This window comes from Erythrolamprus reginae, chromosome 10 (assembly GCF_031021105.1).
Source record: "Erythrolamprus reginae isolate rEryReg1 chromosome 10, rEryReg1.hap1, whole genome shotgun sequence".
NCBI classification, from domain to species: domain Eukaryota; kingdom Metazoa; phylum Chordata; class Lepidosauria; order Squamata; family Dipsadidae; genus Erythrolamprus; species Erythrolamprus reginae.
The window spans coordinates 7,449,274-7,521,362 of record NC_091959.1 but is presented as its reverse complement, the minus strand read 5'-3'; the positions used below and the strand labels follow the sequence as shown (position 1 = coordinate 7,521,362).

Genomic DNA, 72,089 nt, shown 5'->3' with positions numbered 1-72,089 from the left:
AAACTTCCAGCAGACGTGGTTGGTAAATCCACAGTAACTGAATTTAAACATGCCTGGGATAAACATACATCCATTGTAAGATAAAATACAGGAAATAGTATAAGGGCAGACTAGATGGACCATGAGGTCTTTTTCTGCTGTCAGTCTTCTATGTTTCTATGTTTCAGTCTTCTAAAATAGTATAAGGGCAGATTAGATGGACCAGGAGGTCTTTTTGTGCCGTCAATCTTCTATGTTTCTATGTTTCTAATTTGATCGCCATGTATACACGCCAAAATGTATTATTCTCTTCCATTAAAATTATACTCTGTACTTTTCCTATAACATGCATCAATATTTCCTTTGGGTACAACCCACTGCAACTGAATCAACCAATTTTAAACAGGACTGCCATCTTGGCAAAGAGTTTACGATCTCTGAAAAAATAAGATCTAAATCCACCCGTAACAATGAGTAGGTAAAACTTACCTGAATGTACATATGGTTCAAACTTTCCACCGTTTTCCAGTATTCGCGGTGATGCAGACTTCTGCTAATCTGAGTAGCAATCATGGTCAACTTGATAAGCAAGACATGGGACAAGAACTACACCATGCTACGTCTCTAGTAAGCCATGTGGGTTTGAGACGATTCGAAAGCAGGCAAAGGGAGACTAGCCACTCTCAAAAGCTACGTAAGGATCCGTTGAGTGGCAGCTACTGTCAGACGGCTGGATCATTTCCTTGCCCCAAGAGTTCTTCCCAAACATTCCCCGAGCACAAAAAGCCATAGTGTTTGCTATCTGTGCCTCTTGGAAGAACGCCAACATCCCACTGTCTTATGACAGTCATCAAATGCTAACGTTCAAAAAAACATTGCTCCCAGCGGCAATTTGTTTTCACCATTCCTATTAAGTTGGCGGCACTGGGCCTTTGTTCCTACTGCCCTAGAAACGGTGAGATTAATAGCCCAAACCTTCATATTCAATAACCTGGCTTAATCTTGGCTTCTTGGTCACCACCCCTTACATGCCAGGACCAGATTATGGCATCGGACCAGAATATCTCCGGGACTGTCTTCTGCCGCATAAATTCCAGCGAGTGGGCCTTCTCCGGGTCCCGTCAACTAAACAATGTCGTTTGGCGGGGCCCAGGGGAAGAGTCTTCTCTGTGGCGGCCCCGGCCCTCTGGAACCAACTCCCCCCAGAGATCAGAATTGCCCCCACCCTCCTCGCCTTTCGTAAGCTCCTTAAAACCCACCTCTGTCGTCAGGCATGGGGGAATTGAGATATACCTTCCCCCTAGGCCCATACAATTTATGCATGGTATGTTTGTGTGTATGCTTGGATTTTAATAAGGATATTTTAATTATTTTAAATATTAGATTTGTTTTATGCTGTTTCTTATTATTGTTGTTAGCCTCCCCGAGTCTACGGAGAGGGGCGGCATACAAATCTAATAAATAAATAAATAAAATTATTACTTGCGGTACCATCTCCTGCCTCAAGAATTCCAGTGACCGGTCCCGTCCCCCCAGAGTCGGCCTTCTCCAGGTCCTGTCAGCTAAGCAATGCCGCCTGGCGGGACCTAGGGGTAGAGCCTTCTCTGTGGCAGCCCCGGCCCTTTGGAATCAACTCCCTCCAGGGACTCATACCGCCTTTCGTAAGGATTTAAAAATTTACCTCTGCCGGGACCTGTTTTGGAGGCTCGGGTTTGTAAGTAGTAATAATAATAATAATAATAATAATAATAATAATAATAATAATAATAATTTATTAGATTTGTATGCCGCCCCTCTCCGAAGACTCGGGGCGGCTAGAAAATGGTTCTTGAGAAGAGGCAAAAAAATCTTGAATGCCCGGTTCTTATCTAGAAATGTTCGTAAGTAGAGGCGTTCTTAGGTAGAGGTACCACTGTACATCTCTCTACAAGTAATTATTTTCAATGTGCAGGGTTATTCCGAAAGAATGAAATGATTTCACGATACAATATTTTATTAAGTAATACAAAACTCCAGCCAAGTCACAAGTATTCGACTCATTTCTTACAAGTGTTCAATGTGGCCTGCAGCATGGGCAACATCAATGCGATAAGAGAATCCTTCCCAAGTGCGTATCAGCATATCACGATCCATTGAATTGATCGCTGTTGTTATTCGATGTTTAAGGTGAGTGTGTAGCAGTGGAACATAAATGCAATATTTTACTTATCTCCAGAAGAAAAAAAATCACAAATGGTTAGGTCTAGGGATCTCGCAAGCCAAGCACAAAGGTCTTGCCCCCCACCCAACACAGAACACACACAGCCTTCTCTAGTTCCTGTCCATCAAATAATGTCAGTTGGCGGGACCTCGGGGAAGAGCCTTCTCTGTGGTGGCTCCGACCCTGTGGAATCAATTGCCCCGAGAGATTTGCACTATCTCTTCCCTACCGGTCTTCCGGAAAGCCATTAAGACCTAGCTTTTCTGCCAGGCCTGGAATTACGATTGACTGTGAGTATGTATGGTTTTCTTTTTACGATATTGTAAGTTTTTTATGGATTTTAGATTTTTATGTAGGTTTTATTGATGTATTTATTGCCCTTTTTACTTGTGTTGTATTTATGACTGTTGCTAGCTGCTCAGAGTCCATTTTGGAGTGAGCGACATATAAATGCAATAAATAAATAAATGCCTTTTCCCGAGGACTCGCCATTCCGAGGTTAAACAAACGAATGTTGCTGGAAGATTGATGCCACTCCATCGCCCCTGTGGCAGCCGTTCAAAACTTAGATAACTCATCTTTCAAATGGTCACTGACTCATTACATGACGATGCTTGAGAACTGAAGCAATGCGTCATTATTATTATTATTATTATTATTATTATTATTATTATTATTATTATTAATTAGACTTGTATGCCGCCCTTCTCCGAAGACTCAGGGCGCCTCACAGGATACAAAAACAGCACAACAACAAATCTAATTAATTAAAAATTGCTACTAAATTCCCATATACCGTATATTAAAATCAGTCATCCAATTCATTCACAACCACATATTACATCTCGTAAACAGGGGAAGGGGGCTTGATCTAATTGCCCCATGCCTGGCGACATAAATGAATTTTGAGGCTCTTAAAAAGGCGAGGAGGGTGGGGGCAGTGCGAATCTCTGGAGGGAGCTGATTCCAGAGGGTCGGGGCCGCCACAGAGAAGGCTCTTCCCCCGGGGCCCCGCCAGACGACATTGCCTAGCTGACGGGTCGCTGGGATTCATGCAGCAGAAGGCGGTCCCCGCAAGTGATCTGGTCATGAAATTGGTACATTCTTTTTGACTAGCCCTGTATATTTATAACAGACATGCAACCTATGCATGGTTCAACATCCTATGTTTTTGTAAGACTCTATCCTCCCTTGGGAACATTTTTTTAAAAAAATTGGAACTTCCCTTTTTCAACCTCTTAAAAGAAGTCTTATCAAATCATCTTGCAAAACACTGATTCATAGGACGGGTGGCATCAAAAAAGGAGAAGGGAGAGGTTGAGCAGTTTTGACATTTGAGCCTATTCAGCAGTTAACGATTAATTGCCTACCACCACGCCCCAAAGTAAATTAATTTGCTGGAAGTGATAAAAGGGATTTAAAAAAATAAATGCTAATGTGCATTGTTATAGAAATGCTCCAGTGTTTGACACATGCTACAAGACTAGATTTTTTTAAAAAAATAGGCTCTTTAAACAGTTAAGAGAATCTTTCTATGGATATAATCTATGCACAAAAAGTAAACATATTGTAAACAAGATCAAGAGGGCACAATCTGAGGTTAGTTGGGGAACAGATCAGAAGCAAAATACTATTTTACTGAAGGAGTAGTAGATGCTTGGAACAAACTTCCAGCAGACGTAGTTGGTAAATTCAAACTAAATGAATTTAAACATGCCTGGGATAAACATATATCCATCCTAAGGGCAGAAAAAGACCTCATGATCCATCTAGTCTGCCCTTATACTATTTTCTGTATTTTATCTTGGGATGGATATATGTTTATCCCAGGCATGTTTAAATTCAGTGACTGTGGATTTACCAACCACGTCTGCTGGAAGTTTGTTCCAAGGATCTACTACTCTTTCAGTAAAATAATATTTTCTCACATTGCTTCTGATCTTTCCCCCAACTAACTTCAGATTGTGTCCCCTTGTTCTTGTGTTCACTTTCCTATTAAAAACACTTCCCTCCAGGACCTTATTTAACCCTTTAACAACACAATATAACTCCAAGTAAATCAAACTTCTGTGGAATCAAACTGACTGCTTAGGAAGCAACACGGATAGACAATCCATTTCACATGTTGTCAGCACATTCAACTTAGTACAGAACAAAGTATTCAATGAGAATATTTCATTCATTCAGATCTAGGATGGGTTCTTTGAGTGTTCCCTTTATTTTTTTGAGCAGTGTGTTTTAAAACGAGGCCTTGATCTGTGGAAGTGTATCTCTCAAGATGCCCTAGCATTCACAAACGCCAAGGTATTTGTTCCAAAGAATTTTGGTGAAAGGAGAGGCAATATAAGCAGACTGATTTCTTGAACTTGCAAATTTTGATCTGCCCAGCATATATGAATAAACATTTCCCGTGAAATGCCCTGTAAAGCAGGATTATTTCTTCTGTCAGCTCTGCTGATGTTGATCATACTTTCCTTGGAATAAACCGCGTAGTTAGACAAATCTTTATCAACCAAAATGCCAATGTTGGTCTGTGTGCCTCTTTCTTTCTTTCTTTCTTTCTTTCTTTCTTTCTTTCTTTCTTTCTTTCTTTTTCTTCTTTCCTTCCTGCCTCCCTCCCTCCCCTTCCTTTCTCTTGTTCCTTCCTTCCTTCCTCTTTCTTTCTTCTTTCTTTCTTTCTCTCTTTCTTTTTCTTCTTTCCTTCCTTCCTCCCTCCCTTCCCTTCCTTTCTCTTGTTCCTTCCTTCCTTCCTTTCTCTTTCTTTCTTTCTCTCTTTCTTTCTTTTTCTTCTTTCCTTCCTGCCTCCCTCCCTCCCCTTCCTTTCTCTTTCTTTCTCTTCTTTCCTTCCTCCCTCCCTCCCTCCCCTTCCTTTCTCTTGTTCCTTCCTTTCTCTTTCTTTCTCTTTTTCTTCTTTCCTTCCTGCCTCCCTCCCTCCCCTCCCTTTCTCTTGTTCCTTCCTTCCTTCCTTTCTTTCTCTTTCTTCCTTCCTTCCTTTCTTTCTCTTTCTTTCTTTCTTCCTTCCTTTCTCTCTCTCTTTCTTTCTTTCTTGAATAATGAATAGAAAAGAAGGTTTTTTTTCCTTTCATAAGGTTTTTTTTTTCTTTAGAAAGAAATTGTAACTTCAACTTATCAATCCACCAACACACATTACATTTGTTAAACTGTGTTCGCACCCCATTTCTCTAACTGCTTGTCTCTATCCTACCTGCTGTTGCAATTTTTAATAGCTAGCTCTCTCAGGCTATGATGCTAAAATGTGGCTCTGCACCCAAGTCTGGAGTGACTAGGCCTTTGATAGTTTTTTTTGTTGGTTTGGGGTATATTTGTTTGTTTTAGTCTTCCAGATGTTTCATATTTGGTCTTTTCTAGATACAGCAGCCCAAAGCCCTTTGGGAGGTAGATGGCCTCAAAATGCTATCATCATCTCCACCATTACCACTGCAATACCTAGAGACAGAGGAATAGAAGAGAAAGAACTGGAGAAAACTAGACAAAAACTGTCTTTGTCTACAACTTTGTCCTGCTTTCCTCTTCATCGTTAATATTCTGCTTATTTCTGACATTTTCCATCTCTCAAATCTGATCTTAGATCTTAAGCACATGTGCAACTTCCGTTGAGACAAATAGGCCACATTGGTCAGCTGAGCTAAAACATCTGGTTAAAGAAATAAATGCCTAAAGCTCTGAATGCTTTTATCCATTGCACCATGGTAGCTATGCTCTAAATCAGTGTTTTTCAACCAGTGTGCCGTGAGACATGGTCAGGTGTGCCGCGAAGCTCAGAGAGAGAAAGAAAACAAGAGAGAGAGAAAGAAAGAGAGAGAGAAAGAGAGAAAGAAAGAAAGAAAGAGAGAAAGAAAGCAAGAAGTAGAGAGAGAGAGAAAGCAAGCAAGAAAGAAAACAAGAGAGAGCGAAAGAAAGCAAGAGAGAAAAAGAGAGAGAGAAAAAGAAATAAAGAGAGAGAGAAAGAAAGAGAGAAAGAAAAAGAGAGAGAAAGCAAGAGAGAGAGAAAGCAAGAGAGAGAGAAAGCAAGAGAGAAAGAGAAAGAAAGCAAGAGAGAGAAAGAGAACAAGAGAGAGAGCAAGAGAGAGAGAGCAAGAAAGAGAAAGAAAGAAAAAGAGAGAGAGAGAGAGAGGAAGGGATGGTGGGAGAGAGAAAAATATAGAGGGAGGGAGAAAGAGAGCAAAAAAGAGGAAGGAAGGAAGAGAGAAAGAAAGAGGGATGGAGAGAGAGAAAAAAGAAGAAGGGAGAGAAAGAGGGAGGGAGAGAGAAATAGAACGAAAGGGAGGAAGAGAGAGAAAAATTTTGTCCAAACTTTTTTAGCCGCCCCCCCCCCATGGCTCAAAAAAGGTTGAAAATCACTGCTCTAAATTACAGACCATCGGAAATCTCACATTCATTAAGGTTTCCATGCAAATGTTCTTAGGCCAGAGCCTGCAAGGTTTAGGATGCTTCCAGGCTACAGGAATATTGCTCCTGCCTCATTCACTGAATTTTAAAGAAAGGGAAATAAATAAAAATAAAATAAAAAATAAATAAATGGTGAATTAACAAGCCTCTGAAAATATCCTTTAAAATAGAATATACGCTTGCATATACTTCTTAACACAATTAATCTACATAGGCTATCAAAGAATGCATTTATACCACACACCCATGTGCTTGGGCGCAAACCTCACTGACCTCAGATTAGAGTCTGACTCAATTGACAAACTGGGCATGGCTGGTCCAGTGAAGAGAAAGGACCAGAGGAAACATGATAGCAGTGTTGCAATATTTGAGGGCTATCAGAGAGGAGTGGGGGGGTCAACCTACAGGGGGTGGACAAAAAAATGGAAACACAACTTTTTGGCATCATGTTTGAACATCAATCAAAACTTGACATATTTTAACGGTATTTTTAAATTCTGTTATTTGATATGTTTCTTTAAACTACCTTTTTTTTAAACAGAAATTTAAGGAAATTGGTTATAATCTTCTAGAAACGGCAGACCTTTCAGACTTTCAAAGAGGCCAAATTGTTGGTGCTCGAATGGCAGGCGATAGTGTAACAGAAAGTGCCTGAATGTTTGGCGTTTCAAGAGGTCATGTCTCAAAAGTCATGAGTGCTTTTGAAAGAGAAGGGAAAACATCTCAGCCAAGCACAGGTCTGGTCAAAAGTCGAAGTTGTCTGAGAGAGACCGTCGGACTCTAAAGCAAATTGTTAGAGCGGATCGCAAGACCACAGCTCCTAAAATCACTGCAGAGCTCAATAGACACGTACGGTGAGTGACAAGAGCACAGGGAAAAGAGAGAGAGAAAGAAAGAAAAGGGAAAGAGAGGGAGGGAAGGAGAAGTGGAGAGGAATGAAGGAGGGAAGGAAGGAGAAATGGAGGGAACAAGGAAGAAAGGAAGGAAGAATGAAATGAATGGAGGGACAGAGGAAGGAAGGTCTGTTTTTTTGGGGGGGGGTAACTTTTTAAAAATTTTCTCTCAACATACATTCAAACAACACAGTGTACTATCTAATTTTCCATGAATAAAATGCAGTATTTTGTTAGTAACTAATATCAATCATCAAAAAAGTTGCAAGGTTTTTTTTCTAATTTTGTCATCCAGTTACATTCATTTTTTTAAATTAAATTTCCTCCTTAATGTTCCTTCAAAAAGTGCAACACAAATTATATTTCTAATTTATTAACCATTATGAATTTCATATATGAATTTCAGATCTTCTCCCCCCTCTAAATAGTACATTCCCATTTTATTTTTTACTTTAAAACAAGGTATGTGTAGTGTGCATAGGAATTTGTTCATAGTTTTTTTTTATAGTCCGGCCCTCCAACAGTCCGAGGGACAGTGAACTGGCCCCCTGTGTAAAAAGTTTGGGGACCTCTGATCTACAAGGTCCCTTCCAACTCTGTAAATCTAATCTAATCGCTAAACGGCTTGCCTTATTTTCAAAATAAAACCACCCTATTGCACTTCCGACAGATCAACACCATCTGTCACTTAGTGAAAGCCAATATCACAAGTATGTACAGAGATTTTGTTGCCTTGTCACAGTAGTTGGGGGATTTTTCACTTAATGTGGTTCCTGTTGTCTTTTTTTTAATGTTGAACTACATTCGTTCCAATTTATGGACTCAAAGAACAAAAGCTTAGCTGGCTAATGAATGGAGTCAATTCAAGCTAAAAGACTGCACCATCGCTGCAAATGAAGTGATTGGAAAATTTATTAGGTTGCACATCCTTCAGCACCTGTGAATTGAGTTAAACTTACCTAGCTTTTCAAAATGACCCAGTTTAGTGCAGTAGTTGAAGGCACCAGATAAGAAACTGGGCAAAATGTGAGTTGTAAACCTGTTGTAGGCACAAGCCTGTAATAGCTTGGATGCCTTTGGGAAGCTTTGGGAAGAAGGCAAAGGTTGCCAAAAAAAAAACCCCTCATGGACTTGTCCAGGCAGTTTACCAAGAGTCAAGACTGACTCAAAGGCACCTCCACAGAAAAAAAAAATCCTTTCCAAAAGGCGGAAAAGAACAAGTAAAATAAAAGGAAAGCCATCTGATTCAAGCTAGTTAACTAAACTGTAATATGCTAATCCAAAATTAATTAACGTAACACATGTGCCATATCCCTAAAGAAAAAACAAATTGCCATTTCTACATCACCATTTCTTTAAGGCTTTGCAATTCTCTAAATAACAGAAAAGCAAAAAATATATATACTAACAGAAGAGTAAGAAAAATTTGAGAATCTCTAGCGACGAACGCAGCATCTTAAGTTACAGAACCATGGGCCATCACGAAATCCACCTCTTGTAAAATTAACTGTTCATGCATTTTCATTTCTTATGTTGTATTAATAAAAGAAACACTCAGTCATAGCTGCCATAGAAAGTCACAGCTGCCATCTTAACTTTTTTGGTAGCATCCTAGAGATCAAGTACTTTTCTTATTCCAACAAACAGATCGACATCTCCAACATGTATGGAACAAGAGAAAGAATTGCTCCCTGAAATAAAAAATGAGAGAAAGAAAGAAAGAAGAAAGAGAAAGAAAAGAAGGAAGGAACAAGAGAAAGGAAGGGGAGAGAGGGAGGAAGGAAAGAAGAAAAAGAAAGAAAGAAAGAAAGAAAGACATTTCTGTTTTAAGATTTGCTTAAAACAGAAAGAAAGAAATTTCTGTTTTAAGATTTCTGATTTTAAGATTTGCTTAGATTATAACAGCAAGCAATGTATAGCACAAAAGTCAAAGCCTTGTAGTTATGAAATATTCTTTATCAGTAGTAACATCAATCCTCTTATTAGAATAAAATGACAGAGTTGGAAGGGACCTTGGAGGTCTTCCAGTCCAACCCCCTGCTTAGGAAGAAGCCCTACACCACTTCAGACAAATGGTTATCCAACATCTTCTTAAAAACTTGCAGTGTTGGAGCATTCACATTTCATCATTCAACATTCATCACTCCCAGACACAGATTATCACGAGCTGTACATTCTTCAGAAAGTAACATTACTACTTCTACCACCAAGGACAACAAAAGTTATTGCTGAACAGAATAAAAAAAAAATTACAATGATATTGCAATTGGGCAAAGGTTTGCCAAAATTATGTATATTCAGAGAGCCGAAAAGTTTCCTTTCCCTGTGATGTTCAGCAGGAAGCATTTCTCTAAAATGGTCCCCACTTTATGGTAGGTAATATTTTCATTTTAGCAATATTTGGAACTCCCCACTTGCTGGAATTCCATAAATATGTGAGTGCTGATTGAATATGGTTTTGGTCCCATGTGATTGACAGTGCATGCCTGTCTTGGATGTTATTTTTGCTTTTCTTTTGTGGTTAATTTTGAGTTTATATACTGAATTGGATGCAGTTCGTTAATGTCACTTTTATGGTGCACAATACACCACCCAGAGTCCTTTGGGACCCGTCCGCATTATAAGTACTGGAAATAAACAAACACAATTAAACCAAAGATGATTCATGCTTATGTAGCAGAATAGAGACACCGGTAGTTCAAAGAAGCCTCATTATAAACAAAAGGCAGTTTTCCATCCATGCACTGATGAAGCAGATTTTATTCCTTCTAGAGCTGCCATCATTTGAAAAAAACAAAACAAAACCTAGTTTTCCCAATGCATTGAACGCTGCTTTTTAAAATCTTTATAGGGCAGCGACTTTAAATTCCCATCCGCTTCGGAGGGGTGGTAGAAGGGAAGAGAAATTTTGAGGAAGGCCCTGCCAAATAGAATAGAAAAGAATAGAATGGAATAGAATTCTTTATTGGCCAAGTGTGATTGCGCACACAAGGAATTTGTCTTTGGTGCATATGCTCTTGGTGTACATAAAAGAAAAAGGTACATTTGTCAAGAATCGTGAAGTACAACCCTTACAAACTGGAAAAACTGGAAAACGCAGGTGTAAAAGTCCATAAATAAGTTGTTTTTTTAAAAAGATATAAAAAGGATGCTCCAACCCCGTTTCCCTTGCATTTAATTTTTAGATATTTATATTTGACTTCTTTTTATTGCATTTGTAATTTTTTTTTTCTATTGTTGTAAGCCACCCTGAGTCCTTGGATTGGGTGGCAAAGAAGTCGAATAACATGATAGATAGATAGATAGATAGATAGATAGATAGATAGATAGATAGATAGATAGATAGGATAGATAGATGATAGATAGGATAGATAGATAGATAGATAGATAGATAGATAGATAGATAGATAGGATAGATAGATAGATGATAGATAGATAGGAAGATAGATAGATAGATAGATAGATAGATAGATAGATAGATAGATAGATAGATAGATGATAGATAGATACGGTAGATAGATAGATGAATAGATAGATAGATAGATAGATAGATAGATGATAGATAGATAGGATAGTTAGATAGGATAAATAGATAGATGATAGATAGATAGATGATAGATAGATAGATGATAGATAGATAGATAGATAGATAGATAGATAGATAGATAGATAGATAGATAGATAGATAGATAGATAGATAGATAGATAGATATACAGGAGAGAGAGAGAGACAGACAGACACATAGATACAAATATAGATATAGATAGATGAATAGACAGATAGATTTGGATATGCACAAAGAGAGAAACACGGACAATGATGGAGGCAATATAAATGGAGGACAGGGCAGTTAAGATGTAGGCAGAAAGATGCTGCGGATCAGGTTGCCATGTCGTCCTGGTTTGCATTTTACTGCCGGGTGGGGTGGGGGCGGTGCAATCCAAAATTTTGGAAACAAAACAAAAAGAGCCAGAAAGGCGCATATAAATATCTATATATTTATATTTTAAATATACAGTCGTTTCAATGAGCACCAAGCTAGGAGACAATAGCGCATGGCGAGCAAGGATGGCGAGAGGAGTGGGGGGGAGAAGGCTCCTTCCCTACGGCCTAGACTCCTTTCCTTGCTCACCCCCCGCAAGAAAAAAAATCCCCCCCAGTTAAAAAAAAAAGAAAAAAAGAGGGCAGCCGGCAGCCTCCTTTTTGATGGCGCTCGCCCCCCCCAGCCCCCCCCGTACTGCGTTGCCAGGCAACCACCCACAGTCACCCGGGCGGGCCTGGCCTCTTCCCGCGCCGCGCGCGCGCCTCACCTTCGTGAAGAGCTCGGAGGCCGCCATGGTGGCGGTGGTGGGGGAGCAGCAGCCACCGCCGCCGCCTTTCCCACCCGAGGCCGGCGGCGAGTTCGGCCTCAGGGCCGGCTGCAGGAGCCAAAGGCGGGGCGGAGGCGAGGGAGGGGAAAAGAGGCGGGCGGTTTAGTGGCTCCCCTCAGCGGGCGGCGGCGGGCGGGCCATGTCGCTACCTGAGATGCGCCGAGCAAGAGGGATGAGGAGGAGATGCGGGCGGCCCCTCCGCCGCTGCCTCCGCCTCGTCAGGCATGCTGGGTACCGGCGGAGGCGCCCGAGCGTGCGCGCCGCCGTCTCCCCCGGCGGTGGGGCCCCGGCGGACGGAGAACCCTCTTCAGGCGCCCCGGATGGAGGCAGAGGGTGGTCGTGGGGATGTGGAGCGGGGCCTCCGGGAAGCCTCTCTCGCCCGTTTGGGGTGTGAGGCCTGAAGGAGCGACCCTCCAATATCCCCCCTCCACACATCCTTTTTCAAACGTTTAAAATGGAAACCTTTCGTGAGGAAAAGGAGAAATTCAAAAAAAACCCAAAAACATTTGGAGAAAAGAGCAAGGAAGATGATTGGGGGGACTGGAGGCCAAAACTTAGGAAGGACGGTTGCAGGAACTGGGTGTGTCTATTATTATTATTATTATTATTATTATTATTATTATTATTATTATTATGGTGATAATAATAAAATAATAATGACAAGTTGAAAGGGTGCTTGGAGGTCTTCTAGTCCAACAACAATAACATTTATTTATTTATTTATTTATTGGATATGTATGCCGCCCCTCTCTGAGGGCTTGGGGCAGCTCACGACATATCAAAACAATATTTATTTTATTTATTTATTTATTTATTTATTTATTTATTTTGTCCAATACACAATACATATTGAAGAGGATAGACATGAAGTATTATATATAAAGAAAAGATATAAAAGTAGAGAAGATACAGTATATGAAAGGAAGAAAAGATATACTATGATATATGAGATAAGGAGAGACAATTGGACAGGGGACGAAAGGCAGGCTAGTGCACTTATGTACGCCCCTTACTGACTTCTTAGGAACCTGGAGAGGTCAATCGTGGATAGTCTAAGGGAGAATTGTTGGGGGTTAGGGGTTGACACTACTGAGTCTGGTAATGAGTTCCACGCTTCGACAACTCGATTGCTAAAGTCATATTTTTTACAGTCAAGCTTGGAGCAATTAATATTAAGTTTGAATTTGTTGCGTGCTCTTGTGTTGTTGCGGTTGAAGCTGAAGTAGTCATTGACAGGCAGGACGTTGCAGCATATGATTTTGTGGGCAATACTTAGATTGTGTTTTAGGCCTCGTAGTTCTAAGCTTTCTAGACCTAGGATTGATAGTATACAATATACATATCTAAAAAATCCAATTAATATAGCTAAAAGACTTAAAAACTCTTCTAACATTTAAAATCATTCATTCCCATTCCCAGAGCAAGACATACTACACTCCCAAGGGGCTAGGGTCTAATTGCCCCAAGTCTGGCGGCACAGATAGGTCTTTAAACTTGGAAGGGTCGTTGGAGATCTAGTCCAAAAACAACAAGTTGGAAGGGTTGTTGGAGGTCTTCTAATCCAACCCCCTGCTTAGGCAGGAGACCCTACACTACTTCGGACAAATGGTTATCCAGCATCTTAAAAACTTCTGAAGGCAAGCTGTTCCTCCGATTAATTTTTCTAATTAAAAAAAGGGTTAAGGGAGGGGGACATGATAGCAGTCTTCCAATACTCAAGAGACGTCCCCAAAGAAGATGACGTCAACCTCTTCTCCAAAGCACCTGAGGGCAGGAAACTCAAAGAGAGAAACAGTCTAGAACTAAGGAGACATTTTCTGACAGTCAGTACAATCAAAGGAATGGTTTGCTTCAGAGCTCATAGATGCTCCATCACCGGAGATTTTTAAGAAGAGATTGGACAAGCATTTGATATGGGTTTCCTGCCTCAGTAGAGGAGTTGGAATAGAAGATCTCCAAAGTCCCTTCCAACTCTGCTGTTCTAATGATGAAACTTTTTTTTCTTGGGTGCCAAGTGTGTGTGCGTGCACATTATCCTGCATGCACAAGTGCCCACACCTATAATTCAATGCCTAATGAGGGTGAAAATGACCTCTGCCGTCCCAGAGGTCCTCTGAAGGCCAGCAACAGCCTTTTTTCCAACTTCTTGGCCCAGTAGGCCTGTTTTTCACCCACCTCATGCTCCAGAGGCTTTCCTGGAGCCTGGGGTAGGCACAAATGCCCTCCCCCATCCCACAAGCAGCCCTCCAGAAGCCAAAAATACCCTCCCAAAGCCTCCTTGCAAGCCAAAAATCAGCTGGCACATGCACACTGAAACTGATCTAGGCCCAATGGCCACAGGTTTGCCATCACTGTTCTATTCAATTGCTTATTTGTACCCGGATTATCATTACTTTGCATTTTTATTATTATTAATTTAATTTATATGCCGCCCAACTCCCAGAGGACCATGGATGGCTTACCTTATGATTCTTGATGAACGTATCTTTTTTTTTTAATGGACATATGGACCAAGACAAATTCCTTGTGTGTCCTTGGCCAATAAAATATTCTGTTTCTCAAGAATTAAATCTTCCATCAGACCCGCTGAGACTCTTTCATCATTTCAGCCTGAGGTGTCCATCCTTAATCATGGTAGTTCTCTATTTACAACAGTTCGTTTAGTGGCCGTTCAGTTACAAGGGCATTGAAAACAGTTATTTGGGACATTTTTTTCAGCTACGGCCATGGTAGCATCCCCAGGATCATGTGATCAAAATTCAGGTGCTTGTCAACTGATTTCATATTTATGATTGTTGCGGTGTCCCATCATGTGATCCCCTTTTGCAATCTTCTGACAATCAGTCAATGATGAAGCCACATTAATTTAACAACTAGCTTATCAACTGCAGTCACTTATTTTAACTGGCAAGAAAGGTCATAATATGCAAAGCTCACTTAACAAGTATCTTGCCTAACAACAGAAATGTTGGGCTCAATTGTGTCTGTCAGTCAAGGACTACCTATATTTGGGGAGGGGGGGATATAAGTCCAACTAACAAATAATAAACAATAGGCTAAACTGAGGTATGATTGGACTACTTGAAAAATCTGACCTAGACATATAATAGCTCTGTGTTGGGATGGTTCCTCCATCATCCTAAACCAATCATGCTAGCTTAGGAATTCTGGAAGTTGAAGTTCACATGTCATAGCAGAGCCAACTTTGCCTACCCGTGTCCTAAAACAAGGATCCCAGTCTTCAGCTCATTGATCCATGAAAGGAGGTCAAGCCATAGACATACATATGCATCCATCCAACTGTTGCTGTCTGGGTCTCTAGTAGGAATCAAACTCAACTCTACATTTCAAGATCAGTCATGTGTAAGTGCTGCCACCTGCTGCCAGTTTTGTTTTTGTACAATATCCTGAATAAACCAACCTCACAGGTTGGGTCTGTATAGCAAGCCAAGCACGAGTGGCAAATGTGATAGTCCAGTCTGTTATGTACACATGGCCAATTTGTGCTCAACAAGATTGGGCTTCCCCTAAGATTGATCCAACAAAGTCCATCTGTTAGATTTCTTAATGAAGCCCATGAAGTAAATTGCAGAACTAGACAAAACTATAACCCAATGGGTCATCCTTGGAGAGAATAGTAGTAGAGTCTGATATGACCACTTCCTGACATTTGGTGTGTTGACTATATATGACATCCTTCTTTCCACAAGGCATAATTAGGCTGGGTTTTTTTAATTCCAGTGTTGGATGGTGTTTTCCATCATCTCAGAAATATATTTCTGAGACCCTGCAATAATCAGAAGTTTGGAAATAAAACTGGTGTGATCATTGTGTAGATTTCATTAGGCGTGATGATGGCTTTTGAATTTTTCTGCATTCTTTTTTTGGGGGGGCGGTATAAATTTTTATTGTTTTTCTACACCTTACAGAGATTCAAATTTTCTGCATTCTTTAGCAGATTTGAAATACCCTGATTCAGAAATTATTGTAGTATTAATACACCAAGAATCAGAACCACTTCTGACTTCCTGCCGCTTTCCCAATTACATTATCTTAATTTATTTATTGGAATTCATCAAATGAGAACAAGAATAAGAGAATAAAAATACAATGACAGGGACAATAGGCACGTTAGTGCACTTAATGCATGACCCTCTAACCACTGACTGCTCACAAGAAAACTGGCAGATAAATTGACAGCTTTGAGGTACACTGTTTTTTTAAAAAAATTCTGGTACAACCAACTATTTGGACCAACTGACAGAAGGATTATAGTAGCATATTATAGATTAGGCGAAAAAATAAGTTTACAAATAGATTAATCAGTGGATTCTTAGTAGAAACTTGATAGCTATAATGTTCTCCCTTACAATGTAATTTTTTAAACTAAAGCTAATGACATTGACTCCCTTCCTACACATTTCCAAAAATTCTCAAACTCATAAAAGACTAGTAAGGTTTATCAAACTCTAATTTGTAAGTGTTGGTTTACATTCAACCTGGCCGTCTTTATCAACTGGAATAGATGTATTATTTATCTAGTTAGAAGTAGAATATATTTCTATTCAAATAGTTAAAGAGTCACGGTTAGCTACACAGGTGGAATTCTGCTTCTTCAGTTTACCAAAATTACAAGTATCCATTGTATCTACAAAGACTATGCTGCAGATAAAAACATGAACCTGCAATTTTGTACCAGAAAGTACCAGAGGAAGTCGGAACACTGAAGATTTACATAGTTCCTGCTCCTCCAGGGGTTTGTCTGAAGAATCCATTCTGACGATTCCCAGATTAATTTTCAGAATCAATTTTCATAAATGAATTGCATAGAAACAAGCCTATTGGTGTATTAAAATCAAATCATAACATTTAATACAATTTTTTTTTATAAAAATAAGAACTGAGGTATATAGAGTTACAGTCAACAATATTAAAGGTTTAATATTGAATACATACTAGAAAAACAGAAGCTTTTTCCTTAATACAAAATTAATTCCATGGAAACCAATGCTTTGAGTCAGAATTAAGGGATTCAAGGCAGTCATATTATGGGATGGGTGTGGGGGAGGGTGTATCAGTAAAACACCAGACAAAAGTTTCTACACAGCAGTGAAAACTAATTGTATTTATTATGCATATTACACAGATTGAAAACTGTAGGGAGCAACTGAAATCCTCATTGCCTCAGGTTATGGAATGCATCAAAGAGCAGGCAAATCTTAATGTAGCCTCTGCATACATATGTTCAGACACAGATTCTGGTGACAATGGGCAAAGTCGGTGGATGGAGCAGGAGCGGGGAAAAGTTTTTATCACTTGACACACTATTACTGAACTACTGGGGAGGAGTTGGGAGGCTACCACCTATTTTGAGTACAGACATCCTTGAGCATTACTAATCATTGCATAAAGCGGATTGTTAGGCTGTAGTGCAGATCTCTGAAAAAGGTATCAAATGGTAAAACTCATATTATACAGTATATATACATATATGTAACAGCTTTATCTTGTTGAAATAAGCTGCAGCTTAGATATCCATTCTCTCTTCTGAGAAATTATTACTGATCAAACTATTTGCATCCTTAACAGAAGACCAACCTAATCTTCAGTTGCTGAGGTTTTTTAGAGACAGAGATTCATTATCAAAACAGACTGGTACAGGGGTAGATATTCTTACAATTGCTCAGCTTGTGTTTTTTTTGTATCCTTAACATTTGTCCAGCTTTATCAATACAAAAATATAACTTCTAAGCAGGAGAATGGAATGTTTAGATTGACATAGTTTATTTACCGACTTATCCACCAAACCAATTCACCTTACTATAATCTGAAGCAATCTGTTGGAGTCATTTTGAACTACCCAACAGGGTTGCTCTTATAAAAAAGGAAACTTAATGTTTGTTAGAACAGCTTCCATTAAAGGTCACGTGTCCTCGAATCAAATATTAGGCTCCCAGTTCTAACCCTAACAAAGTAGATTTCCTGTGCTGATTTTACTGCTCACAAGGTTCAAATTACAATACAACTGGAACATGAAATTGAAGCAGATTATAGCAGGAATAGATCTTGTGTCATTACTACTCAGAGACAAAAGAAAAAAATATATAGCTTTAGGGGAGAAGTGACAAAATAGCCCTCCCAAATAAACCAGAAATTACAAATTATTCAATTCTTTCATCCATGCAGCTAACAGAGAGATTCGGATCAGTATAAAGTAACTTTTTAAAATTTGAAATGTAGCAAGGCTATGTCCAATACCTTGGAAAATGTTAATTTACTCTTTACTTTGTATGAATGTTGAATTTATTTATAAAAGAAGTGCAGCAGAAATGTATTACTTTCAGAGACTACAGCTTCTATTGCCCAATAAATATAATCTCTCAAACTATACAGAAAATCTTTCAGACTGAGAATGTCAAGTAAATCTGAGATTTTAAGACAGACAAAACAGTACTTTTGTTGTTAATTTTTATATGTGTATAGGTAGCCAATTATATCCAAGATACGATTGCTTTTAATATTTATAATATACAATGACAAAGCACTCTTATCTTACAAGACATCATAATTTTAGAACATATCAAATCTAACCAATACCATCTTTACTTCTTAATCTAAAAAGTTTGTATTCTTTTTAAACTACTCCTAAAATAGCAGATGCTGTTTTTATAACATTGGAGGCCTCTGGTAGCAGCACAGAAGTATCCTTAATTTTGTGATTTAAACTTCTTGCATTTAATTTTAAAAAGAGATCTTCAAATGTGCTGAAGAAATACAGTAGTGCTGGAGGTCCCTATATATAGGGTGATTTAAAAATAGCTTAATGTGTTTTAAGTTTAGTCCCTTGAAATAAATAGAACCTAGCTGTTTCAGATGAACTGTTATGTATATATAGAGGAAATATTTATAATTTATACTGAACATTGTATCAATTAACAGGAAAATGCATTGGTAAAGCTGATCTACCCATAGCGTTTCAACAAGTTTCCAGATTTTAAGCATACAAGTCTATTACTTTTCACCAAGGAGGTTTTGATTCAAATAAGTATTATGGTTTTCCAAGAGACAGGATTTGTGCTTGCAGTTGGCACATTTTTAAAAGTGTAAAGTTAACGTATTTGCAAAAATTGTGCAAAACTATCTTATTTACAGACATGGCACAAAAAGTGAATGCAGTCAATGCACATGCACACTTCATCCACTTTAAAAATGTGTTCTATGCTACAGGACCAAAAAGAATACCAGCTTCAACAGACAGTTGTCAATAAACACAAAGTTTACAAGAATTACACCAAAATGAGCAAATATTGCTCAAGTAAAAAAAATCTTTTGTTAAAGCTGAAGTAGGTTTAAGGCCATTCAAGTTCAAGAGTAGATACACAAATTTAGTGAGAGCCCCATCATTTTTAATACATGCTTTTACCTTCTAGCAATTTACTGTCTAAAACCTCTATTTTTCAAAACCAAAACACAAGGGGGGGGGGGAGGAACTTGTATTTGATATAAACTTATTACACTGTAATTAAAGTGAACTAAGGAACGCCAAAACATTTAAAAAATTCAAACTTGCTTTGTCACTTGCTGGAACCAGCCCTATACTAGCAAACGGGCAATATGTACATTTTTCAAGTAGATTACATTGCTCTAAACGAAACATGTCCTTTAAAAAAAAAAATCAGTGCATTGTTCTCAACTCGTCCACGGACTACGCAATTCTTAATTGGACGCTTACAATAGCAGCACACGCTACCACTACCTGCCAAGCAGTCAGTCAATGACTTAGTATAAACAAAAATGTGAGGAAAAAAAAACTTAAGGAAAGATTAAGGGAATAAGAAGTTTCATGCAGTTCTGCCAGCCTAGTCAGCCAGCCAATTTGCTAGCAACAAGAGATGGTTTCCGTTGTGGAAGATCCTGTGGAGTAGGAATGTGGTCACCTGTGACTTCAGTCTTATCAGGAGCCGCAGTAGGAAGCTGCTTGTTCTTCATCTTTGCTTTTGCCATATTGTAATCCCCAGAATCAAAGTACTTTTGCTGCAAGATAAATGCATCAAGTGAAATATAACAAAAAATATAAGGTAGGTCCCCCAAGAATTACACACATCTACGCTACTTTAATCAAATTGATACATATGCAGAATAAAAGGCTCAATCAATATCAACTTTATTTGATTAGTCAATCAACCATATCAAAGCGAGAAAAAGGACCACATAGGTCATCATAAAACTGTGATTGGTTAAAATACAATAAAATTGGCTAAAATAGAGGGAATTTGAATAAATAATAAGTTAAAATGCAGTATAATAAGCTAAAATTGAGTAGTAAAACATGAGAATGTAACTCGTGCAAAGGATTATATTAAACAAATCTAAGATACTGATATAAAATATTCTTAAGTAAGTTCATCTCCTTTGCATGTCACCCCAATATGTTCTATAAAACTAGAATAAAAGGCATAAGTTGATCCTTATCTGGAAAAAACTTTATTTATTTATTAGATTTGTATGCCGCCCCTCTCCGTAGACTTATCAAATGGAAATGAAATGTGTTAAGAGGGAGACCCCTGGTTTTGTTATCATTTGATAGTTAGAATTGTTTACAACATCCTCTTCACATTAATGAATAGCGTATTTAGCATTGCAATCACATGCCAAGAACACATTCATTATGAACAGAATACATGATATATCTCAAAAGGGGATCTAAAGCATTCATTTGTATCCTTGAAGATAAATTAAATGTATTGTTTGAATATTCTATATGCTATTATAATAGGATACAGGTTTTAGTCTCAGAGCAAATCAAGGTAAATTAAAACATTTCCCTTTATTATGTAGATTAGCTTTGTGTCTTACTCCTTTCTGAAGTCTCTTTCTCAAAAAATCCGAGCCCCCAGGTTTTTGGCCCAGGTGAGGATATCTTGCTTTCAACTTCGCTTCTTCAGCTTTCTCAGGACTAATCACCTTATCTTCCATTTCCTAAAAATATAACAAACTGGCATCTTATTACATATACGGTAATCCAATCACATTTCATAATTATTTCTTGGCTAAATACAAGGGCTATATTGCAATTTACAGAAACATAAAGACCAATTGCCTGACACGTACTTTGAATACTAACTTGTCATGTAACGTCCACTGTTTTAAATGTTTTCTCTTTGTTATATGTATTTGTAAATTTTTAAAAAAGGAGAGAAGCAGCCTGGAATTAAGGAGAAACGTCTTAACATTTGAGGACAATTAACCAGTGGAACGGCTTGCTTCCAGAGGTTGTAGGTGCTTCATCACTGGAGGATTTCAAGAAGAGCCTGCACAGCCATGTATCCAAAATGGCATAGAACAAAATAATATCAGAATAATGCTAGACACTCTAGAATATTACGAATCTCATTCGGAAAAATCAGCTGCATTAATATTCATAGATGCCCAAAAAGCGTTCGATAATTTAAACTGGGAATTCTTATTCGAGGTATTGAAAAAAATGAACTTTGGACAAAAATTTACTAGAATAATTCAAACTATATACTCAAAGCAGTCAGCTAAAATCATAATCAATGGAGAGACAACTGATACACTTCAAATAAATAAAGGAGTGCGACAAGGATGTCCTAGCTCAGCTCCAATATGCATGTATGCCGGCCAGCTGATTTTTGGCTTGCACAGAGGCTCTGGGAGGGTGTTTTTGGCCTCCCAAGAGCCTGGGGTGGGGGGACAAGGGAGGGTGTTTTTAGCCTCTCCCAGGTCCAGGGAGTCCTTTGGAGTTCCTGGGGAGTGTGAAACATGAGCCTACTGGGCCCAACAGAAATTGGGAGACAGGTAGTTTCCAGTCTCCAGAAGGCCTACGGAGGACGGGGCAAGTTTTCACCTTTCCCAGGCATTGAATTATATGTGTGGGGCACTCGTGAATGCATGATAGTATGCCTGCACATTCTTTTTCGCACCTGATGAGCCGAGGTGGCGCAGCAGGTAGAGTGCAGCATTGCAGGCCACTAAAGCTGACTGTAGATCTGCAGGTCAGCGGTTCAAATCTCATCACCGGCTCAAGGTTGACTCAGCCTTCCATCCTTCCGAGGTGGGTAGGTAAAATAAGGACCCGGAGTGTTGGGGACAAGAGGCTGGCTGGGTGAAAAAGTGGTATTGCTAACATGTTGTAAGCTGCCCTGTTTCTAAGGAGAAGGGCGGCATAAAAAATTGAATGAATGAATGGGAGGGAGGGGGGGGAGGGAGGAAGGTTTACCGTCCCTGGCATAGAATCTCCTGCTTCAGCAGGAGGTGGGGGGGGACTGGACTAGAAGACCTCCAAGGTCCCTTCCGGCCCTATTCTGATCTCGAACCCAGCTTTGACCCTCAACAAGGCTATTAAACCCAAACCCTGAGCGAAGACGAAGATCTACCTAAAAGCCAAGTTTCGGGGATAGGATTACCTTACCGGCTACCTTGATTCGCAGAAGCCCGCCGGCCACAGCCCGAGTATCTGATCATCACTTCCCTAATTTTTCTTGGGGGGTGGAGAGGAGGGGGCTGCGCATTAGAGCCCGATGATGTCAGAATCCCGGCTCGCCTCCTGCAATCAGACACCCCCGGCGCCCGCAGTCACGGTGTGTGTGTGTCATGCCCACGGGTGGAGCGAGGGGTGTCGTGAGAAACCCCTCCCGCTGTGGGCCGGTGTGTATGGAGAAGGGTTCAAAATCGGTTATTCTACCAGAAACGGGGCGGGGGGGAACTAAACCCGCAGAGGCTCCCCGGCCGCGTGGGCGTGTGTCCCCCCTCCGACTTTCTCGCGGGGACGTGAGAGGAAATGTCGCCTCACGGAGAGCCTGCAGGCCCCACTGTGCGAGGGGGGGGGGGGAGAGAGGCAGGAATGGGAGGGGTTTTTTTTAAATTTTCCACACACGAGATTTCGGCGGGAGCCCCCCTCACGTCCACGCGCGGCGGAGAGCGGGGAGACGGCCGTTCCTCCCGCGCCCACCGGAAGTTTTCTCCTCCGGGCTTGTTGCCGCTGCCTCGGCCCGCTGCTCTTCCAACCGTCCTCCTAGCTGCCCCTCACCTTCTGCTCCTCCGCCGAAGCGGGCTCCAGGTTCTCCGCAGACATGGCGTCCAGACAAACCGGGATGCCAGGAACCAATCACCCCTCCCCGGGCGAGAAAGGCCTGGAAAAGCGAAGCGGCCAACCACCGCCGGCGGTCGCTAGTACAGTATCCCTCCCCTCACAAACAGAGAGCCGCTCACAAGATGGCCGACGGCGAAGACGGCGAGCCGACCGGGCCAAACTTCCTCTCTCGGCTCGGGACGAAGAGCAAAAAAGGAGCGAGCCACGCGCCGAGCAAAGAGGGGCGTCGGAGGGCGACTGGCTCCTGAGCGAGCGGGGCGGTTAAGGCTGCGTGCGTCATCCGCTCACGTCACTGGGAGGCAATACTGAGGCATTCTGGGAGTTGAAGTCCTGGAGGATATAACGTCACTTCTCGTTTGTCCCACTAGAGATGGAGAGAAGAACGTTTTGAAGGCTGCAGTGGAGCCGTCGAGAAGTTTATCGGGAGTAGAGAGAGAGATACGGGGATGAGCCATGTGTTTCTGCAATTTCAGAAAGACCTCGATGGTGTAACAATGGGATCTATGTCTGTACGCTTGGAAATGTTTGAAACTCAGGATTACATTTATTATATAAAATAAATTAATTATACAGACTCTGACGACCTTAGCACAAGGCTGACGAAAGCTTAGTTTAATTTTAGTAGTTTTTAATAAATTTTAAACGTTCCGGAGATCGCAATGGCTGTTGCCTCTTCATTTATAAATATACACAGCAAGAAAATAAATAGAATAACAAATCCTAGATCTGAATGAATGAAATATTCTCATTGGATACTTTGTTCTGTACAAAGTTGAAGGTGCACAACAGCAGGTGAAATTGATTGTCAATCAGTGTTGCTTCCTAAGTGGACAGTTTGATTTCACAGAAGTTTGATTGACTTGGAGTTATATTGTTTAAGTGTTCCCTTTATTTTTTGGAGCTCTGTGTGTGTGTGTGTGTGTGTGTGTACCACCAATAGGTACTTGACAAAATAAATAAATTTAAATCATGGGAAATCTAGAGGATAAATTGGATTGCCAGCTGGCCTTGCTTCTAAATTACGGTAACCTAATATTAAATAATATTGAAGAAGTGACCATAAATTTTAAGGTAATTCTTGCTCTGCTTTACTTATCTGTTAGCTTTTTTTTTTACAGGACTGAATGAATTTAACTGACAGCAAATTACTAAACTATCTTTCTAATTTCAGTACCCAAAGGGACTTAAGACCTGACCTGAAGCATGTATTTTTATAACTTTCCTTTCTGTTCTTCAGTGCCTAAAGTGGCTTAAGGCACTTATTTGAAGGCACCAAATCTTTGTCCTTCAGGCTTCTTAGATGCCTTTGGGGAAACAAATGTTAAGTTTAGATTTGTCTAATGCATGTCAAGAAATTTCAGTTATTTAATTACTCTTAAAGCAGTGTTTCCCAACCTTGGCAACTTGAAGGTACCTGGACTTCAACTCCCAGAATTCCCCAGCCAGCATTCGCTGGCTGGGGAATTCTGGGAGTTGAAGTCCAAATATCTTCAAGTTGCCAAGGTTGGGAAACACTGCTCTAAAGCGCCATCTTAGTAAGAAGGTTGGATTTGTATAGCAAATAAGCCTAATTTCTTTCATTGCATCCTTTTTGGAAACACAGCTCTAAAGAGTATTCTTCCATCATAGCAGCTGTACTAACACGTTGTATGCGCAATTCTTTTGCAGTTATTTTATACTGCAATAAAATAATTAATTTTCTGAAACCAACTGTGGAACACAAAATGGGGCAGGGATGTGAGTGTGACCATCCATCCACTGAGCACAAAGATTATCTCAAAATAAAACCAGAATCCAAATATAGCTGTTTTCACATATAATTTACAATATAAATATGTTTTCACAGTACATCTTAAAAAATAAAAAAGCCCTGTAGTCGGAGAAGGTCAGGCATGGGAGAGAAGTGTAATGTCAAATGTCGGTTATCTATTAGGATAAATTGAAATGCTTGAGGAGAAAACTTTAAATAGGAAAGGAAGTGCTCATTATGAGTTGACTTAACCATGCGTAATCAAAATGCTTTTCTTCTGGTGTGATTTTGTGTTTATCATGGAACCTAAGCATGGAAAGAAATGAGCAATGGGAAACACACACACACACACACAGGATCTTCTTCGCGCCCCCACATCCTTTGCATAGTATGATAATGTAATGGAAGTTCAAAACCCCATCTTTATTTCTAAGCGATTGAAGAGTAACTAAAAAACACGTCAAGCGTTAAAGTAAAGGTTCTGTATATATTTCAAGATTTCAATATTAATGTCAAAAAATACGTAGTATGGTTTTACATCGGATTTGTGCTACATTAGAACAGTAAAGACAAACATCACTTAAGTGAAAGGAACATTAAATATTAAATAGCCCAGAAATAAAAATAAAATAAAGTGTAAACACTAAACTAATTTGGGACTCTGCTATTGCAACACATCCAATGAAGTGGTTTAAAACGAGTATAAAAAGGTTACGACTAAGTGTGTTCCAGTCTATTCAGAATACACAAAGCTCATTCTAAAAACTTCTCCGAACTGGTCCAAGAGGTTTTGACTCCCGCCTGACCATCCTTCTCACTACCTCCGTGATTCAGGTTTTGCACAGGATATTTTATTGTTTTGTCTTGAATAATAATCTGGTCATTGAGGAAATAGTTTCACGGTTGTGTTTTGCTAACACCGGGGTGAAAACTGAGGATTCATTGGAGATTCAGTGTAGGATTTCAGTTCATATGCAGCGCCACTGTCCACTTCCATAGATTTTCGGGAAAACAGAAGCCTTACGTCTCTGTAGAGGTAGATCTTTCCAGACTTGGAACTCTGGAACCTGGGAGAGGAAGAGGTCACTGATAAATAATCACATTACATCAATCAATCTCTCACAAGACTGAAGTCTTACACGAACCCAAGTAAAAAAATTAGCAGTATTTCTGCCTAATGAGTCTTCATACTCCCAAGATTCAATCACTTTTAAAATTATTTTTATTTTTTATTTCGTATTATAGTTCCGCCAATATCATCAGGTTTCATGAGTTCCTTGGCATCCCAACCACAGTTCCCATTCGCAATTATGACAGTGTGAACCTCTAATAAAAGTGACTCATTGTTTCTCAGTTCATTTATTTGGTGCTTGCTTTCCAACATTCAACATTCCCGGCCCTCTGGAATCAACTCCCCCCAGAGATTAGAACGGCCCCCACCCTCCTTGTCTTTCGCAAATTACTCAAGACCCACCTTTGTCACCAGGCATGGGGGAGTTAGGATATTCCTTCCCCTAGGCCATTACAAGTTATGTATGGTATGTTTGTTTGTGTGTATGTTTGGTTTTTATAATAAGGGTTTTTAGTTGTTTTATTAAATTGGATTGTTACATGTTGTTTTTTATCATTGTTGTTAGCCGCCCCGAGTCTGCGGAGAGGGGCGGCATACAAATCCAATAAATGAATGAATGAATGAATGAATGAATGAATGAATAAATAAATAAATAAATAAAATAAAATATTTGAAATAACAACAAATTTAACAAGCGATTGCAAATGTGGAAATTATATTCAGGAAAATCACCCTAGCATAACCAGTAATGTTTATATCTCAAAATAGCATCCCTTATTTTTTTCTACTGCATTGCTCTCCTGCATCGTGAACTGTCTATAACAATTTTTGAAGAACTTTTTCAGTCCAGATGCAAGCATACCATAAATTAATGTCTGGGCATTTAGTTATTTTACAGAAGCTGGTTTATTCAAGAGATCCAATGAGTCCGCATGAAGAACTGCATTACTGACCTCTTGGGTGTAGCAAGACAACTTTTATAAATAGTAAATGCCAGCTTTAGTCAGTTTCAAATGTTTTTGCTGATCACTATTTGCTAAGGCAGGCTCACCATTGTGACACATCCTAAATTAGCGCCTCCTATGAGATTCAGCCATTAAATAGTTGACTGTCCCAAGACTTCGTTTGCTATTGGAGTCTACGATTTTAGCTGCTGAACCTGAGTTGCTTAGCTTTAACTTTCAAATTAATTCAAATTGTTCAAATAAGGAGGAAAAGAAAATCTCTCAAATCAAATTGAGTCAATTCATTTTAATTGATAGATGAACACAACAGCATTCCCAATTATTGCCTTGTCTCAAAAGAGGCCCCATTGCTACTTAAAATTAGGGTGTTCATAAATTACTTGGAAAAGGGCTGGTTAATGTGTGCCCAACAACACACGCAGTCCCTAAGTTCCCTTAAATGGCCCTTTTATTTGATTTGATTTATCTGTAAAATTTATTGGCTGCCCATCTTAACACAAGATCAATCCGGGTGGCTTACAATCTTAATTTTAAACTTATAATAACAGAGAATAAGAGAATGACAGTTGGAAGGGACCTACTAGTCCAGGGGTGTCAAACTCACAGCATCATGTGATGTATCGCAACTTTTCCCCTTTCACTAAACCGGACATGGGTGTGGCCAGCACATGACACATCTGACCTACGGGCTGAGAGTTTGACACCCCTGTTCTAGTCCAGCCTCCTGCTAAGGCAAGGAAACCTTATGCCAGTAATGGTGAACCTTTTTTCCCTCTGGTGCCAAAAGAGCGTGCCCGCATGGTGTCTCAAATGCGCAAGTGCCCACACCCATAAATCAATGCCTGGGGAGAGTGAAAACAGCTTCCCTGTTCCCCAGAGGCCCTCTGGAGGCTGGACATGATCTGTTTCCCAACTTCTGGTGGGCCCAGTAGGCTATTGTTTTGCCCTCCCCAGGCTCCAAAGGCTTCCCTGGAGCTGGGAGAGGGTGTAAATGCACTCCACCATCCCCCCCCACCCGCCCGGAGGCTCTCTGGAAGCCAAAACAACCTCCCAAGGCATCTGTGTGAGCCAAAAATCAGCTGGCCGACACATTCATGCATGTTGGAGCTAAGTTAGAGCAACACGAATCCCAGCGACCAGTTAGGTCACACAGAGTGGATCTTCTCCGGGTCCCGTCAACTAAACAATGTCGCTTGGCAGGACCCAGGGGAAGAGCCTTCTCTGTGGCAGCCCCGGCCCTCTGGAACCAACTCCCCCCAGAGATTAGAATTGCCCCCAGCCTCCTTGCCTTTCATAAGCTACTTAAAACCCACCTCTGCCGTCAGGCATGGGGGAATTGAGATCCTCTTTCCCCCTAGGCCTTTACAATTCTATGCATGGTATGTTTGTATGTATGTTTGGTTTTTATATTAATGGGTTTTTAATCATTTTAGTATTGGATTACTATTGTACACTGTTTTATTGTTGCTGTTAGCCGCCCCGAGTCTCCGGAGAGGGGCGGCATACAAATCCAATCAATCAATCAATCAATCAATCAATAAACAAACAAACAGCTCACGTGCCATCACTGCCCTATACCATTTCATTAATCTTTCATCCTGACAGCTGACAAGTGACAGCACATTTCCTAGTATTTAGGGGAAACCATCATGCAGCTATATCACCATTAAAAAGCAAAAACACAACCCCCTGTCAGCCATCTTTGGCACAGCCCCCTCCTGTCATGTCAACCACAGCCCCTTGGACCCCTCCCAAGGTCATGCCAGACAGCATCTCAGACCTTTGTTTCCTCAGCCCCATACTCACCTCAGATGAATGAGGTAGCGTAATAGTCTCTCTTCAGTATGTCGAGTATTTTGTTGAATAATGCTTTTCCTAGTTTCTCGCTTCACAGGGACAGAAAATGTTCTTTGCCGCAGGAATGTCTGGTGATTGGCAGGCATCTCTCGTAAGTCATAGATCACCACAAACATCTTCACCACAGTCTTGTTAGGATTAAATAAGGTCTAGAGGAGGTAAAAGAATGGTTGTGTAGTTGAGAATGGTGCAAATTCACTGACATCTCTTAAGAAAATGAAAAGAATGAAATTTATTTAGAAAGATGGATTCATGGCATCTCCTCTGGAAAATTAGTTCACCCAGATACGTTTGTCAAGGATTATAAAGTACAACACTTAATGATAGTCATAGGGTATAAATAAGCAATCAAATCATACTGGGAAGCAATCAATATAAATCCTAAAGATACAAGCAACAAAATTGCAGTCATGCAGTCATAAGTGGGAGGAGATAGGTGATAGGAATGAGAAGATTAATACTAATAGTAATGCAGACTTCGTAAATAGTTTGACAGTGTTGTGGGAATTAGCTGTTTAGCAGAGCGATGGCATGGGGGTGGGGGGGAATTGTCCCTTTGTCTAGTTGTTCTGGTATGCTATAGTGTCATTTTGAGGGTAGGAGTTGAAACAATTTACGTCCATGATGTGAGGGATCAGTAAATACTTTCACAGCCCTCTTTTTCTAACACCAGATGCGCAGTTTTCTCACTGGTGTTTCTAAAGCTACAAAAAATAATTATATTATTCCCCCTTCCACTGCTGTGTTTTGACAAATACAATTAGCAGTCGTTATTTAAAGCCACTGGTCCACATTTTATTTTACTTTGATCAAATACTGTTCCAATTAGAAATCAATTAAACAACCTCTGAAATTAAAGAGGGGGGGGGACACCTCATTTCAATGCCCAAGGTTGATTTTATACCTTTCAGAAATGTCCTGTTTTGTTTTAGGATGATATTGCAAAGAATGGTTAATTTTTTTATTAGAGAGGTAGGAATAATGTAGTTTAGTGATGGCAAACCTAGTGATGTGCTGGTATGCACACATGTGCCCACACCCATTCCCTCCCTCCCATGCATGCACATCCCCTGCGCTGCCCCCTAGTCATGCACACAAACCCTCTCGCCCCCACACATGCACACAGGCCTCACTTAAACCTTGGACAGTGAAAATATGGCCAAACAGGCAATCCGGAAGTTCAGAAAAATGAACTTTTGGCCTCCGGAGGGCAAAATGGTCTTCCCCAAGGCCGAAAAATCAGCTGGCATTGGGCAACACTTGGCGTGCTCTCCGATATGGCTCTGCGTGCCATGGGTTCACCATCATTGATGTAGTATATTGCAGCAAAACAAAACAAAAAAATCCTATAAATACCCCCAAAACTATTAAACCTATTATGACAGCAATTAGAGAAATATCTTTCAGCTGTGGCGAGGGGGGCGTTTGCCCAGGTTCGCCTGGTGCACCAGTTGCGGCGCTATTTGGATCGGGAGTCACTGCTCACAGTCACTCATGCCCTTATCATCTCGAGGCTCGACTACTGTAATGCTCTCTACATGGGGCTACCTTTGAAAAGTGTTCGGAAACTTCAGATCGTGCAGAATGCAGCTGCGAGAGCAATCATGGGCTTCCCTAAATATGCCCATGTCATACCAACACTCCGCAGTCTGCATTGGTTGCTGATCAGTTTCCGGTCACAATTCAAAGTGTTGATTATGACCTTTAAAGCCCTTCATGGCACCGGGCCAGGTTATCTCCGGGACCGCCTTCTGCCGCACGAATCCCAGCGACCAATTAGGTCCCACAGAGTGGGCCTTCTCCGGGTCCCATTAACTAAACAATGTGGTTTGGCGGGACCCAGGGGAAGAGCCTTCTCTGTGGCGGCCCTGGCCCTCTGGAACCAACTCCCCCCAGAGATTAGAATTGCCCCCAGCCTTCTTGCCTTTCGTAAGCTTCTTAAAACCCACCTCTGTCGTCAGGCATGGGGGAACTGAGGTACTCTTCCCCCTAGGCCTCTACAATTTATGTATGGTATGTTTGTATGTATGATTGGTTTTAAAATAAGGGTTTTTAGTTGTTTTAGTATTGGATTGTCGCATGTGGTTTTTACCACTGTTGTTAGCCGCCCCGAGTCTATGGAGAGGGGGCGGCATACAAATCAAATCAAATCAAATCAAATCAATAAAGAAACAAACAAACAAACAAACAAACAAACTTTCATGAACTAAAGATAATCTATGGGGCTTTAGCCTGAATAAAACTGACTGACTCATTTCTGTATGGTTGGGGGAATAAACAAGGTTCAAAAGGAAATTAAATGCTAAAGACGCAGAAACCGAATAATTGCATATTACTGCCTTTCACAATGAGGTTGTAAAAGACCCTCTTGCATTAGTGAGCTGATTAACTCATGTAAGTATGATAAAAATCTTTGCCTTGACTTAATCATTGCTTAGCAGAATTGATTCTATGAGGAATCACTCTCTACCAGATCTCTGTATTTTTTGCAAATGGATTAATTTCTCGATAGGAAACTAATCCTCTCCTTTGAACTTATCTTTAGCTGATTTGCAGTAAGAACCAAGAACATTTAGAGTCTATCACCAAGCAGAATTCTAGCTTTCACAGAAATGAGCCCTGTGCTCGGTGGGAAAAAATAGTGCAGAGAAAATTTTTCTTACTCTTAATCTGAAGCAGTGTGACCTCTGCAATTAACCATGTATCTTCACAAACACTATCGCCCTATTCTCAATTAGTCTAAATTGACTCCAGTAGGATCAGAAGTATACTTCTTCACCTAAAACAATGAAACACAGCATCACATTATTTTCACTCTCCTTGTCCTTGTCCTTTTCTTCATAAGTTTAGCTGTACAATACAATGAAGTTTTTCCAAAGCATTTAAATAACCTTCTTAGTAAACTAAAGTACAGGCATGAAAATTGAACTTATAGCTGACTCAAAAGAGATTTCATCAACGGTGCCTCTTCAAATTCGACAGCATCATGTGACATACCACAATACCACTTGTCCCGGGCCTTCTGTTTTTGAATATTTTTGTTTGTAAGAAATGTTGTGTTCGTTTAAATAATTGAAGAAATTCACTGATTGGTCAAGACGCGGCTAAATGTAAGTTGCCGCCAAAGTTAAACGGTTGTCAATTAGAAAGCCCGCGCTTAAGAAAAGGTATAAATAGGGCAACGGGTTAGCCGTTGCCCTTGTTGGGAGTTGCCTTGCAGGAGAACGCTTGCTCGTTGTGTTTCATTGAATAAACGTGTTATGGTTCAACAGAAGTCTCCGGTGCAGTGATTTAACAAGAAATGTAGTGAAAAATTAACACATTAAAACTGTTATATTAATGGGAGAATATCCAGAAGACAATTAAGATCAGGGCACTAGAATCTAAGTCCCAGAAAGATACTGAAAAATCTAGTTAGTTTAGCTTTAAGCAAACTTGATTGAAGAGGGATAGGACCTTCAATTATCTAAAAGCACAACAAAATGGATGAGACTTGTTTTCTGTTTCTGCAATTCAGTCACTAGAAGGCAAATTTCAACTGAATATTAATGGTATGAATAATTCAATGCTGGAACCACTTACACAAAGAGGTGCTACCCTCCCTTCAGTAGATGTGTTCAAACAAAAACTAGCCAGCCCTCCACCTGTGGTGCTTCAATTTGGATTCCTGCAGTGAGCAAGGAGTTAGACCCATGAATTCAATGTAATTATCTGCCACACAATACATACCACTTGTATTGTTCCTGAAGGAGGTACCCGATAACCCCTTTTACCAAGGGACTCTAAAGCGATTACACCCTGAGAGGGAAAGGAGAAGGAAACAAGAAGCATAAGATTACAACAAGGCATAAGAATTAACACATCAAAGTAATTAATTCACAAACTTATATCCAAAACTGTCAATAAGCATTTCTGTCTAGTCTCGACATTCAAGGAGGCAATTAGAAACATTACAGTGCAACTTTTCTCAAGATCATGTGGCAGCAACATGAAAGATGTTTAGAAAAGGATCCTCTGCCTAAGCAGGGGGTTGGACTAGAAGACCTCCCAATGCTTATTCTCTTAAGATATTAGAAGTTACACAGCATCTATTTTCTACATACAGAAAGTTGAAATATTTACCATATAGGGGGAGGGTGCGTTGTCCTCAGAAACACTGTAAAAAGAAACTTCAACGGGAAGAGTCATGTGAGTTGGACAGAAAAGTCCACTTGCTCCCACTTCAGCGGTGAAGCCGCCTACAATACCCAGCGGATCTAAACGATAGTTCAGTACAGATTCCTAAAGGGACAAAGGCAACGTTGAAAAATGCTTATAGATATTTATGGTTTTATTGGTTAATGTATGCCCTCCCTTTCCCTCTACCTGGAAGATTACTACCCACTGAGGCAGAACCACTAAATGCATGCCCAGCTGTTAGCACCCCAGTCTGAAAATTGAAAATATGATTCTAACAATCAAGGCTTGATTTGTCCTTCAAAATGGAGAGAGAGAAGGAACAAAAAGTAGCTCTTGAAAGAATTTGGAAATAACAGAAAACTTTGATTCCCAAAACTTCCCCTGCCAGCATGCTTAAAGATGCCAAGGTTGAAAAACCTTGGTCTAGATCGGAGATCAGCAACTCGTGGCTCTGGAGCCGCATGTGGCTCTTTCATCCTTCTACTGCGGCTTCCTGTCGCTGGTCAGCACCACAATTTTGAGAGGGGCTTCCACTTAGGGCGGGAGGGAGGCAGGGTGAGCCAGGAGGAGACTGTATGGCAAGGGGTGGGTTTTCCGGTCAGCTCCACAATTGATATGGCTTCTGATTAGGACAGGTAGAGAAAAAAGATGCCGTGCTAGGAGGAGACTCGATGGTGGGGGGACTAGACTTCCGGTCAGCTCCAGAATTGAATGGGGGGCTTCCTGTTAGGACCTTTTTGGCTCTTTGAGTGTTTAAGGTTGCTGAGTCTAGATGGCTGAAAAGAAGTTCCTAGCACTGACAATTGTTGTTTGGCGGGACCCAGGGGAAGAGCCTTCTCTGTGGCGGCCCCGGCCCTCTGGAACCAACTCCCCCCAGAGATTAAAATTGCCCCCACCCTCCTTGCCTTTCGTAAGCTCCTTAAAACCCACCTCTGCCGCCAGGCATGGGGGAACTGAGATATTATTTCCCCCTAGGCCTTTACAATTTTATGCATGGTATGTTTGTATGTATGTTTGGTTTTATAATAAGGGTTTTTTAGTTGTTTTAATATTGGATTGTTACATGCTGTTTTTATTACTGTTGTTAGCCGCCCTGAGTCTACGGAGAGGGGCAGCACACAAATCCAATAAGTAAGTAAGTAAGTAAGTAAGTAAGTAAGTAAGTAAGTAAGTAAGTAAAAATTAATTAATTAATTCTTCTGACTCAGGGCTGCCCAATCCAACTGGCAATGGCTTCCAAAAGTCTCAAGAAGCAGCTATTGGTAAGACTGGATTCTTTTAACTGAAGATCTGCTGCCTGAACTTGGCACCTTCTCCATGCAAGCAAACCAATGTATCAACGAGGTTCATTTTGGCTTATCTTCTATATAATACAGGAAAAAACAGCCACTTTGTCAGTTACAAAAAGAAAAGTTTTGTAACCTGTAACTTACCTCAAAGTTTCCAAGAAGGCTAAGACTTGTAACAAATGGTGCACTGGAACTTAGGAGTGCTTTCTCGTGGATGTCAGAATTGTTCTCTTTGCTTATATATCGTTGTGGACTAGGGAAAAAAAATACAGAGGTCTAAGGTTCTTCCTCCAGTCACATGCATTCCAGTACTTCCTTTTGAAATGCTTAGGCTTTGAAGTAAAAGGAATGTACACAATTTCAGTACTGTAATACTGATAAGGTTCTCCTCTAAAGAAACTAACTCACTGCATAGATAGTATTTAGGAGAAAATAAATGCTACCATGGGTGACACAAGGCTTAGGAATTTCTAGGTGTGAGATTTTATATTGCATTTCAGGAACTTTAGCTCCTTAGGCCAGGCACAACTAGGTCTGCTTTGTCTCTCTGGTTAGATAACAACAATTACTTCAGGTCAAACTATGGAGTTTGGGCACTGCAACATCCATCAATAATGAATGAAAAAGTTATGGAAGCAATTTCTTCTGCTATCACATTGCGATGTAATATGGTGGAGGAATCCACCATGACTGAACATCTGCGAACCCTTTAGAACAGCGTGTTCAATAAAATATTATCCCCTATAATATATTGGGTGTTTTACAATTTTTTCATGAAAACCAGATTATATTGTACTTTCAAATAATGCATAGTTACACATAGTTCTAAAATAGTGTTTTTTGGACTTGGCAATTTTAAGATGAGTAGACTACAACTGCCAGAATTCGCCAGCCAGCATGGAACCTCTGGGAATTGAAGTCCATGTATCTTAAAAGAGCCAAGTTTTGAAAACACTATTTTATAACTATGTGTAACCATGCATTATTATAGACTACAACATGATCTGGTTTCCATAAACAAACACCTAGTATAAAGTTGCAGGTCATATTTTATTGAACATACTGTCAATATTCACCGTCTTTACTCCTCTTTTTGAATTGCTCCAATTCATTCACCCTTTTTCCAAAATATTAATTTGCTTCAACGTATATTTTAGAATACGCAAATGTTTTTTTTAAAAAATTCAAAAAATACCTTTTGGAGGACAAACATTTCAGACGCAATAAGGATGCATCGAGATCAAAGCATCCTGTCTGTGTTTTTCTTTCAGGAACCTGCAAAGACAGAAACACAGTTATGTTTTTGTATTCCAAGACAAAGTCCAAAATTTTAGTGCATGCAATATTTATGATAATAATTAAAATTAAACAGTGAGATTAACACCAATTGTCTGGATGAGGCAATGTTTCCAGATACTGGATCTAGAGCTTTCAAAAGATAGAAACATAGAAGACTGACGGCAGAAAAAGACCTCATGGTCCATCTAGTCTGCCCTTATACTATTTCCTGTATTTTATCTGACAATGGATATACGGTATGTTTATCCCAGGCATGTTTAAATTCAGTTACTGTGGATTTACCAACCACGTCTGCTGGAAGTTTGTTCCAAGGATCTACTACTCTTTCAGTAAAATAATATTTTCTCACGTTGCTTTTGATCTTTCCCCCAACTAACTTCAGATTGTGTCCCCTTGTTCTTGTGTTCACTTTCCTATTAAAAACACTTCCCTCTTGAACCTTATTTAACCCTTTAATATATTTAAATGTTTCTATCATGTCCCCCCTTTTCTTTCTGTCCTCCAGACTACACAGATTGAGTTCACGAAGTCTTTCCTGATACGTTTTATGCTTAAGACCTTCCACCATTCTTGTAGCCCATCTTTGGACCCGTTCAATTTTGTCAATCTCTTTTTGTAGGTGAGGTCTCCAGAACTGAACACAGTATTCCAAATGTGGTCTCACCAGCGCTCTATATAAGGGGATCACAATCTCTCTCTTCCTGCTCTAGCTATGCAGCCAAGCATCCTTCTTGCTTTTCCTACCGCCCGACCACACTGCTCACCCATTTTGAGATTGTCAGAAATCACTACTCCTAAATCCTTCTCTTCTGAAGTTTTTGCTAACACAAAAATAACTTAAAAGGCTAAATACAGTGGATTGCTTCCACCATTTGTGGTAATTGAAAAAACTGGAAAATGAAGGAAAGACAGAGCAGGGCTGTAAAATTGTAACTTACTGGACTTGAAAGGAGAGGTAATCCAGTTCGGGGATGGAAGGCCTTGGTAGAAGTCCCATCCAAGTGGGGAAAATTACTTTTGCGCCACACATGTTTGAGTGGTATTGTTTTCTGCCCAAAGAAGAGGATAATATCCTGTTATAAACAGTGCCACTACAACTCCATTTTACTAAGTATTTAACAAATTAAGATGCAATTTATTCCTACTTATTATTCCTCCAGTGATGGAACTACAGATCAAGAAAACTCAATAAATGTTGTTTACCATAACACCTACTGCCTGTTTTTTGCAGATGTGCTTTCAAGAGCAATTCCTTCTAAAAGTTGATAATTGACTTGAGAGAGCTAAAGTGCCACCAGGTTTGTAAGGAAACTAATCTTTAACTTAATTCAAACCTAAAAGACAGCTGGTTCATTTCTGTTCTCATCACCAGGGGAATAGGGATCCTTTAAATTCCTGTATCCATTTGAGAACATGGTTTTTTAAGATTGCCAAGTGAAAATGAAAAAAATTCCATGGGGCGGGATGTTTTTTACATTAGACCTGAAGTACTTTTATAGTAATTTTTGACTTAATGCAATCGTCTTTCAGTAGCGGAGTAGCCAAGTCATAAATTAGAAACATAGAAGACTGACGGCAGAAAAAGACCTCATGGTCCATCTAGTCTGCCTTTATACTATTTTCTGTATTTTATCTGACAATGGATATATGTTTATCCCAGGCATGTTTCAATTCAGTTACTGTGGATTTATCTACCACATCTGCTGGAAGTTTGTTCCAAGGATCTACTACTCTTTCAGTAAAATAATATTTTCTCATGTTGCTTTTGATCTTTCCCCCAACTAACTTCAGATTGTGTCCCCTTGTTCTTGTGTTCACTTTCCTATTAAAAACACTTCCCTCCTGGACCTTATTTAACCCTTTAATATATTTAAATGTTTCTATCATGTCCCCCCTTTCCCTTCTGTCCTCCAGACTATACAGATTGAGTTCACTAAGTCTTTCCTGATACGTTTTATGCTTAAGACCTTCCACCATTCTTGTAGCCCGTCTTTGGACCCATTCAATTTTGTCAACATCTTTTTGTAGGTGAGGTCTCCAGAACTGAACACAGTATTCCAAATGACCTGCATACACTCTGCACATCTTAATTTAATTTCCTTGCTCCTTCAGGAACAATACAAGTGGTATTACCTAATCCCACTAAACATTTATGAATATTCACTTTCACAAACAAGCAAATGTTGCAAAGTGTTAAGGATTTCAGTAGTCGCTCATTTTGCAGAATTAGCCATGGTTAAAAGATCAAATCAGAAGGAAGAAAAATCATCTCCAGCAAACAATGAACAGTACTTTGGTCAGAAAAAAAGGCCAAAGAACTTTCCCATTCTTCTTGTGGCAAATATTTGTTTCTCTGGGCGCTGTCATTTTGAATATGTATGTGTATACACACCAATGTTAAGAGGCAGAGATTAACTTTCTTCTGAGTCATCTTTAATACTTAAGGGAGGAACATACAACAGAAGCTGACCATATGTCAATTAAACATCACTCACCAGCACCTCTGTGTTTTTCCTTTGTTCAAAGAAAGCAGCCAAGGAATCTTCTACAGGCTTTTTCTGACAAAGCTTCTGTACCTCACGGTCAGTTGGCTCTTCGTTCTCATCATTGGCATTTTTCACCCTGTCTTGTTTACTTTTGCATTTGAAAATGTCATGGTCTTTGTGTAAATAGTTTTCAATACTAGTGAGCTGAGAGTTTTGTTCAGAAACATTTGGTTGTTTGGAGTCTTTGTTTAAGCGCCTGGACTCATATTTGTGCCAGTCTTCAGATACTGGCATTGTAGCTGCTTTAACGTTTTCAAGTATTCGGTGCTGATCCAACTGGGGATTATTTGAACAGTGTGGGCTGCTATTTTCACAAGAGATTGTCCTGTCCTTAGATTTACTTCTACAAACCAGTTCGTTACTGCATCTGAAATGTGAGCATGGCTTGGCGGTGCCTCTCTTTGCTACTTGAGGTTTATGGGGACAACTGGAAAGCATACACTCCAATTTATCTGTCAGTTCCGATTTATAACCTTCTTTGTTACATGATTGGGCCGTGCAGGTTAGAGGGCTTTGACTTCTACTAGAAGGAGACTGAGGAAATGTGTTTTGGACTACTTCATTGGTCTCTGCTAGCAGCACTTTCCTTCTAAAGCTGGGAGATGCGTTGTGGTCTGCATCACATCTAAGCGAATGCAACGGAGTTGTTGGTGTTTTCGGTTTCGTCTTGGGGTCATCTGCTGGTATAGCCAATCTAGAATTAGAGAAGGAATCAGGAGGGACATCCTTGCTTTTCTTCAGTAGGCTGTCCTCTTCACAGGGACTGTGAAAAGCCTTCGGATTAACTGCACTAACGTCGTGGAAAGTGAACACAGGAGGCGCACCTTGTGATCGCGGTGGGTCACAGTGAATCAAGTGTTGGGCGATCCTTGTGATGACCTCCTGCCTCTCTTGAAGTAAAGAGCTTATGAGAGGGTTGGTTTCCTCTCTCGCCTGGTGGAAACACGGGTTCAGGGGAACATAGGAGCGAGACAAAGGTGTTTCTGGTATTAGTTGGACTTTTCCGAGATTTTCTGAAGCGTTGTGTTCCAGGTTAGCAGCAACGGAGGGCAAGTCCCTTCCTTTCTTCGGCAAGCTTCTCTCTTCAGGAGCATGATGTGGGCCCTTGGGGTTTGCCACACCGGTGTCATTTGTACTAAAAGCCTTCCTGGTGACAGGGGATGCTGCTGGATCACAGTGAATGAGATGCTGGGCGATCCTTGCTATAACTTCATGGCGCTCTTGGAGTAAAGAGCCTATCAAAGGAATTGAATCTCCCAGCGACTGGCGGGAAGGGTTGCTGTTATGGTCACGGCTATCAGCCAAGCAAGGTGATTTCAACGCTCTCTCTGGTGTTTCTGGCAGCAGCACCCTGCTCTCCACGGCAGCTGGGTAGGCCTGAACCTTCGATTCTAAAGATCCAAAGTCAGTTCCAAGGCCAGCTAAGGGGTGAAGTTTCAGGTTTCTGACCGCAGTGTTAAGCTCAGGGCCTCGTTTTACACCAAGCACACTTTCAGCCCACACCAGTTTGCCATAAGGACGTTGCGATGTGGCCACGCTGGGTTGTTCAGTCTTCATGGAATCGCTGTGCTGATGTACGTTGGTCTCTTCTCTTCTGTTTTCATAGAAGCCCAAGTTGGCATGAATGCTGCAGGTCAGAACTGGGTAGCTCGATTGTCTGGGCAAAGACTGGACACTGACTTTCAAGGCCACATTGTGAGAAATGTTGGGGACAGGGAAAAGATGTCCTGTTGGTGTCTGGGAAAACGTCCACTGCAGATCCACGTGAGCGGCACTCACTCTGAAAAATGAAAAGCAAGATTTGGCTATAACAGCAAGATCAGAGTAACTGATCTTGGCCATAACAGCAAGATCAGAGCAATTCAAATCTTCATTTTAGTGCATGTTCTAGTTCCTGAACCTTTGGGTGCACACAATCTAAAATAGCATAGGTTTTTAAAAATAATAAAAAATAAAATTGAGTCTCTCCTAAATCATGCTAATTAAATCAGAAACGGTACATAAAAGCATGCTTCTCATCCTCACTGAGAATGAACAGGAGGTGCTTTTCGACAAAAGCCTACCTGCAAAGAATATTACGAGGGACGGCTCCGTGTGACACACTCAGCCAAGCACTTAACTGAGAAAAGAACACAAAAGAGCGGACAGCCAATAAAAGGGTCTTCTCTTCAATAAATCGATCACCACTTCTAAAAATATACCAAAAAGAAAATATACACATTGGTAAAAAATTACACAGGAAAGGCAGAACAATGGAGTTGAATGCAATTACCCAACCCCCTCCCAAAATAAAGAGTAGGAGTATATTCCCCATCATCAAATCATTTCCCCCTCCCCACCCTTTCATTGCCAAGAAAACTCAAAGGAAACATATTAATCATGAAAAATTAGATATTAAGATAGAGAGTGCAAACATGTAGACTTCAATTCCCAGAATTCCTGAGCTAACATGTTTGGCTCAGGAATTCTGGGAGTTGAAGTCCACAAGTCATAGAAGAACCAACTTTATTCATTCATTCATTCATTCATTCATTCATTCATTCATTATTTATTTATTGGATTTGTATGCTGCCCCTCTCCGGAGACTCGGGGCGGCTAACAGCCACAATAAAACAGTGTACAATAGTAATCTAATACTAAAAACGATTAAAAACCCATTAATATAAAAACCAAACATACATACATACATACCATGCATAGAATTGTAAAGGCCTAGGGGGAGAGAAGATCTCAATTCCCCCATGCCTGACGACAGAGGTGGGTTTTAAGTCGCTTACAAAAGGGCATGGTTCCCCATGGCCCAGTAGCAGCCCAAAGCCCACTAAAAACTGGGGCATACAAGTGGTGGGTGAGTATGCCAAGTTTCATTGGCACATGCCTATAAACTAGGTTGCACATGCGAAACCATCCTTCCCCCCCACCCCCTCCCTTCTAGGTGTTGCCAGTCTGTGGAGCTAGAAAGATCAAGGACCGTTGTGTTAGGGGATAAGTTGACATAACTGGAAGATTGTGGTAAGCTTCAGTCCAGACCAACTCTCACAATAAAAAAGCTAAGAACTTACTGCCGTGGCACTGGCTCTAAAATCCATCTTTCCAACAACAATGCATCTTGCTTGATTGCAGGATCATTTAAGTCATTCCCTTCAGTCGTGGGTCCTTCATCGCTATAGCAACAGTCTGGAAGTAGCATCACTTCTATCATAATAGGAATATTTTTCTTCCACAGCAATGCAACTTCAGAGCGGGTATGCCTAGCTTGACGGCACTTGAACAAAAGAATCAAACAGCCCAATGTCACAATTACATCCGCCTATGTATAAATCACATAGAATTTTCCAAAGTCTAATAACGCAAAATGAAAAAGAAGTCTGCAATGCATTTTTTTGAGAGGCATCAAACCCAGGAGTTTCTAGTTAATCCAGCTGGCACCATTACAATATATAAAAAATTAATTTGGCAGACCTATAATCAAATGTATTTTCTTTCCAAATACATTCTAAAGGTGAATGCTTGCCTAACATAAACAGAGATTAAACACAGTTGGGCTGTTAAATGCGTCACTGATGTTATGTTATAGTATTTAATGCTGATTTTCCAGAAGAACCAACGTGCCAATCATCATCAGTATGGATCATCATACCTGGGCCAAACTGTCACTGCATTCATGTTTAGTTGTTGTTGGTTGACTTGACTGTGCTGGAGGGCAGTGGAAGCCTTCAGTCCTGCCCTTAATCGAGTATTCAGGTGTTCTGCCTTCAGTAATCAACAAGGCCAAGTTGACAAGGAATTCCTCAGCGTCGTATTCAAAGTATTCATCTAAGGTGTCTTAACAAAGAAAACGTGCAATTTCAACAACAGTATAGTTTCAAGTGCCTGTGCGTGTGCGCCTAAATTTCATTTTATTCAACAAAAACCCAACCATTTTCTCTTAAAAGGTTTTACACATGCTATTTTTATCTTGTAAAGATTAAACCCTTGGTGACCACATCTAGGTAATAACAACCAGCTTGACAACATTAAGAAAGAGACGCAATCTGCTTACCTTTTGAGATCAGCTAAGACAGAGATGGGCAACTATGGTAACAATTCAACCATGCTGCTCAGGAATACTGGGAGTTGAAGTCCAGGCTGGGAAATTGCCATAGTTGCCCATTCCCAAACAAAGGTCAGGTAGGTACTCCCCTAGTAGTGAAATCAAGGATACAACCAGGTAGTTTTTTTGATGACGACGACAACAACAACAATAATAATAATTTATTAGATTTGTATGCCGCCCCTCTCCGAAGACTTGAGGAGGCATACAAATCTAATAAATTATAATGATGGGTTGGCTCCTTTTTATTTTTCAGGATGATTCCTCTTGACCTTTTAGCCTAGCCGACAATCCTAGCCTTTCACAACTATGGACTAAGGGGGCATGGCCTTTTTCAAGATCAGGCAAGGTAAGCTAAATCCTTTTATCTATTAAACCAGCTTGAATTATTTTCAGTATTGCTCATTAAAAGTTTATCTTGCCGAAATCCTCTTGCATGCAGCTGATGAAGGGATAGGGATTGTCTCACATGAAAATGAAACTATCAGTCTTAATAAAAGACACATTTGAGTTTTCTTAAATGGATAAACTGCACTGTTTCAAAAAAGAAACATGCCAGAATTATTGTATGTCAATATGAGACCCGTAGATAGACATTATAAAACAGTCCAGCTCAAAAGTTTGTAAAGCTCAGTGTTCCTGAATGGGAGGCATGTGCTGAGATTATGTTTTTCCCCTTTGCTTTTTAAGATGGAACTTTTGTTGTTAGAATACATGTGATGAATAAGAAATTCTGCATTAAGTTTCAATGGCATCAATTACATCCAGAACATGTAAGAATGTAGAAATTGATTTTTAGATAAGATACAGTATATTTTCTTGATGAGATAAATTACCTCATTGTTTAATAAGAAGATATATTATTGTATCAGGAAAGTTTTGAAGAACTTTCTCACCTATCATTTCAGTCTTCTTTGAATAATTCCCAGGCTAGCTTTGCAAGGAATATAGCCTAACAAATCTAAATTAGTACAAAGAAATAAAATTCAAGCAATTCTCAGTAGATAAAGTAGCAGCTGGCCGTGCTCTTCAAAAACCATGTATCTGCTGTAATTATGTAACAAATCAAAATCACCCCACTATGAAACATTGGATTGAATTTGCATTCTGCTTCAGTGTCTAAGCATTTTTAATTATTATAACGTTGCAATTCAAAATGTTTTATTGACAGAAAAACAGTCTTAACATGGGCTTTTAAGAACAGTTAAATAATAAGGGATACTATCATGGTAAGTGAACATGCTTGACCAGGAATTAAGAATTAAAATGGTAGTCTGTGAAGCCACAACGATTAGAAGGCCAAATAATTAATTAATTGCATAATTTGATGTTAACTATTACTTTTCAAGTATAAAACAATGGACTGTATGTATCCATATTTTATATGTCTGAGTGGATCAACTGCAACCAATTGGACTTCAATCACAATCTAATAACCTACAAAGTCCCTTTCAACAAACAAACAAACAAACAAATAATGTGCCTTATTGATTTTTATGGTTTTCTTCCAAACTCTGGACTCCACCTTGTAATGAATTGCTAATATGAGTCAGTTCTGTTGTCTTGCAAAATACTGGTTTATTATGCTCAAAATACAACAATCTGGAAATACTGTCCACGTGCCAGAGAAACAGCTGCAAAATTCTGGCTCAAGCTTAAAAACAGCTGTTGGAATTCTGTTAAAAATAGCATTCCAAAGAATTCCCTCTAAATAGAGTTTTGTCCCTCTGTAAAAGTCAGCTGGAGGCTAGGCTCACCTTTCTATGATCTTAGTTAGGGAAGAATTTTAAGGTGATGGGTTGGAGGGATGGAGTAGCATGAGAAGACTATTATTTCTACATAACTGTGAAACTAGAAAAATGTAATCCAGAAGTGATCATCTTATTCACCAAGCCAATTCATTGAATAATCACTCCTATGTATACACTGAACTACAATACAATCTAGCTCCATTCCGTCATCCATGGTAAAATAAACCATAAATTCATGTGATACACAAACTGGCTACTGACTATCGTGGAAAAAGGCAGTGCGTCTTCAAAGTTTAAAAGGCCGATAAGATCAAAACCTTTATGAATGGTGGCACATGGCATAAAGGAAGGAAGCCTACAAGAGACATTCAACTGCTTCCCAAGGAATGCTTTCGTGCACTTTGTGTGGTGTGCAATAATTGAGGGACAAACCAGAAGAACAGGAAGATGAAACCGAAAAAGGAGGTACATCCCTGGTTGTGTAAGGTGCTTTCTCAACGGTTTGGACAATGCTTGCTCTCTTGATCTTTTGCCTAGCAGGGATCAGGTCACACCAATCTTTGTGTCTGCTGCTCCCAGAACACTAAGAAAGTCAAGCTACTACGTTTATAGATTTATCTCCTCTAACACATGAGGAAAAAAATAAATTTACCATAGTTTTACTGGGAAATGCAGGATTCCTCACCCGATTACATCTAGTGTTCCCTCGATTTTCGCGGGTTCGAACTTCGCAAAACGTCTATACAACGGTTTTTCAAAAATATTAATTAAAAAATACTTCGCGGTTTCCCCCCCTATACCACGGTTTTTCCCGCCCGATGACGTCGTATGTCATTGCCAAACTTTCGTCTGCCTTTAAAAAACATTTTTTAAAATAAACTTTAATAAATAAACATGGTGAGTAATAATCTAAATGGTTGCTAAGGGAATGGGAAATTGTAATTTAGGGGTTTTTAAAGTGTTAAGGGAAGGCTTGGGATACTGTTCATAGCCAAAAATAGTGTATTTACTTCCGCATCTCTACTTTGCGGTAATTCGACTTTCGCGGGCGGTCTTGGAATGCATCCCCTGCGAAAATCGAGGGAACACTGTACATCTGTTTCAGATCCAGCAAGAGAAATATGCTGTGGATCCTATTTTTCAAGAGAACTAGACTCAGGGGGCTCTTTTAAAAATAAATGATTGTATTTGACATGTTTGCTTTATATACTGCTCAAAAAAATAAAGGGAACACTTAAACAACACAATATAACTCCAAGTAAATCAAATCTCTGTGAAATCAAACTGTCCACTTAGGAAGCAACACTGATTGACAATCAATTTCACATGTTGTCAACACATTCAACTTTGTCCAGAACAAAGTATTCAATGAGAATATTTCATGCATTCAGATCTAGGATGTGTTCTTTGAGTGTTCCCTTTATTTTTTTTGAGCAGTGTCCCTTTTTTTTTGGCTATATGCCACCCCAATCACTTCTTATGAGAGGTTAACAATATAATTATCTTTCTACAGCTCTGACCTAGTTTCACCTTTCTTATCACAGGGAGGTATCCCGGTTGCAACCCTTTCCCGCAGGAAGGTTATTGCTGAATGTGTGTTTAGGAAGAGCTAGGGCAGTGTTCTTAGAAGGCGGTTTCTGAGAGAAAGGATTCCAAGCTCAAAATAAGCTTCTCTACTGTCTGTTGGCCCGAGTAGCCTCTGAACCTGCTATCATAACAGGGTCACAGCTGCACGGCTCTTTCTAAACAACAGCTGCATTCTTTCAGTCCTGAGCAAGGAGAAAGAAAGGAGACCCAGTTGTAGCGGGGACATAAATAGAGTGAGAAATTACCAGCTTTGAGAAAAACTCTAAGAAAAGTTCAAGTAGTGTATTTATTTAAAGAGGACCAATTTAAAAAAAACAAAAAAAAACCTGGTTACTTTTCCAGATTTTATTGCCAAATGAGTGAATGTTTTCCAGCATATTGAGGGACATGAATAATCGTACAGTACTACTCAATCCTGAGCAATGTTTTAGTCATTTCTTTTATCGGAACTGCACATCATACTAATAAAAAGTTACTAAAGCATCTCCAAGGATAAAATGATATAATCCATTTTAGACTCTGTGAATGGTTGTGCTAACTTCTTAAAGCCTCTTTTGAGAGGAGGGAAGATACTCCCTAAAATTAAACTGATTCTTAAAACTTTTTTTTAAATTATTTTGTCCCGAGCATCATAGACCTATCATAAATCTTCTTCTTGTATTACATACCTGTGACTAAGATGATACATGACTGCTGTGTTATTAGCCAATTAATCAACATTTTGTATTTGTACAACATACTGACCCACAGACTTACTTTGTCATATCTGCACAAAACCCAGATCAGCCAGTCATATTTTAGCTTATTACACAATACAGTACATATTCAGCAACTGTTTGCTAAACCCCACCTCCATAACAAAGCTGATACATAGCCCTATAAATATTTGGAAACTTTAGTTTCTTGAAACAAATATTTCAGTTTTAGTTCATTAGTAGATGATAGTTTTCCAGTGCCTAAGCTAGAAACATCTTTAGAAATGAACAAAGAATGCCCATTTAATGTACTGTACAACCATTTAAGATATTTTTCTCCTGTCTATAAATATTAGGTTCTTTAACGAAGAGTCTAAGGAGCTATTACATAAGACTGCACGGAAATAATAGAAATGTTTGCTTTGCTAGAGTTTTGCCATTATTTCTGTGGTAAAAGTGAGAGCAAGTTAGAAAAACAATCATATTTTATTATAAATAGAAATTTGAGAAGTTTTACTTTGCTTTCCATTTCGTATCTCCAAAGGCATCCACTCCCAAGTCCAAGCTGCTAAAAAATGGTTCCTGACACTTATCTTCCCAAAATTCAGGTACTCCATGACTTATGCCTATAATATAGATAGTGCTCAACTTGCATATCCTCTTTCCTCCAAAATAAAACATCCTCTGATAATAAGCCCAATGGGGCTTTTGAGTGCATGGCAATAAGGCCAAGCGCTTATTTCAGAGTTCAAAAAAACATAAGACAGGGTCTTATTTTGGGGGAAACACAGTACAACTTACAAGCCTGCTCATTATGGGTATAAGTCATGATGGTCATAAAGCCGATCACCCATGTGACAGACATAAATGCAGACCAATTGCCAAGGGCCTGACATTGGTCAGGTAATGAAGGAGAACTGCTGGAACTGGGTCATAAGTACCTTTGAGGGTAGGAATCTGTCGTAACTTTAAATGGTTGCTAAGCGACTCGTCATGTACACATTTAGACATGGTAGTCAATTTGAACTATACAATGCATCTCAGTTTTGAATTCTGGAAACTGAAGTGCACCCACTTTAAAGTTGCCATGGCTGGAAAACACTGTTCTGCTCAATTACTTCATGTCTGACCTCTTCAATTCTCACAGATTGCTCGTATCTTGGGTTTATTCTTACATGCAAACCAGGAACTTGCATTTTTTTTAAAAAATGAAACTTTGTTTGCTCTATACACTTTAGACTGAGTTTATCCTTTATCTATCTATCTATCTATCTATCTATCTATCTATCTATCTATCTATCTATCTATCTATCTATCTGTGTTTGTTTGTTTGACATCTATGCCAACCAATTCCAAAGGATTCAGAGTGGCTTATTATGCAGAAATATGTATTTCAATAACTCACCTAGCAACATGGGCAAACTATGTGTGCAGAAATAATTCTTATTCCAGTGTAATTCAACTCATTTATGCACAAGCAATAGCTCTATGCATGGAAAAGGTATATATACAGTTTAGTTTAATTGGATGTGTATGCCACCCCTCTCTGAGGACTTTACAACTCCGAGTTATAACTTCCATTGAAGTGAACCAGGAATGTTGCTACACTGAAATATATAATAATAATAATATTTGGTCTCCACTGAACTACAATTCCCAGCATCCTTGACTGGCTATTCCAATGTCATCCAGAGGGTGACTAATTTCTCACCATTATTTTACTAAACATTTACATTGCACTGGAAAGATTTCAGTAATCTGATACCATCTACTCTGACTAAGGTTAAACGTTCTCAAGTTTTCCATAGCTTCTCTCCACAACTGTTATTAAATGTTTATGTTTGCAAAGTAACTAGTAAAACCTGAAAAATTCAAGCCAATGCATTTGTCTCCACAACAAAAGCATAAATAAGATTTAAAGAACATATTTATATATAATGGTGCTAGAATAGCTTGAATGGGGATTGCTTTCAATAATCTCTCTGCTGCACCTTTTCTGATTAAAGCATAATATTTTTCTAAACATGAAATACAAGAGTCCATGGGAAATATTCTTCTCTCATATTCTCTCGATGAAAAATATAAACAAAAATTACAAGGATTTGCTTAAATCAGGCATCTATACGACTTGAGCTATTAAAGATGTTGAATATGCATTGGAAATTAGCTAATTGTGAGGGGGGGGCCCATTTCTTTTAAAGCCTTCTCCTGCACAGTGCAATAATGAAAGGTTGGCATTTTTTGTTTCCTTACTTCCCCCACCCTTTGTTGAATAGTAGTTTTAAAAATTCATACTAGTGATCTGATTTCAAGTCATGACTCTAAATCCTTTAAAATAACTGTATAAACTTTCTTTTAATACAAAATTGTGAATTCAACACTATGACACGTGATTTTTAAAAAATCAGTAATAATTTCTTCAGGCTCTGTATGAAATGTTACCTGTACACACAAAGGAATGCTCTCAAAAAGCCCCCAACAAGGTTTGATATTCCAAACCTAATGTATTTGAGCATGTATTACATCTCTAGAACACTACAGGAACAGAGAACACGTAGCAATTCAAAATTTCAACTTAGTAGGTGATGCTTTCATTTCAGTGATGTTTAAACAATTGTAGTCTGTGAAATCAAACATGGTGCTTGCTTTTCAATAATCAAAACTCACAGCTCAACTTCACTAAAGTGTTTTATCCCTTTGTGAAATGCTACACCTAGAAGAATTTGACCACCTCTCTCTTCTCTGACCATTTCTCCTCCTTCCTTTGTTCAGACTCGATAACCTTTAACCCTTTTCATTATTCTTTGTCCTCAGAAATGAGCTTAAAAACACGTAAAAAAGGACCCGTGTGTGTTATGTTTTACGTAGACAAAGAAACTACAGCCTATGACTCATACCAGCTCGTTGAAGAAGGAAAAAAATCCAACAGACACACACATAAACAAACACTCTGGTTCATAAACAGCTCGAGAGCATTTTAGCATTTAGAATTATTTCTTTTTGATTACACACCTTCTCTGGTCAGCCCCTTGCTTCCAACGTAAACCATACTGGAATCCTGGTGGGACAGAAGGTGCCCTGGCAGGAGAGGGGCTACAGTGTCAGTATCACGAGGATCCAGAGGTCTGCAGTGTCGGACACAAAAATGTTCGGCTTTGGGTACATATTCAGCCTTTCTGTGCAAGACATTTTTTCCACAAAGAAGGCAGAGAAAAGAGTGCACATAGCAACAGAGCTCGCTGCTGATTGGACAGCAGGCGTGCTTCAACCCTTCCTTGCTCACAAGGGCTACTACAGTTTCCTGTCTCTTTGGCAGAAGTATCATGTTTTCTTTTCGCCTCTTGTGAACCCAGCTGTGTTTGGGCAAGAGGAGAGGAAAGAAAAGCAGAACAACAAGGAGCAAGACACACTCAATGTGGCAGCCCTGAAGGCAGCAATTCGTCCCCAGGCCTTTAAAAAAAAAAAAGCAAATAGCACTTTCTTCTGAAATCTATAGAAGTCCACACCAGGCTAATTCTCTTGAAAAAGGTTTTGTAATCTGTAAGATTTTACAGGTTTTATTGGAGAACAGAAATGCCAATGTCTACGGAAACAAAAACAAGTATAACCCTAAGAAGGGAAGGGAGCGGCCTGTTCTAGACCCTTGCAGCCAGAAGGTATTAAAAAGAGACAATTTTCAACAAAGAGGAATGTTTTGAAATGAAGAAAAGAAGGTCGGAGGGAAATGGATTCAGAAACCCATGTTATTGCTCATATTGAGAAGAAGAAATAGAGTTAAACTCCTCTGATTTTAGGAAGTGGATTTATTTCTGGTGCAATGAAATATGTAGTCATTACATTACACTAAACCAGTGATTTTCAACCTTTTTTGAGCCGCGGCACATTTTTTACATTTATGAAACCCTGGGGCACATTGAGTGGTGGTGGGGCACTAAAAAAAGTTTGGACAAAAAAATTCTCTCTCTCTCTCTTCCTCCCTTTCACTACAGTATTTCTTTCTCCCTCCCTCTTTCTCTCCCTTCCTCTTTCTTTCTCTCTCCTTTCTCTTTCTTTCTCTCTCTCTCCATCCCTCTTTCTTTCTCTTCCTTCTTTCCTCTCTTTTTTGCTCTCTTTCTCTCTCCCTCCCTACCTACCTCTATGTCTTTCTCTCTCTCTCTTGCTTTCTTTCTCTCTCTTGCTCTCTCTCTCTCTCTCTTGCTCTCTTTCTTTCTCTTGTTCTCTCTCTCTCTCTCTTTCTTTCTCTCTCTTTCTCTCTCTCTCGCTCTTTCTTTCTCTCTTTCTTTCTCTCTCTCTTGCTTTCTTTCTCTCTGAGCTTCGCGGCACACCTGACCATGTCTCGCGGCACACTAGTGTGCCACGGCACACTGGTTGAAAAACACTGCACTAAACAACCCATAAAATATAGGTGGATTAATCATGACTCACTGAATGATCTGGAATTGATACAGCCCACATAATGCAGAGAACCATCAACCATGGTTAATCAGCTGTCATAGTTAGGGTCAAACAACACGTGAAGCCATGACTAAGGCAAAGCACATTGTGGGTTTGTCCACCTAGTTACATATTTTAACCTAAATGTCATGCTGTATTTTTTTTCTCATTCACGAGAGTTTAACAAGCTTTACAAATGTAGGTATCTGTTGACTTTTTGCACATGGGTTCACCTTAAAAAGAATTCTATTCTTTATCATAAATCCCCAAGTCTAGCTATATCTATATTTTAGTGAATCTGAAATATACTGTATCTATTATGTGCCATCAAATCAATGTCAACTCTTAGCAACCACCTGGATCCCCCCTCCAAAGTTCCTTTAGTTGATTTTCTTTTAAAATACTAAATGCTTCTAAATACTTGCGATTAAATTTTATTAATTGCTACACTAGCAACTTTTGTTATAATGCTACAGTGATAGTGCAAGCAGATGAATTAGAAAAAAAAGTTACAAAAGGAAAGTTGTATTTCTTTCATTCCAAATATTTCAAAGAGCATAGCTGACAATTTTTTCATGGTAAGCATGCCTCTGTAATTTGTCAGTCTTATGCTGGAACAGTCCAAGCATTATACTGAAGTAGATGGCAATTATTCTGTTCCACGTTTTCTAAATATAATTGTGTACTAATGTTCAATATTCAGTTTTGTTCCATTAAGAATCAGCATTGGTAAATAATTGGGGTACAGGGAACACGCCTTCAAACCCAAAATGCTAGAAATAGAGGTAGCACATCTGCAAGTTTCCTTGTAAAGAATACCAAAATGTTTCTTAATGCTCTGCATTGTACGTACAAAAGGCACAATTTGGAAATAATCTAATAGTTTACATTTTTCTAAGATTTTTAAAGCACACAAAAAGGGTTTGACACTAAACTACCCTTGATTCAAGTTCCGCTTCATTTCAATATTCCTTTGATCAGAGGACTGCATTATGACAAAACCATGGTGTTATTTAATAATTTTGTTCACAATAATTATGTAAAAAAACAACCACAAAAACCAGCAATTGGATATGTGCACACAGTATATTAAAGGCATCAACTTTATTTAACATTTGGTATGTTTTAGAAAACAAAAGATCGCTTAACCCAAGGAAGCAGCCATACAGATACAAATGTTGGAAACCTAACAAAAACAAATTTCCTCAATATTGAATCACATTTTTATTGGCAAATCCTCTCAAAAAAGGTTGATTATATTGCTGGGAAACTTGGAAAATTGTGATGCTTTAAGTCTTCAGGAGAAAGCAAGCTATGTATCTGCACAATATTGTAACCCAATATACATATTAGAGCTCTCCTCAATCTTGGGTTGAATATGGATAGACAGTTTATTTAACACAGTTCTGTACTAAGCTATTGTTTTCAATAACTGGAAATTACTCTCGCTTTACTTTACTTTCTGTAACATATAAGTGCTGGAGTATATGCAATCATGTCCAGAATATCATTTCTCCTACCTCAATTTACTTCTCTTCCGTTATACAATAGAATATACTAACTGCACTGTGCATCCATGTTTCCGTCTTCAACTTTTATTAGGATATTCTCAAAATACATTAGAAGCGATTGTGAAGGAAACCGCCAGAGAAAGAAAAATTTCAAAGCTAACTTCTTCAGCAACATTGCTTTAAATCAGTGTTTCTCAATTACGGCCATTTTAAGATATGTGGACTTCAACTCCCAGAATACCCTAGTCATGTCAGCTGGAGAATTCTGGGAGTTGGAAATCCACACATCTTAAAATGGCCCTGATTGAGAACATCGCTTTTAGAGCAACTTGCCTACCTAATGTTGACAAGTTGATAAAATTAAGTTGGAAGGGACATTGGAGGTCTTCTAGTCCAGTGTTTCCCAACCTTGGCAACTTGGAGATATTTGGACTTCAACTCCCAGAGTCCCCCAGCCAGCATTTGCTGGCTGGGGGATTCTGGGAGTTGAAGTCCAAATATCTCCAAGTTGCCAAGGTTGGGAAACACTGTTCAAGTCCAACTTCCTGCTCAAGCAGGACACCATTTCAGACTGTCCACACTCTACTCATACATTCATCCACATCAGTCTACTAGAAAAATCTGGTTTGCAAAGACAAGCAACAACAACAAATGTTCACTAGATACAGGTGGTCCTTGACTTATAGTTCATTTAGTGACTGGTCAAAGTTATAGCAGGATTTAAAATGGTGACTTACGTCCATTTTTCACACTTATGACTGTTGCAGCATCCCCATGGTCATGTGATCAAACTTCACTTTTGGCAACTGACTCATATTTATGACAGTTGCAGTATCCTGGGGTCATGTGATCACCTTTTGTGACCTGACAAGCAAAGTCAATGGGGAAGGCATATTCGCTTTACAACTGTGTGGCTAATTTAACAACTTCAGTGATTCAATTAACAACTGTGGCAAGGAAGGTCATAAAATGGGGCACAACTGACTTAATAACTCTCAGTTAGCAATATCAATTTTGTGTTCAATTGTGGTTGTAAGTCCACGTTCATCTACAGTTGACTACACTAGCAGTGAATCCCAATTGTTGTACCCCATCACATCTCACCTAGAGCATACAGGATTCAGGGAAACTTTAAAAAAAATAATACAAAGCTTAAATATAATGCTTGTTGTTATCTTATTCTTGAACATGTCTAACTCCAAACTTTACAATCAATCCTTTCTTCTTCTATACTAGAACTGGCTTCAAGTTCACAGCATAGCACTAATTTACATTATCTAAACTATTGTAAAAAATAAACATCGTAGTTTATAAAACTCATTTTCATGTAAATGATAGACTAAAGTTATCATTTCAGGTCTTAAACACATGAGATATGCGATGACGCTCTGTAGAATTTACGTTATGCTGCCAATTTATTTGAATTAATTATTGGAGCCAGTTGTCAGAATGAAGACAACTGCTTTTGAAATGCATTTTTATCCAAGACAATAGAGTCGAGATAAATAATGTAAAACATGAATCAGAAGACAAACATCTAGGTTGCCAACACAACAATGCAGGCAGTGACTTACAATATTTGGTAACGGTATGCAAGATAGCACATCATAGGGCAAAACAATTTTTTACCTTAGCACAGAGTCACAGTGACCCCATAAAAAGGGCAAACCCAAACAGGAAATGCAAATAACTAGGAAAAACATATCAGATCGGACATCATTCTCAAAACTCAACACTAGTGGCTCAATTTTATCAACCATTTTTAGCTACAATTGTTCCTTTTCACACACAACACAAATTTGGGGGTTCAATATGCTGTATATTCTATTAATATATTTTGATTAGGAACAAAAAGACTGGGCACAGTGGATATTAGTCCTCAGGTAATCCAGGAAAAAAAGTGGAACACCATGTCAAGGTGAAAGAGTCACAGAAAACAATGGCAGATGCTCCTATGAGAAGGCACAACTGTTAAGCAACTACAAAGTTGTATTACTGGATGGAAAGTGTATTTCTATAGGGACTTAGTTTAAAATCCTTCTTGCATAATCCACCTCATTTCATATAGAAGTAAACCTACATCATGGATTTTTCCTCTATATTTATTTCTCAGTACAATTCCACAGCCAGAAAAACAGCCAAAACAGCTTCCCTACTACAACAGGAAACAGCATCATTTCCAGTGTGCTGTCACCTCCTTGCATATACCTGCGGCATCTCTAACTAGAAGCACAGGTCTTTGCAGAAATGTTGCCTGCTCAACAGGAAGTCCATCATCTACCACTCATACACTTGTGTTTATTATTCATCTCCCAGAATCAAACCCAGCATCCCTTTCTGTGAAAATTAACCTTAAGGGCCTGCACTGGGAAATACTTTCCTCTAGTTGCCTTCAACCACATATAGCATTGAAACAAATTGTAGCTTACTATTACTAAATAAACAAGATTGCCCCTAATTTTCTTTGGTGGGAAAACAAACAAGGTCTGCTCTATCCATTGTTTATTTAGCAGTGTGTGCAAAGACAGGATTTCTGATGTATTTATTGTAGGTGGATAACAAACATGATCTTTTAGCTTACCTTGAAATCTGAATGGGGCTGCTGGATCTGGAATTGCTTACTCCTCTCTAAGAAAGTAAGGAGTGGCAAAGGTTGTTTTCTCTATATGTACCATATTTTTCAGACCATAAGATGCCCCGTTATGTAAGACGCACCAAGATTTCAAAGAGTTAAGTAAGGGGGAAAGGTTTTTGTCCTTCCTGGACCCAGGAACACTCTACAAGCCTCCCAAAGCCTTTGTGCCCTCATATTTGCAAAAATGAGTCCGTTTTTCACCTGTTTTTCCAAAAAGAAGTTATCCACAGGGTTTAGGAAACCTGCAGAGTGCTCCTGGGGGCTTGAGGAAGGCAAAAACACCCCTAATTTGAAAAGAAAACAGACCATTTTTCACCTATTTTCAAAAAATGGGGTCCCCAGAGAGTTTGAGAGGCGTACAGAGTGTTCTTGAGGGAAGGCAAAAACACTGTTTTGGGGGGAAATGGCCTGTTTATTATACTTTTTTGTGTAAAAATGTGGTGCGCAGAGGGTTTGGGAGGCCTGCAGAGTGCTCCTAGGGGCTAGGGGAAGGCAAAAATGTCTCCCTTTTTGCAAAAAAAAACAAACCCTCCCCATTTTTCTGCAAAAACAGGGGTAACTTTTCCTTCTCCTAACCCCAGGAGCACTCTGGAGTCCTCCCAAACCCTCCGCACACCCCATTTTTGCAAAAAACGGACCCATTTGGGAGGCCAAAAATGGCTGTATTTGGGTGTATAAGACATACTGACACTTCCCCCTTCTTTTAGGGGGGGGGGGGAGGTGTGTCTTATACTCCAAAAAATACAGTATATATCTCAGTACATTCTGTATGTCAATATTTTGTAATATTTATTTTTCCAATATGGAATTTATGTTGCATTAGGCATTAATGTGAGTCTTCGGAGAGAGTCGGCATACAAGTCTAATAAATAATAATAATAATAATTAATAGGATTGCCATATTATTCCAACAGCAAAACACTCCTAACTGGATATCTGTAAAATGACGCATTCTAAAAATTGGGCAAAATAAATCAATGCACTTCAGCAGGAAAATTCTAGAAGATAATACAGAAGAGTCACAGTGTGAAAACTATTTGAAAGACGCACTTTGGACTAAATACAAGCCTTGCACCTCCCAGTTATTTATGAAAGTGGTCTCACCTTTTTTCAAGCTCTCAAGGATTTCTTCAAAATATTTTCATATCATAATATCAACCAAATAACAATCTCTCGTATGTCCAATCCTAAAAGTATTTTCTCTTAAATCAATTGAAAGTACTACATATTTAGAAGCTGTAAAACCTATTCATTTCTATAATATACTGAACTTATTTTTCTGCTGTCCTTGAAAAGAAATATTCTCAGTATCGCAGTTCCCACATGTGTATGTTTACATTTTCTGCCCTTTAAATATTATAGCTTCATGGTCAATACAATGGGAAATTGCTGGGTCTCATTTTCGGAGAACCAATGTGCAGTAATATTTATTTTTACTCAACCTTTAAACATCTGATGACACTTCCATTTATTGAAGTCTAAGGGAAATTTAGAAATAGCATTGACACCATTTGTCTTAGCACGGGCTCTGCACCAGTCTAAGTCTTATATCTAACTTATCACCCATCATCAGCTGGTTTGCTGACTTGATTGTCCTCAATTATTTACGTTCTATTACCTCAGTAGGCCTACTCTAATTAGTATTAAATCTGGGTCTAATCCAATGCAGCTATTAATCACTAAGGTCCCATATATTAACACAGACAACAACAAAAATCTCATTTACAGATTGATACAGTTCTTCTTATTCCTGTTAGTCTGATATTAAACAGATTATACTTCAATTTAAAGCCCTGCTTATCCTGCATCCTTCACTATTAATTTTTGACTAATGAAAGCACTTGATAGCACACTTGAGTGATTGCCTGTAGTGCAGCTGCTTTGCAGAAAACAGGGCAAACGGACATTTGCATGATTGTGCCTAAGAGTACGGTATCTCTATATTAAATGTGGCACTTAGACCACATTTTTAACCCCTGTGTTGTTGATGTGAAGCAGCCACAATGTTAAATTAGATAAACACTATTCTTCCTATGGCTGAATCGGCTTTTGAAAAAAAGTAAATTAGAATACGTCTTACGCTTATTTAGCTCTTTGAATATGCTAAATGTTGATTTTCCAAAAGAATTTTTAACACTGCCTTATACAGACTACTCTAGAATTATTTAATTATATAAGATCATTTGCCTCACAGCTGTGCATTATTAAAACTTTATGAACATGCATTAAGCTTCTGTACTATGAAAGGAGTTGCATGCTGAATCTCCAGTATGTTTTATACCTTATTTTGTGCCTACAGAGACCTTAAAATGGAAAACTAAGGGACACATAGCAGGTTACAGAAGCAGGCTGGGGGGAAAATCCATAGGACCACCAGATGGCAGCAAAGAGACAGATGTTTATCTTTGCTGCCATCTAGTAGCTGACAATACTTTTGCCACCTAATGAGAAGGACTCACTGGAGAAGAGCCTAATGCTGAGAAAGACTGAGAGCAAAAGAAGAAGAGAATGAGGTGACTGAAGCAATCATTGTGAGCTTAAATGGACTGGGGGGGATGGTAGAGGACAGGAAGGCCTGGAGGAATGGTGTCTATGGAGTCCCAATGGGTGGGACACAACTTCACCACTAACAACAAATAGCTGACAAGATATTTGCACCCCAGATTTAAGTAGTTCTAAATACAGTATTAGTATAAATCAGATTAACCTGAATTTAACATATATTTTAATTTCCAAGCAGCCAAAAAATAGTTTTTACTTGTATCCCTTAAACGATTGTAAAAATACTTATACTTTTTTAAAAAGACAAAACACTCCTGAATCTTAATATTTATCAGCATCTGTGGTATTCTAACTGAAGCTGTTCAGCAGCTGAATTCAAACACTGCTAAGTCAAAGTCTGTTTAACCAGCTTGTTATTGAACAAACCATAATTAACTAACTTGACACAACATGCTAAACCATAAATCCCAATTTAGTAAGAGGTAAAACTACATAAACAAGCACATATGTGAATTATGCTTATGTTGAAGGCTGCCATAGATAGCTTAAGGTTCTAAATAACAAATATACAAAGCAAATATTGAAATACCCCTTTGCTCCAATACTATTACATTGACAATGTAAACCTTATTAAGCAATTGTCCAGTTCTAAGAATTAAGTAGTATATGTTGTTACCCGAAAATATTTTTCAGTCTGTTTAATAGATTCCCAGTAGTAAATCCTGAATAGCTTATCTTTTTTTTAATATTAGCAATCATGATGCAGTTAATAATAACATCAGAATTGGAAGGGACCTTGGAGATCTTCCAGTCTAATGACAAGGAATTTCTTAGAACAGCTGTATGAATTGTAATTGGTGTTTATTTGTCCTACTGAACTTATTTCTAAACACAATTAGGGATGAAACTGAAAAAGGTCCTGCCAGAATTGTTTACAGGAATTTAAATAGGCTTTTGCATTAGTTTCAGGCTACATTATTAGATGGAGATGGTTTGGCTACTTAATTCCTGATTATAATAAATGATATTTTATTTTCTTAGTATATGGTAATCTTAAGAAAAACACTTAACATTTAAAATTACTGTCTCTCAGAAGACAAAGGGTGTTTTTTACAAAGAGGTGCCATATCTCAGCTCTTGAAGTAAACTTAAGATCATTCAACACCCTTAAACAAAAAACATGCTAGAACAATATCCTCATTATCAGTTTCAGGTTTTAATCCTTCCTGATCCTTTCCAAATTCCTCCCCCTCTTGTTCCTTTTTAGACTTAGGACCTCAACCCAACCATTTCCCAACAGCACTGCTATACATCACAAAGCCACTTGCCCAACAATAAAACCCCAGAAAAGGGAACTGTGTGGGGGTTTATTTTAGAAACTCATTTACCTCGATCGGGCTTCATTTTCACGCCAATCTTTTCTTCCCTTTCTCGGGTCCCGGCCAAAAAAACAAAGGGAAAAAAGTCCTTTCGGCTTCCCCAGCTGTTTTTCTTCCTTCCGCCCTGATGTGGCTTCTCACCACCAGATCCCTCTTGTTGTTTTGTGTTTTTTTTCACCCCTCTTCCCTGGGGAGGTCGGAGTCCCCAAAAAGAAAGGGAGGGAGGAAATCCAGCCTTTTTTTTTTCTTTCGGCCCCCCTGCTTGGCGGCTCACAAAAATCGGTAGCGTCCAGGCCTCCTTCTCCTCGTCCTCCTCCTCCTGGCATTCATTGTGTGGTGGCAACAGCAGTTGGATGGCGAGGGAGAAGCTTAAAGGCAGTTTGTCTGTCTGTCTGTCTGGATGGAACTTGCTCGCCTCCCTTTGCCAAGGTGTCCTCCTTTGACACGGCGTCTGAAGCGGATCTATTTATAAAAACCTGCCGGGGCAAAAGCTTAAAAAGACAACAAAAGCTAAGCCCTCCTCCTCCTCCTCCCCGTTTTGCATTCACACGCACGCACCCCAACCTAAAGGGCTGCCCCCACAAAGCCCAGAGCCTTCGGGCAGTGTCACCCCAACCAAGCGTCCATAGCGTTTTTTACCTGTTCTACCGCCCGCCCCGCTGGGAGGAGGAGGCCTCCCAGGCGCCGACCTCCCCCCTTTCTCCTCCTCCTCAGTCCCTGACTCGCGTCTAGCCTAAACCATCCTGTTTTCCCCCCCTTTTAATAAAACGGAGCCGTCTAGCAAGAGCGGCGGCGGCTCGTCATCAAAGGCAGAGGGGGAGGGCGCTAAAAAAAAAAAAGCTCCCGGAGAGAAAAAAAAACCACACAAACGCCGGGCCGAGTCACCGCTTTTAATCCCAGCAGCAGCAGGAGGAAGAAAAAAAAGCTCCCCTCCCCAACCTGTGTCCAGACGACACGCGACCCTGAGCAAAGCCAAGCACGTCTGAAGGGAGGGCCTGGTTGGAGAAGGGGGGGGGGGGGTTCCTCGCAAAGGGAGGTGGGGAGAAGCTCAGGGCCTCATGTCTGCCCAGCAACAGGAGACACCCCCCTCAGCGACACCCCCCTCCGAGGAGAGGGTGACACCCCCCGCTCCCCCTTCAGAAATCGCCTCAGCTTTGGAGGCGTCCTTTTCTCCTCCTACCCCCCCCCGGCTTTTTTTGGCCCTCACGGGAGGCGTCACAGCCTCATGGCGCTGCGCCGCCCGCCTGTTCCCTTCTCCTGCTCGGCGGCGGTGAGTCTCCTCCCTCGGGGGGGAAGCTGCGGTGGGGGGAGGTCTCCGTCCCCCTCAGGTGCCGCGCTCCTCAGCCGCACCGCGACGCCGCTGGCCGCCCGCCCGGCTGAGGGAGCTCCCGAGGCGGCCGTCGGGGGTTTGCCATGGCTCCGGCCGACGGGACCACCTCCTCTTTCTCTCTCTCTCGCCTCACACGCACACCCCCAGCTTCGCAGCGCCTGACTGACTAACTCTCGACCGACGCGCTCCGGTTCTTTCCCCGCCCCGGTCGGCGCGCAGGCTCTCCTGGGGCCGCTTCATGCACCGCCGCCGAGCCCCGAGGCCGACGCAGCCCCGGCGCCCGCCATTCTGCTCCCTCCCCTCACAAAACGCGCGCGAGGCCCGGCTCGGCAGCCCCCCTCAGGCTGCTCGGCCGGGCTCTGTCAAGCGGGCTCTCCTCACGCGACCGCGGGTCACGTGGCGCGGCGGAGGCCAATCGCGGCTCGGTTCGCGACCGGTGGGGGGAGGGGTCCCCTCCTCCGGAGAAGCGCTCCGTCGCCACGACAACCCGCGGGGCCCTGTCAAAGTTTTTAGGCCCGAGAGTGGCGAAGCGAGGCCTAAATCGACCGTTTCCCCCGTCCCCTCAGGGTTGGGGGGGGGGGGGAGGAAAACCTGAGGCGAGGAGAAACCGCATCTCCGGTTCTCCTAGTGGCCAGGCCGTTTCTGTCAGCCTAAGGGTAGGCCAAGTGGGCTCTTCTACGACATGTCTACGGAGAGAGGCGGCATACAAATCTAATACATAAATAAATAAATAAATAAATGTCGGATTTCTTCGGCAAGCCGTGTTTGTGAGGGCAGGTGGCCTTGGGGTGGGGGGCCGGAAAAGAGGCAGGTGCTCTTTTACTGATTGCTTTTGCTTGCTTAGATTTCGCCTCCCGCCTTTTTTTTTTCCGCCAGGAAGTCAAGAAGCTGCGGGGTCCGCACGCGATACTCCTGCTTTTCACCCATGGCAACCACCGCCCTGTGAGGTAGGCCGGGTGGAATGGAGAGAGGCTAGCCAGAAGCCCTGCTGAGAGCTTTTCTGCTGGGCTTGATGCCTCATTGCTGGTTTGACAGTTAGCCCTCGCCCTGCTGTCACTTCCCTTTTCCATCCCTTTCCTATCTGTGAACTTTCAGAATGCGGAAGCAGCATCCCACTTGAAGCCTGATTTATTTATTTATTGATTGATTTATATGCCGCCCCTCTCTGAGGACTTACAACATATAAAAACAACAATTACAATAGTTAAATCCAATTAAATTAAAATGAAACAAACACAATCTAAAAACCCTAGCTGTATTAAAAATCAGTCATACCTGTTACGTATCCGCCTAAGTTGATTGGTCGAACCTCCCACGTTCCTATTGGTTTAGGCGGGCTCTTTAGCGTTACTTCATCGGACGTTCTGTCAGTTGGTTACGAGTATAAATATCCTGTCATCGGCTGTCAAGCCGCCTTGGTCCACCCGTTGTCGATTCAATAAGTTGCTCGCCTCTGTGAGTTCCCTCCGACTTAATACTGGCGACGAAGGATCGGACTTCTCCATGCAAATCCTCGCTTTCTCACCTGCGGGCGGAACGTTTTCGTAAGTTACGATGTCCACGCAATTAACTTTCCTCCCGTTCAATCCCCAAGGGGAAACCTGGGACTCGTATGTTGCCCGTTTTGACTTCAATAAACAGTTCTTACCATTGCTCGTCTCCGTGAGTTCCCACCGTTCAAACCAAAATCATACAAACATCCATCTAATATAATTATCTAAATCCAATTAATTTAAAAAATTAAGTGTACTCATCTAAAAACCCCAGTATTGTTAAAAAAAACCAAACCCACTTATACCCACTCACACAACAACCATAGGTAACATTTGTCGGCCAGGGGGCTGAGATCTAATCACCCCAAGCCTAGGGGTATAGAGGGCCGGGGGCCCCACAGAGAAGGTTCTTCCCCTGGGCTCCACCAAGTGACATTGTCTAGTTGACGGGACCTGGAGGAGGCCGACTCTGTGGGACCTAACTGGTCGCTGGGACTCATGCAACAGAAGGCGGTCCCACAAGTATTCTGGTCCGATGCCATGTAGGGCTTTATCAATTATATATTCATTCCTCTTGACTAGCTCCAGGGATGCTATGGAGGACTTATAGGTCAGCAATGGCAGAGATAACTCTTCAGTCCATGGGGAAAGTATCCCCTGAGTCCCAAGGGATTGGGTGGCATAGAAGTCAAATTAATTAAATTAATGGCTTTAAAGTGTGATTCATGAACATTATTTATTATATATTTATGTATAAATATGATTTATAAAGTAAGTAAATAAAAAAGGGATTTTATTTGCTGCATTTCTGCCCTGCTTTTTCTCAGAGAACTGAGAAATCAGAGTTTTTAATCAAACTGTATTCTTAAGGCTCTGTGAAAACTCAGTGGTATTCCCTGAGATATTAAAGGATATTTAAAGGGGGGGGAGGAGTACTCCAATGCAGCAGACAAATATCTATTCTTAGAGCCTTGCTTCTTGACCTCGGACAGTGATGACGAACCTTTTTTCCTTGAGTGCCAAAATAGCACATGTGCGTGCTATTGAACGCTTGCCCGTGCCCACACCCACATTCAATCCCCCCCGCACCCCTATTATTTTCCATCTCTGTTATTACATTATACAGTATATTATCTTCTGACTTCAGATGGGCCCAGTTTTAACCCTGTGGCATCTCTCAGGGAGGGGTCAAAACAATAAAGGTCCCTATAGCTATGCAATGAAAGACCTGCCCCCATTTATTTGCCTTAATCTGCACCTCCTTCTGGATTGCTTTGAGTTAAAACTTAATGGTGGTTGCAGCAATATTTGCCTTTATGTCGCAGTAGTACGCTTAATTACCTTGTACCTGGAATTCTTGGGCTAATAACTTCTGGACTTTTCTTGGGGACATTGCTAACTGAACTTTGCTTATTGCTAAACCATCTCCCTGACTTTGACCTATATTGATGATCTGACTTTTTGGACTACCAGTTCCATTTTACTCCTGGTTATAGCTGTCTCTGATATTTTGTGATCTGCCCCTGGATTTTGCACGGACTGGCTGTTGGAATTGTTTCATGCAGGACTGATTTTAAGTAGTTTCTGTTATTGCCACTGGATCTTCCCAAGTATTTCCCCTCTTTTTCTTGTTTTCATGTGTTTCCTTTATCCTAGTCTCTCAGTCTGTTCTCTCTCTGCACCATTGGATGCTAGTTTTACTTGGGGTGCCATTAGGGAGTATCGTTTGACAATTGTTCGTTTTCATTTCTGCAGTTTTTGCAAGTCTGTTTGTTCGCAAAGATCAGGTTAATGATCATACTATTGAGTAATGCAGGATAAGCAATGCTATCAAATGTCCCAAAATTTTGGCTGTGCTTAGGAGTTGCCCAGATGCACGTTTATGGTTCATTCTTGTTTCCCCATTATAAGAGTCTTGCTTCTGATATTCACAGGAATCTTTCAAATGAGAGGGGGGGAAATCAACAAAAATCAAGCATCTATTTTGGTTTGGAAATATATATTTGATGTAACAGTGTGACATTACTCAGTGAGGTAGCCAATTGTACAGTCAGGATTAAACATGTTTAGCATTGTCTAGGAATATGTTAGAATCACAGTATACTTTTTTTAGACTAATAACTCTCAACTTTGCAAAATCATTATGTTGGTGCTATTGCAAATGCTCACATCCATAATTCAACGCCTGGGGAGGATGAAAACAGCTTCCCCTGCCCCCCAGAAGGCCTCTGCAGGCTAGAAATGGCCTGTTTCCCAACTTCTGGAGGGCCCAGTAGGCTCATGTTTCGCCCTCTCTAGGCTCCAAAGGCTTCCCTGGAGCTGGAGGGAGTGTAAAAATGCCTTCCCCCATCCCCCCAGAGCCTCTCTGGAAACCAAAAACGCCCTCTCAGAGCCTCTGTGAGAGCCAAAAATCAACTGGCCGGCACACACATGCACATTGGAGCTGAGCTAGGGCAACAGCTCACATGCCAGCAAATATGGCTCCGTGTGCCACCTGTGGCACTCGTGCCATAGGTTTACTATCACTGGTATAGACCCACGGTGAATGACATCATCCATGTGGAGGGGAAATTCACATGGAAGGACAAGTGTTGCAGGGCATTTCTTTTGCTACACATCCTCTTTACAACTTGCCCATTATCTTACGGCTGAAAGCCAATTCTTAAAACACCACACTCATACAGTTGTGAGACACACACTGTGTGCTTCCCACTTCAGCCTTTTGGCATGATTACTGATTCAAAATGGAAAGCCGTCATCTAATCTGAATGAAGAGTAGCGTGCGCTCGATACGTACAGATGTGGAGATTTTTGCAGACAAGGTCGCTGTCATATCGGAACACATATTTTTGTCCCCAAAGGGACAAAAAAGGGGACTGTTGACCGAATGAGATACCAACTAGATCCAGCCATGAGAGATCTTGAGAGAGATGTTTCACTTTTACTAGGGTTTTGTAATTATTTTTTTAATTGTTCTTTTAAATATTGTTTTTATTTGTTGTAAGCCACCCAGAGTCCTTGAGGAATTGAGCGGTCTATAAATTAGGTAGGTAGGTAGGTAGGTAGGTAGGTAGACAGACAGACAGACAGACAGACAGACAGACAGACAGACAGATAGAGAAAGAGAGAGAGAGAGAGATAATAGATAGATAGAGAGAGAGAGAGAAATAAACAAATAGATAGCTAGATAGATCTTTTCCTATTTCATCCACAAGTATACTCTGGTTTATTTAATTATGGTTCAGCTGTGTTAATATTAAGCTAAAGTTTGGAGATTATGGTTTATGACTGTGTAATATGATCCTTGTCAGAAGTGACATTCAACATGGTTCAGAAAATCATGGAAAATGCTATAAATTCTTGGAATTAGGACAGTGGGGTAGGGAGAAAGGGCCAAAGAGAAGGAGAAGGAAGAGAAGAAAAGGAAAAATATCCCTCTCGGTGTCCTCTAGCTAACTAGAGAAGCACACCAGAGAGTTTTTTGTTCTTATTACAGTAGCGTTTATTTAACAGCAACAGAAAATTCAATATATTAAACTCTAATACGTCATGCTCTGGCACGTGCATAGGCACGCCCATACAGTATGCACATGAGGTGCTTATTCCATTTCTCTCAGGCAGAAACAATAAAATTTTTAAGCAGTGAGCACTACTGTAATGTTGTTCTTCCTCCACAGTGACTCATAGCCCTATTTAAACTTTTTAATTTGCTCTGAGGCGATCCCTTCCCTCATACCCTAAATGGCAGCTCCATAGGAGAAGCCTCACTTGCCTACAAACTTCCTCTGCTCCCCATTGACCTTTTGTAACTATAGCAGTGCAGTTGTAAATGCACACCGGCACACCAAGAAGTCCGGTCTAGTTAAGCAGAGCTTGTTTTCTGGTAAACATCTATGTAGTCAGGCTAGAAATATCCTCCAAGCTTTACACATCGCATTGAACCTGGCTTGCCTCAGTTCTGATCAACGACTCTCTTTCCACATGCCCTCATCACCTCGAGGTTCGACTACTGTAATGCTCTCTACATGGGGCTACCTTTGAAAAGTGTTCGGAAACTTCAGATCGTGCAGAATGCAGCTGCGAGAGCAATCATAAGCTTCCCTAAATATGCCCATGTTACACCAACACTCCGCAGTCTGCATTGGTTGCCGATCAGTTTCCGGTCACAATTCAAAGTGTTGGTTATGACCTATAAAGCCCTTCATGGCATCGGACCTAAATATCTCCGGGACCGCCTTCTGCCGCACGAATCCCAGCGACCGGTTAGGTCCCACAGAGTTGGCCTTCTCCAGGTCCCGTCGACTAAGCAATGTCGTTTGGCGGGACCCAGGAGAAGAGCCTTCTCTGTGGCGGCCCCGACCCTTTGGAACCAGCTCCCCCCGGAGATTAGAACTGCCCCCACCCTCCTTGCCTTTCGTAAAGCTCTTAAGACCCATCTCTGCCGTCAGGCATGGGGGAACTGAGACATCTCCCCCGGGCCTATACAGTTTATACATGGTATGTTTGTGTGTACGTTTGCTTTTAATAATGGGGTTTTTAGCGTTTTTTAAATTATTAGATTTGTTCTTACATTGTTCTTGTTATTGTTGTGAGCCGCCCCGAGTCTACGGAGAGGGACGGCATACAAATCTAATAAATAAATAAAATAAAAGAAATGTTCAATCTAATTAATAACGTTATCATTACATGTCTCTTGTAGGCACCACTCCTGCCAGCTTGAACATTCTGTTCCGATGCAGGCTACTAAAACCTTTCCCACTTTCAGGTTATATGGAGAAGTTAAAATCAGAAGTTAAAATCTCATACAGTAGCAATGCTACATCAAAAGTCCATGTGGATATAGAATGACTCCTTAGCCGGTGTAAATTCCCTAACAAGAAAAGGATCTGTTCTCTGGGTCCCGTCGACTAAACAATGTCGTTTGGCGGGTCCCAGGGGAAGAGCCTTCTCTGTGGCGACCCCGACTCTCTGGAACCAGCTCCCCACGGAGATTAGAACTGCCCCCACCCTCCTTGCCTTCCGTAAACTCCTTAAAACCCACCTTTGCCGCCAGGCATGGGGGAATTGAGATATCTCCGCCGGGCCTATACAATTTATGTATGGTATGTTTGTATGTATGTCTGATTAATAATGGGGTTTTTAAAATGTTTTTAAATTATTAGATTTGTTATGAAATGTTCTATTGCTGTTGTGAGCCACCCCGAGTCTACGGAGAGGGGCGGCATACAAATCTAATAAATGAATGAATGAATAAATGAATGAATGAATGAATGAATAAACAAACAAATAAATAAATAAATAGTTCAGCCACCAGATAGACAAGCTAAGAAAAAAAAAAGTCAATATAAGCAAACAGGGTACCTTCTGGACTTCTTTGACTACAGTTTTTATAAATAACCAAGTTACCGTGGTACCTCTACCTACGAACGCCTCTACTTACGAACTTTTCTAGATAAGAACCAGGTGTTTAAGATTTTTTTGCCTCTTCTCAAGAACCATTTCCCACTTACAAACCTGAGCCTCCGAAACTGTAAACGGAAAAGGCAGGGAGAAGCCTCCGTGGGGCCTCTCTAAAAATCTCCTGGGAGGAAACAGGGCCGGAAAAGGCGGGGAGAAGCCTCCATGGGGCCTCTCTAGGAATCTCCTGGGAGGAAACAGGCCCTCCATCCTCCCTGTGGTTTTCTCAATTGCATATTACTTGCTTTTACATCGATTCCTATGGGAAAAATTGCTTCTTCCTACAAACGTTTCTACTTAAGAACCTGGTCACAGAACGAATTAAGTTCATAAGTAGAGGTACTACTGTATATAGTAGGTAGAAGTTGTAACCAAATACTTTGGGAAAGCACCAAACAAAGAAAACAGATTTGCCTGCATGGTTGCTAAGTTGTGGTTTATTGAGTAAACATGGCTGGATTCACCCAACCACTCAGTGCAACTAAGTCATATTTTATGTCTGGGAAAAATTACCCTTAGAGTTATTTAGGACAGCAAGTGGAAAACAAGTACTGTAATCAATGGTGGAATTCAGCCAGTTCACACCACTTCAGGAGAACCAACTGTTAACTTTCTGAGCAGTTTGGTGAACTGGTTAGTGGAAAAAACTGGTTGTTGGAAGAAATAGGGCAGAGAACTATTATTTGAATCCCACCACTGACTGTAGTCTAACCTGGTCTCACAGTTAAGGATATAGAGGAGTTAGAATATATAAGCTATCATTATAACTGGGCTGCAAAGAGCATAATTAAGTCATAAAACCGCCTTGAGTTATCTATAAAAATAACAAAGGCGGGACAAAAATACCTTAAACAAATAAAGTTGAATTTTGCCAAAGGAGCACCACACTGGAAAGACCATGTTTACTGCAATAATCATTGTGTGTCTGCTTTACCAGAAAGTTGCAATCAAACAATGAGAAACAAAAGGGTTTTTTTTAATGCAAATTAAAGGCCACAAGACCTGAATTTCTAGGGTTATCTGATTGGCTTATCAGCATACCTGGGATAAGTCCTATTGTTATTGTTAGTGGGCCTTTGAGGAGGGCAGCCAAGTTGGGTAAATTGGGCTTGTTAGGGAGATGAAATGTTGAGATTGTTAACTGATAAGAAGATGGAGGGGGGTTGGATTTTTCTAGCTTGCAATTCTTATTCTTATTTATTCTTCTTCTTATTTATTGGATTTGTATGCCGCCCCTCTCCGCAGACTCCGGGCGGCTAACAACAGAATAAAAACAGCATGTAAATCCAATACAAAATAGCTAAAAAACCCTTAATTCTAAAACCAAACATACATACAATCATAACATGCATAAATTGTAAAGGTTTAGGGGGAAAGAATATCTCAATTCCCCCATGCCTGAGGACAGAGGTGGGTTTTTAGGAGCTTGCGAAAGGCGAGGAGGGTGGGGGCAATTCTAATCTCCGGGGGGAGTTGGTTCCAGAGGGTCGGGGCCGCCCCAGAGAAGGCTCTTCCCCTGGGCCCCGCCAAACGACATTGTTTTGTTGACAGGACACGGAGAAGACCCACTCTGTGGGACCTAACCGGTCGCTGGGATTCGTAGGGCTTGTTTGAACTCTGTTGTTAGCTGTTGAAGAGGTTTCTGTCTTGGTATTGGGAAGGATATCAGGGACAGAGTCAATCTGATGAGATTAGGCCAAAAAAAAGGAACTAAAATTGGTGTTGGACATATTAGAGCAGGGGTAGGCAAAGTTGGCTCTTCTATGACTTGTGGACTTCAACTCCCAGAATTCCTGAGCCAATCATGCTAGCTCGGGAATTCTGGGAGCTGAAGTCCACATGTCATAGAAGAGCCAACATTACCTATCACTGTATTACAGCAGTGGTTCCCAACCTTTTTTTGGCCATGCCCCACCTAAGCATCTCTAATGCCACCATGACATATAATTTTTATTATTCAAAAAGTGAACTACTCACGCCGAGTAAGCCTAAATAGAATAGAATAGAATAGAATAGAATTTTATTGGCCAAGTATGATTGGACACACAAGGAATTTGTCTTGGTGCAGATGCTCTCAGCGTACATAAAAGAAAAAGATACATTTGTCAAGAATCATGTGGTACAACACTTCATGATTGTCACAGGGGTCAAATAAGCAATGAAGAAACAATCAATATTAATAAAATATTAATAAAAGGTCATTAACTAGGTTTAAACAAGGTTCCAATTGCCCCATTAAAACTGACTGTGGGGCGTGGGCCCCACGCTGGAAACCAGGGTATTAGAGGCTGTACACTTTCCATTTTGTTTATGAAGTTTATTATTTCCATTGCAATCATTGTTTGATTTTGGCCTACTGTTCCGTTTGGCTTACTGATTATTGATTAGCCGGTATGCTTAGCAAAGTATGATCAAAACAATATAATGTACCAGCATCACTAAGGCTTCTGCCCAGGCAGTCATCCTTTATTTCTCAAAGCCTTGTTGAACTCTATAGGATTTGTTTCTGAGCAAATCTGCCTCTCAGCAAACTGAGCGACTAGAATACAGTCGCTGTTTAGGACTGCCATTTATGCACCTTTCCTGAATCGTTCAGATATTGCTGAATTAAATTTATTTATTTTATTTATTTATTTATTGGATTTGTATGCCGCCCCTCTCCATGGATTCGGGGCGGCTAACAACAGTGATAAAAATCCAATAATAAAACAGCTAAAAATCCTTGTTATAAAACCAATCATACATACAAACATACCATGCATAAATTGCAGAAGCCTAGAGGGAAAGATTATCTTAGTTCCCCCATGCCTGATGGCAGAGGTGGGTTTTGAGGAGCTTACGAAAGGCAAGGAGGGTGGGGGCTATTCTAATCTCTGGGGGGAGTTGGTTCCAGAGGGCTGGGGCCGCCACAGAGAAGACTCTTCCCCTGGGCCCTGCCAACCGACATTATTTAGTTGACGGGACCCGGAGAAGGCCCACTCTGTGGAACCTAACTGGTCGCTGGGATTCGTGCGGCAGAAGGCGGTCCCTGAGGTAATCTGGCCTGGTGCCATGAAGGGCTTTATAGGTCATAACCAACACAGATTGCGGAGTGTTGGTGTGACATGGGCATATTTAGGGAAGCCCATGATTGCTCTCGCAGCTGCATTCTGCACGATCTGAAGTTTCCGAACACTTTTCAAAGGTAGCCCCATGCAGAGAGCATTACAGTAGTCGAGCCTCGATGTGATGAGGGCATGAGTGACTGAGCAGTGACTCCCGGTCCAAATAGGGCCGCAACTGGTGCACCAGGCGAACCTGGGCAAACACCCCCCCTTGCCACAGCAGAAAGATGTTTCTCTAATGTGAGCTGTGGATCGAGGAGGACGCCCAAGTTGCGGACCCTCTCTGAGGGGGTCAATGACTCCCCCCCCAGGGTAATGGATGGACAGATGGAATTGTCCCTGGGAGGCAGAACCCACAGCCACTCCGTCTTATCAGGGTTGAGTTTGAGTCTGTTGACACCCATCCAGACCCCAACAGCCTCCAGGCACCGGCACATCAGTTCCACTGCTTCACTGACTGGACAAGGGGTGGAGATGTAAATTCCCAATAAGCCATGTCTATTCATGTAATGGAGAAGGATTTCAGCCCCTTTTCTGCCAGGCTTTCTGCTGTGAAAATATTTACACATGCCTGCCCAGAATTGCATTGCAACACTAGCCAAGGAAACAACAAAGGAGTTATATTTATAGTAAGATTTTATTTCTATAATATATATGCAAAAGAGGTAGGATTCTTTCCTTCTCATACAAGAAAGAAGGCCATCATCAGTTTTTGCCTTTGTCCTCAACCATATTACTCAATCCTACCATCAATAAGGGGGGTAATAGGAGGGCATTACCATACTCAAAAACACCTCGTGCCATGTGCTAAGCCACAGTTAGTTGCAAAACTGTTGTTAGCTGTCAGAACTGCAGAAAAAACAATGGCTGCCAACCTGCCTTCCATTGAGGACCTGTATACTGCACGAGTCAAAAAGAGGGCGGGAAAAATATTTAGTGACCCCTCACATCCTGGACACAAATTGTTTCAACTCCTACCCTCTAAACATCGCTACAGAGCACTGCACACCAAGACAACTAGACACAAGAACAGTTTTTTCCCGAACGCCATCACTCTACTAAACAAATAATTCCCTCAACACTGTCAGACTTTCTACTAAATCTGCACTTCTATTCTACTAGTTTTTCTCATCATTCCTTTCACCCATTTCCTCCCATATAGACTGTATGACTGTAACTTGTTGCTTATTTCCTAAGATTTTTATTAATATTGCTTCTTCATTGCTTATTTGACCCCTATGACAATCATTAAGTGTTGTACCACATGATTCTTGACAAATGTATATTTTATTTTATGTACGCTGAGAGCATCTGCACCAAGACAAATTCCTTGTGTATCCAATCACACTTGGCCAATAAAAATTCTATTCTATTCTATTCTAAATTGAATACAGTGGTATCCCGACATAAGAGCTGCTCTACTTAAGAGCAACTCGAGATAAGAGCTGGGAGGGGAGAGATATTTTTGTTCTACTTACAAGCCCAAATTCGAGATACAAGCGCCAAGGAGCTGTCTCCTGAAGCCAAACGCTAACTTCCGCGTTCGGCTTCAGGAGACAGCTGCGAAGCGGCGCGCGTGTTTTAAAAGGTTGCAGCCGGCCTGGGGGGCTCGGGGGGGTGCTTGCAGCTTTCTTTCTTGTTCTTTTTCTTTCTCTCTTTTACCTTCCCTTCCTCTATTTCTTCTTTTCTTTCTCCTTCCCACCTTCTTCCCTCCCTCCCTCCCTTCACTCATTCCTCTCTTACTCTCCCCTTTCATAAGTTTCCTTGCTTCCTTCCTCTGTTCCTGTCCCTTCCCTCTTTCCTTCCTTCCTTCCCACCCTCCGTCCATTCATTCACCCATTCCTCTCTTGATCGCTTAAAGCCGGTCCCTGGTGCAAAAAGGGTTGGGGACCTCTGTCCTACAGGATTGGGTGGCAGGGAAGTTGAACATATGTAAATTTAAAAGTTTAAGAAAGTTTACAAGTTAAGTGAAAGAAACTTCATTATTCATTTATATGTACATGTACATTTCTTCATTAAAAACATGTCTTTCTGCATAATTTAGACTAACTTTGTGAGTTTTTTGAGGGCTGGAACCAATTAAAATTATTTACATTAATTCCTATGGGGAAAAGTCGTTCGAGATAAGAGCTGCTCGACTTAAGAGCCCAGGTCCGGAACGAATTAAACTCGTATCTCGAGGTACCACTGTATAT

At 40.5% G+C, this 72,089-nt stretch overlaps 3 protein-coding genes across 4 annotated transcripts in view; all 3 read right to left on the bottom strand.

Annotated features, from left to right (window-relative positions):
• Positions 1–12,017, bottom strand: part of MYO5A (myosin VA) — a 102,590-nt gene extending 90,573 nt beyond the window's left edge. The window contains exon 1 of the mRNA XM_070763053.1: positions 11,794–12,017. Within this exon, the coding sequence (XP_070619154.1) occupies positions 11,794–11,820 (27 nt within the window). The 5' untranslated portion in view covers positions 11,821–12,017. The remainder of the gene's footprint in view (positions 1–11,793) is intronic.
• Positions 12,018–16,963: 4,946 nt separating this feature from the next.
• Positions 16,964–23,267, bottom strand: ARPP19 (cAMP regulated phosphoprotein 19). Its single transcript, XM_070763462.1, has 3 exons — positions 22,904–23,267; positions 20,710–20,832; positions 16,964–19,887 (listed from the first exon to the last, which is right to left on the bottom strand). Exons 1-3 carry the CDS (start codon positions 22,946–22,948, stop codon positions 19,717–19,719), a joined length of 339 nt encoding a protein of 112 aa, XP_070619563.1. The 5' UTR covers positions 22,949–23,267; the 3' UTR covers positions 16,964–19,716.
• Positions 23,268–25,183: 1,916 nt separating this feature from the next.
• ATOSA (atos homolog A) lies at positions 25,184–60,212 on the bottom strand. Of its 2 annotated transcripts, none has more exons than XM_070762653.1 (12): positions 58,520–60,212; positions 41,564–41,748; positions 40,986–41,188; positions 39,987–40,112; positions 37,873–39,703; positions 36,316–36,426; positions 35,274–35,353; positions 34,223–34,331; positions 32,733–32,891; positions 32,340–32,408; positions 28,560–28,759; positions 25,184–25,783 (listed from the first exon to the last, which is right to left on the bottom strand). In XM_070762653.1, the coding sequence occupies exons 1-12, from the start codon at positions 58,533–58,535 to the stop codon at positions 25,630–25,632; spliced, it is 3,243 nt and encodes a 1,080-aa protein (XP_070618754.1). In that variant the 5' UTR covers positions 58,536–60,212; the 3' UTR covers positions 25,184–25,629. The 2 variants fall into 2 exon arrangements, with proteins under 2 accessions (XP_070618754.1, XP_070618752.1); XM_070762651.1 differs by lacking the exon at positions 58,520–60,212 and adding an exon at positions 49,062–49,241.
• Positions 60,213–72,089: the final 11,877 nt, after the last annotated feature.

What these genes read in the sequence shown, in the direction of transcription:
- ARPP19 (XM_070763462.1), bottom strand. Translation starts at nt 22,948, where the DNA reads ATGTCTGCGGAGAACCTGGAGCCCGCTTCGGCGGAGGAGCAGAAG. An exon ending in CTTCGGCGGAGGAGCAGAAG is followed by an intron (nt 20,833 to 22,903) that starts GTGAGGGGCAGC and finishes TTATATTTTTAG; the next exon opens with GAAATGGAAGATAAGGTGAT. An exon ending in GAAAGAGACTTCAGAAAGGA is followed by an intron (nt 19,888 to 20,709) that starts GTAAGACACAAA and finishes TTTATCTTGCAG; the next exon opens with CAAAAGTACTTTGATTCTGG.
- ATOSA (XM_070762651.1), bottom strand. Translation starts at nt 49,098, where the DNA reads ATGGTTTACGTTGGAAGCAAGGGGCTGACCAGAGAAG. An exon ending in GCAGTGACAGTTTGGCCCAG is followed by an intron (nt 41,189 to 41,563) that starts GTATGATGATCC and finishes CTTTTGTTCAAG; the next exon opens with TGCCGTCAAGCTAGGCATAC. An exon ending in ACGCACCCTCCCCCTATATG is followed by an intron (nt 32,409 to 32,732) that starts GTAAATATTTCA and finishes TTTCCCTCTCAG; the next exon opens with GGTGTAATCGCTTTAGAGTC.